The following is a 71234-nucleotide window of genomic DNA, read 5'->3' as shown; positions in this document are numbered from 1 at the left end:
CGCAGCTGAGACGATAACTAGGAATAGCGTACCATTTATGATAGATGAGGCTGTGATAATGTTATTAGATAGTTGACATGTAAACAAATGCCACGGCTTCTGTGTAAACTTTGGTCAAACTAAAAAACCCAAACAAATAAAATGTGGTTTAAAGTGGAATAAAACACTACAAACATCTTTACCAAAGCTTGTATTTTGCAAAATCTGACATACCATCAAATTACATCCATATTAGCTTTAAGTATATCTTAATAACTTCTTTTTTATGTCCCAGATTTGTATATGTTTCTAGGCACATAGTACCTATTGACAACCGTCACTACATACATGTAAACACTGAGTCATCTGTGCTTCCAGCAGGTAGTCACCACCCTTCTGCTTTGCACCAACTTTGCGCATTTGTGGTTTTGGAGATTTGAATATTGTTGCATAAGGAGGAAATACAAAGCAATTACAACATACAGTATAACAGTTGAGTGCAGGACAAAACTGAGTGTGTTAAAATGAAGCGTGACAAATTTTCTTTTAATCCCGAATCACAAACTCTAAAATGCATTCGCTCAATTAAGGTTAAAACAACCTTTTTCTCTTTTCTCTCTCTTTCAGAGCTACATGAACTTGCCTCCAGACAAACTGAAGCTGTTGAGTCAATATGACAATGAAAAGAAATGGGAATTAGTCTGCGATCAGGTAAGAGGTTTTCATTTGTTGATAATGAGTTGGTTCAGAATGTAAACCTCAACATGCGTCACCAGACCCAGCAAGATTCTCGCGTTGGTGCCCTCACTAGGATAGAGTTGACAGAAAGTACATAACAACCCAGAGTGGATCGTGTGTGCGGTAAAGAGCAGAGTGCAGAGTGAAAACCTTGCAGCATCGTTTCTGTGGTGGCAGCTCACAGAGGTGTCGGCATGGAAACAGAGAGCGGTTTGTGTCTGTTGTATTTAACAGCACAGGCAAGAATAGCCTCAAATGTTACATGCTGCGTTAAGGTGCATCAAGCCAAGTCATCTATTAGGGTCACTGATAAAAATGAACTGTGTGAAAAGCAAGCTCTAGACACTGCTCTCTGTAAATCTCTCTCCTGCAGGAGCGTTTCCAGGTGAAGAGCCCCCCATCCACTTATCTGAACAAGATCAAGAGCTTCTACCAGGATCAAGGAGGGGTAACTCGTAGGGTCAGTACAAAGCATCACCTGCTGTTTCATATTTAACTCATCTAATTTTAATGCACACACAAGGAGGTTTTATCTTTTTTTTTTTTTTTTTTGCTTCTTTAGTTAAAGAAAAGGATCCAAGATGCCACACAGGTCCTCAAAAATTTGGAGATATCCCTTCGCACCAATCACATTGGGTGAGCATGCTAAGTTGAAATGGAATCCTACTTTAGGGCTTTTTGATTATTTAATCAAACAGTGCATTTTAATGCAGTACTTCGTGTGCTGAACATATTTTTATTTATATGTAGCCTTCCTAGAATTTTTATGTCACAGTGGGATCCTTTGTTGTTCTTTTCAATATGTTTTGAACATTTCGCTCATCCTGCCTGTGAAGAAATGTCATTGAAAGGTGCAATGTAGAGTTAAAGTTATGTTTACATTCAGCTCCACCATCCATCGATTAGTGGAACAGTTGGTTCAACCTGTGGCAGAAACTTAACAGTGTTTGTTTAACATAGATGAAATAACAGTTAAGTCTTTGAAATACAAAAACGTTAAAACGTAAGAATCACATGAGGAAGAAACAGAAACTCATTAACCTCCCTAAGTGGGAGTTACACAACCGTTACTATACCGTTACACTAACCAAGAAAAGTTGTAACTGTTGGTGGAAAAAAATGAGTGGGAGTGTGTTTTATTGAAATTCATGTTCATTCAAAAGAGAAAGATTGAGTTATTGTTTCTTTCTAAAATCTTATTTTAAGCACAGTCTGAGCCAATATCTGCTATATTCTATATATATATCACTACAAGATATTTGTCAGTGTCATTGCTCATGCTTGATTGTATTTTCCTACTAAAGATGGGCCCAGGAGTTTCTCAATGAGCAGAATAAAGGTTTGGATATTCTGGTGGAATACCTGTCTTATGCGCAAAGCGACACCTCGTGAGTACAAACAGGCTATGAAAACTGTTTTGGAAATCTAATGGAGCTCCTACAATTATCACTAAGGATGCATCTGTGCATTTTGTAGGTTTGATGTGGAGAGTGTGGAAAACGGCGGCACGCTGTCAGACAGAAGAAAGTCAGCAGAAAGGTCAATGGAAGATTTGACCAAGAGCCCCAGCAGTGGTCACTCACATGGGATGACCAGAGCTGCACGTGCACTGACTGTAAGGTAAGAAACTCCAGACATGAAAGGTTATTGAGGTACAGCAGCTGTATGGTGCAGATCCAGAGATGTTCTACAAATTATTAAACATGCACAACGCACCATGAATTCTCATTTTAAAAAAAAGGAACTGCCAGCGTATTTAGTTGCACATACAGTGAGAAAATAGAAAGCAGAAGTGGTGTGATGGTGGCATGCTGTAGTACCACAGAGAGGTCTGCATGCCGTGTTGTACCATATTTATCTGTTCTACAAAGATTTTATTTTTCTGAGATGCTCTTTTTTTTTTTTTGCAAGTCACTAGTAGATTTTGTGACCTTAGATCCAAATCTATTAACATGTTTATGGCATCACTGATACAAATAATCCCTCAAAAAGTGATCGATTGAGTGAAGATTCTAACTCTAAGATATGAAACAAATTCTGCGGTAGGCTGCATAACCTAATCAATATGCCTTTGTTATTAAGTGTATTGTTCTTGTTAGTCTCATTTCACGGCACTATTACTGCTACACAGCTTCCTCTTGAAACAGCAACGACAAATCCTTCAGTTTCCCTTGCTCTCCTTCATTCACAGCCTTTGCTTTTTTCATTTTCCTTCCACCTGATGCCACATCTCAGCTGTCAGACAGACACAATGGCTGTCCAAAACAGTGCTGGAAGTCATAGTTACAAGTGTGCTCAAAACTGTTTTCATGTATCTTATCATTTCTTGGCCTTGACTTCAAACCATTCAAACATACGCTGGCTTCTCTGTCCTTCACAGCTTGTATTTGTGTTTCCTTTTTTTTTTTTTTTTTTAATCCCTTTATAGAATAAGCTCCACTCTGGGCAACAAGATGCACAAGAAGTCTCATTCATCCACCCAGAGAGATGACGTACACGTGTGCATTATGTGCCTGCGCGCCATCATGAACTACCAGGTAGCGTCTGAACAAACTGTCAGTCTGAACACGCCACTTAACTCATGTTCTGTCACTCAAATGTGACGCCAAAGCAAGGAAATGTTTTTCTTTTTTGCTATTGGTTAAGCAAAATCCACTCCTCTCTTTGCTGTTTCACTCTTTAACACAAATTTGACCTCATTATTTTGGTATTTTAATAGCATTGTCATTTCCTTCAGAATCCTCTACCCCATAAACTCTTTTTAAACAGTTATTTATATCTCCCCTCCATTTTCAGTCTGGTTTTAACCTGGTGATGACTCACCCACGCTGCGTGAACGAGATAACCCTCAGTCTCAACAGCAAGAATCCCAGGTGAGTTTTGTGTGTGTGTGTGTGTGTGAGGCGCAATCACAGTTATCTGTCTGTCAGCATATAGATCAGCATCCTTATCTAACCCCTCCTCCTCCTCCGCTGTGACAGGACCAAAGCTCTTGTGCTGGAGCTGCTGGCTGCCGTGTGTCTCGTCAGAGGAGGACATGACATCATTCTCTCTGCTTTTGACAATTTCAAAGAGGTGAAATGAGTTTTTTAATGCCAGTTTCACCCTGTTGCGATGGTCTGATTTGACTTCAGTTGTTCACTCATGCATTGTTTCAGACTTCCCCTGTTTCATTACTCATCTTGTGACTCACATGCACTGTGGCTGTAATTTTAGCACATGTACAACAGTCATACAAACGTGTTTAACTCTGAACATACTGTGCAGAAGTACAGCACATGCTCTCAGTGTTTATATTCACTGATGCTTTTGCATTTATGCCCCCATGCGGGCAACAATTAAAATGTATAATCAAACAAGTTTTCTTTTTTTTTCTTTCTTCAGGTGAGCAGAGAAAGGAACCGCTTTGAGAAGCTTATGGAGTACTTCATCCACGATGACAACAACATTGACTTTATGGTAGGACCACAAATTTCCTCCTAGCACCAGATGCATTAAGAGATGGGATGCAACTGAGACTAAACTTGCGTTTTTCTACAGGTTGCCTGCATGCAGTTCATAAACATTGTGGTCCATTCAGTGGAGAACATGAACTTCCGTGTCCATCTACAGTATGAGTTCACTCACCTTGGATTAGACAAGTATCTAGAGGTGAGTATGTTTAAAAAAAAAAAAAAAACAGACACCCTGGTAAAGCGTGGCTTACCTCACAAGACCAGGATAGTTAAAGTTGCTATATTTGACATTTTTATAACAAGTATCAATTCACAATGTGAAAAAAAACCCTGCTGATAGTGACGTGCCTGAAGAGAATTATTACCTGAGCTTCCCTGAACTTTAAAAGGATTTATAGTGAGGTTTAGCCCATTATCTAGCAGTCCCGCCTGCAACTTTAATGTTGTGGTCCACTGTTACTGCCCTTCTAGCACCGTTTCTGACTGCAGCAGGCAGCTGTTAGCAGAGAAAAGTTTCAAAGCCCACTGTACCAAACGGGAGACAAACAAATGGTGATTAGCTGGTGAACAGAGTAGAGAATTTAGGAGATAAAGACATTTTCTGCAGGAGTAGGGACTAAAAAAAGAACCAAAGGAGAATTAGCATTGGATTTATATTTCCCAGGTGAACAGCAATATGACTCCAGATAAATGATAATGCTGCTCCAAAACTGCTGAATATCAAATTTTGTTTTCACAACCTGTTAACACTGCCCAAAGGGACCCAGAAATAAAAAAATCTCATATTTTGCAGGTTTTAAGAAACACGCTCAGACTAATAATAAGAAATGAAAACATCAAGCAGAAAGGCACTTGGAGAACGCGTCCTCTGCGAATACGCTCTATTCAAATGAAGGTGGTCCAGATCCACACCAAACATTTGATAGTTTTTGCGTAATCTTGCTGACTAACCGTCAAACACAGCATTGATCACGTACCTCGGCTCTCACTTTCTCATTTAAAGTTTAAAAAAACTTGGGGTGTCCATCTGGTCAGTTCTGGCGCCCATTCTTCCTCATTTATCAGATTGTGGCTGCTGCATCCTCATCCTGTTTTTTTTAGCTTCTCCTTTGCACTAGAATCAAATGTTGATTTGAAAAAATATTCCAAATGACATTGTCTATCCATGTCAGAAAATCTAAAGTGTATTTACATTACTATGTTCTTCAGCCTCTTACTTACTCTCTTATAGAGCTTTATTTAGATATATTTCACGTTTCTAGAATTTAACTCGTAATTCGTGAACCGCCCATCATTTTTCATCAGATACAGGAACTTCCAGTTGCAAAATAATAGCTGTCAAGTTGCAATTCAGTCTTCCTCCATGAAGATCTTTAAATTTAAGCTTGGGAATTACACTTTTTAACAATTTTATTTCCACTCCATCTTTTTATAAGCATGAATAAAAATGCTAATGTATATGAAATGCACAGTATATGCATTATCATAGCTTTAAATGTGAAATAAATACAATATTCTGTATGATAACGTTTCTTAGTGATAATCTATTCACGTGATATGTGATTATTATGTGTGTGTTTGTGTATTAGCAACTAAAGGTAACAGAGAGCGAGAAGCTGCAGGTCCAGATCCAGGCCTACCTGGACAATGTGTTAGATGTGGGAGCCCTGCTGGAGGATGCTGAGAACCGAGGAGGGGTGCTGGATCATGTGGACGAACTACAGGAACACAACATACAGGTGAGGCACAAAATAAAGGAAAGGAGGAACCTCAGTGAACAAAAAAAAGAGGCTTTGAGGTTGCAGTGTGGTGTGTCAAAGGAAGTTATAGTATGTCGCCTGTGTGTTGTTTTGCAGCTGAATGCTCGACTTCAGGACATTGAGAATCAAACCACAGAGAGAATAACTGAACTTGAGACTCAGCTCATGCAGGCCACCAAGGAGACGGAGCTGCTCAAAGTAAGTCCTGCCTCATAACATGTTTAATGAGATGAATTAGCCGAGGTAGGTGTCTAATCATCCCAGTGATGTGTTTAAACAAGGTAAAAGAGTGGCCCTTCAATTTAGTTAAATAGTCTTAATATAAATGTTTAAAAAAATCGAATCATCTTCAATGAACAATAAAAAAAGATGAGAGTATTTGCACTTATTAAATAAATCTCTAAATTACCTTGCATTATCCCCATGTTAGCAGAATGCCAATTGGTCTCCCTCATCTGTAAACACTGAAATATCAGCTGTTGAATAGATTAGCATGACATTTTCAAATGTGGATGAAACCTAATGATATTATTTACATAGTTTGGTGAGATTTCATCTTGTGCAGTGGTCTTTAAACTGAGGGTCAGAACCCCCTGCAGGGGCGTAAAGATGCCGCAGTGGAGGCATGGATGACCAGGGGGGGAAAATATGATTTAAAACTAATGGCTGTTATTTATATAAGGAAAATACTTATATATAGAAAATAGGAGTTTGCTCATGCTGCATCTCAGATCTTGCAATAACCAAAATCCAGCTTGCATCCTTTTTTAATAGTTGCTTCCCATATCATTGTAAATGATGGATAGAAATTGTGGAGTGGGGGGGTATGTATTCCTTTTTTTTAACTTCTGAGCAGGGGGCCACGCAAAGTTTAGGAACCGCTGCTCGAGCTCTACAAGCACCTATGATGATGAAGATTTGCTGTGAACGTTTGCATGCATATTTATATATCCTTCAGGATGACTTTTAGCTTTTACTAACTTCTCATCTTGCACCACCACAAGGTCAAAACTTTATTTTGTCAACTACTTCTTTTTTTTTAAGGACCAAATTCTTCTAAAGCTAATCCCCATCATGCTCAGCTATCTCAGCTTATATAACAAATACCAACACGCTAAAGTAAAATGACAAATATGGTGAACATTACAAACAAAAGCGTGTTAATGTTGTCTCTGTGAGCATTTTACCATGCTGATGTCACATCACAGAGCCACCACAACCATGCATTCCTTTTAGAACCTAATAGCAGACTGTGTACAAATGCTAATCTTGATTTTATATTTTCATTTGTGTTTTACAGGAAAGCCTGCGAGAGTCATGTTCCCAGGTTAGCACTCTGCAGCAGAGAGAAAGAGAGCGTGAGCTGGACAGGGAGAGGGAGAAGGACAGGGAGCGTCTCAGCACCTCAATCTCTCAGACACCTTCAGAACTGGAGCAGAAGATCCAGGAGCTACAGGACCAGGGGCTAGTCCGACTGGGACGCAACGCCTCAGGAGGTCTGGACATCCAGGTGGTGCCCGTCACAGTGGTGGAGTACGTCCAAAGCCCAGCTGCAGCCACCCAACCCAGCGCTGCAGGCTCTGATGAGTCTACCTCCTCAGCATCCAGCCTCCCTGTCCCTGTGCCACCTCCTCCACCTCCCCCTCCTGGAGGTCAAACTGTCCCTCCTCCTCCACCACCTCCTCCTCCACCTCCACCAGGAGGTCCTGTGCCCCCACCTCCTCCTCCTCCTCCTCCTCCTTCTATTGGAGGAGTCCCACCACCTCCTCCTCCCCCCTTACCTGGTGCTGGACCTCCACCTCCTCCTCCACCACCTGGTGCTGGACCTCCACCCCCGCCTCCGCCTCCTGGCGGTGGACCCCCGCCACCTCCTGGTGCACCGAACAGTCAGCCTGGTGAGATGGTTGATTAATAAATCTGAAAAGTACTGCTATGAGTTGGTAGTAGTGGAAGGATTATTTGTTTGACTCTTCTGTCTCTTGTTTTTTTTGTTTTTTTTAAATTTTCTCAGGGTTTAAGAGCAAGAAAGCTATTCAGACCAAGTTCAGGATGCCGTTGTTAAACTGGCAGGCTTTGAAACCAAACCAGGTGACAGGCACAGTCTTCAACGAGCTAGATGATGAACAGGTCTTAGGGGTAAGAATACACATCCTCCGTTTACCACATGCACTACTTCGTATACTATAACAGAAGAAGTTCTTTGTGAGCACACTGGCCTTCTCTGATTTTCGTTGCATCTCCAACAGGAGTTAAACATGGAGATGTTTGAGGAGCAGTTCAAGACTAGAGCCCAGGGTGCTCCAACAGACTTGTCCAAGGTGAAGACAAAGACGGTTCAGAAGGCCCCAACCAAGACATCCTTGATCGAAGCCAACAAGGCCAAGAATCTGGCGATCACTCTGCGCAAGGGGGGAATGGACCCATCTAAAATCTGCACTGCCATAGAGACGTATGTTATATTACTGACCTTTTTGAGCTACCTTCTTTGGAACTCTCTTTCTCACGCATTTTTTGATGCTTAAACTAATCCTAACTTTTGTCTGCACAGGTATGATCAGCAGTCTTTGTCTATAGACTTCCTGGAATTGCTTGAACCCTTCATCCCATCAGACTTTGAGATGAAGCTTCTGAAGAACTATGAGAAAGAAGGCCGACCTCTGGAGGAGCTGACCAACGAAGACCAATTTATTTTACGCTTTGGGAAGATTCCTCGTCTGAACCAGCGAATTAACACTCTCACTTTCATGGGCAACTTCCCAGAAACCGTGAAACGCCTGCAGCCGGTCAGTTTGCTAAATGCATTGTAACTTTGGCTGGGAAAGCGTTTAAACAGATGTATTGATTTTGTTTTTACTTCATCCACAGCAACTGAACTCCATCATCGCTGCATCCATGTCCATCAAGTCCTCAACCAAACTGAAAAAGATCTTAGAAGTGAGTAAAACAGAATACAAATGCTGATGTGGTTTCGAAATGTATAAGTTTGCAAATCACCTCTTGCGTTTCCTTTCAGATTGTTCTTGCCTTCGGTAACTATATGAACAGCAGTAAGAGAGGAGCCGCATACGGGTTTCGGCTGCAGAGTTTGGACCTGGTAAGTAGCTCTTGTTTGTAGATTCATTCTTGCACTTCAAGGAAGCCTTATATCAACTTTGTCTTTTTATTCCAGCTGTTGGAGACCAAATCCACTGATCGCACACAGACGCTACTTCACTTCATCACCAATATCATCCAGGAGAAATACGCAGACTTGGCCAACTTCCACACCGACCTACATTTTGTGGACAAGGCAGCCCTCGGTACATGCACACATGCAGGCTGACCAGCTGTGCAGCTTGTTATTTAATTTTGGGATGTGTTCAAATTTCATTTCCGTTCCTTTTCCAGTATCCTTGGACGGCATTCTTCAAGATATTCGTTCATTAGAGCGAGGAATGGAGATGACCAAAAAGGAGTTCTTGGTGCAGGATGACAGCCCTGTGTTGAAGGAATTCATTAAAACAAACAGCGAGCAGCTGGACTCTTTGGTCAAAGACAGCAAGACGGCACAGGTTAGCCTTCAATTCATATCAAACTTAGACACAACTCTGAACATCTTATCACATTCTTATACATTTACTATACCTCATTCAGGAGGCTTACGGCTCTGTGGTGGAGTATTTCGGCGAGAACCCCAAAACCACGCAGCCTTCCATGTTCTTCCCCATGTTTGGACGCTTCATAAAGGCCTATAAGGTAAGAGGGTTTAGTAGGGTTCTGATATTCATTCGTTTACAATTATTGCATTGCATGTTAGTCATTTTTCCTTTGATTGAATGCAGGTAGCACAGCAAGCGATTGAGCAGAGAAAGAAAATGGAGCTTGAGAGTCGTGAGGTAAAGGAGTCCCCATCTCCGAACAGAGCTGGATCACAAAAGGTAAGAAGTGAAAGGTCAAGAGTTGAGAGGCTGTGAAATAATCAGCGATCACCATTAATCCCTTATGTGTTCACCACAAAAACAGAATCTGAAACAAAACTGTCAAAAACACGAGTGTCTTAGGAGATATATAATTCTAAATTTACTTAAAAAGGCTTTTGATTTCCAACTTTTTCAAGGGACCTATGATGCCTAAGATGCCCCAGATGGACCTGATAGCAGAGCTGAAGAAGAGGCAGGTGAAACCACCGGTCCGCGAGGGCAAGGACGGCGCTCTGGAGGACATCATCACAGGTACGGTGAAGTGACGCTTCCTGCAGGAGACACCTCACTCTTGCATGCTGCACGTTTGATATTTAAATGTGGGTAGAAACTCTGCATTCGTATGCATGTCCTCGCTTTTTCCCCCAGATTTGAGGAACACACCATATAGGCGAACAGATGGTCGTCGGCCCGCGCAGCGCCAGGACACTTAAGCCGCTTCTGGTTCAAGATTTTTCTAAATGTAACTGGAATCACACTCACACAAACAGGCAGAAAGAACAGCCTTTAAAATGTGCTGTACATACAATTTATCCAAATATATAATTAGCCATATGGCAGTGTGTATTAACAATATTTTAGCATGTTTGTTCTGTAAATAGAATTAAGTTGGAAGTATTTTTTAATAATGAACAGTTCCTGAATTTGATTCCAAATCTTACCTAAAAGCTATTTTTTTCTGTGGTGCCACACAACTTTGTATGCTGCAATTTTTACTACTGCCACTAATTAAGTAACAACAACCAAAAAAAAAATCACAACTTTATTTTAAAAATAAACCAAGTTTTTAACCATTGTGTGCTTTTGTATTTTCTTTACAATATTAGAGGTTTGACTTACTGTTTTGCAAAATTAAATCACTTGCTGACAACACAGCCCAAAGTCAATATAAAGCAAGATCAGACACCACGACTGTACAAGAGAGCTGCACTTTATTGGACACACAATCACAGCAAATTATGTACAAAAGAAGGCAGGTTCAACTGCCTGCTGTCTTCTCACAGGAAAAACACACACATTTCTCACAGAATATCATGGCATCCACACTGATAAATTAGTATCTCCAGTGTCAGTAGGCTTTTTAAATTTCTATATCATTATATTATAGATCTATTTTCTGTATTATTTTTGTTCTTATATCACACTACTCTACAAATGGGAGATTCACTCTGTGGACAGAGTACACCATTGCTGGCGCCTTCTCTGGTCGGGGTGCGTTCAAGTGTTCTGAATCCTCGATGTTCAACACTCTCAGCCATCATCATCACATAACGTCACAGAAAAACTGAACATGCCTGTGTCACAGTTAGCAAAATAAAGTCTCATTCTTCCTGTTTGTAAACCTCTCAACATAGAACCGCCTCTCCTTTCCGCTTTCTTTCTCATCCTTTTGAGAAAACAAGTAGACAACATTTTTTTTAATCAACTGCACCGTGCGATTGCTTGAGACTATACATGCATTGTTTTTGTATATACCTTTGTACCCATCGTCATAGTTTATTAATAAAACATCTTTTTGGACATAACAATTTTGTTGAACTCGCTAGGAATGACTCGGCCTATTTACAAGTCAATTTTGTTTTTCTACTTTTGATGCCAAGATTTTTGAACATCCACACATTCATGTAAAAATCTCATATACATACTATAGAATGTAGGTTCATTATATATATATAAAAAAAAGCTAAAATGGCAAAAGAAAAGATTTAAATTCATACAGCTCCACATAATTCTCTTATTAATCCATCTTGGTGGATTTACAGCTTTTATAGTTCAGCTTAACTGCTACCTAAAGCCACTCAGTGCAACAACTGGAGCAGTATAAGCCAGAAAATGTACTTCCACCTGTTAATATTAATAGCCTGTCTTCTCTGAAACCTTATGCACTGAGCATCCACATTCCTGTTCACATGCAAACATGACACAGAGATAAATTAAAGCCAAGTAACTCACTTTTGTCAAAGCAGCAAGGCCTCATATGAAGCCTCTTGGCTCATAAACTGACCTTTCACAGTAGTTACTACAATATCTGTGTTTCTGACCATCTCCAACATCACAAATACCACCTGAATCACAAATACAGAACCAAGTGAACCCAAAAAACAGACCAAAAAGATACGGAACAAAAAAAAAAACAACAATCCCCTCACAAAAACCAAAAAAGATAGTAGCAAAATAAGCCCCTACACACAGGCACTGGTCCAGCCTCTTATAAGTGACGCTTCACATAAGGAGGTAAAGTTACAGACGAGCTGGACAAGCGTTTTCAGGGACGAGCTTTTCATAAATCAAAATTACATAAAATCCAACTCAGTGTTCTTAAAGAAAATCCTAGAATTTAAAAATGAACTTCAGTGTATATTACAGAGGCTAACTGTTATCTATACAGATATTTTAAACAAATATAAAAATGTTCTGCATATGAATAAATAATCTCAGTGTGAAATGTAATATCTCTCTCAATGAATTAAAAAAGAAAAGTCTGTACAAAATGGTCACTAATATATAAAACAGAAGAGATGATGACATTTTACAGTATATAATTTAATCTAGGCCTATATATATCACATTTTCTTCACAATTATATCATACACAAACATCTCACTTAGATATATTTATATATGTATATTTCTTCTATGTTTTAATTTCAAGTTTGCATGAGTTTTTCTGATTGCCAGAGGCATCCACTGTGAGTGTGTTCGACATGCCCTCTAAGCCTCCAGCCATGTTGAAATCACAGCCCACTAACACTTGTCTTGAAAAAAAAAAAAAAATCAGTCCAGAGAGCAAAGTCACGCAATTCTGGGGGGGTTTCATCTCAGACTTTACTTGGGGAAAGCAGCCAAGCGTGCACACTTCCTCCCCAACGCTCACCAGACGCAAATGCAGCAATTTTAACTTGGAGAGTTATGGATTTGAGTGTGGAACAGCATGAGTAAGTGAATTTCTTTCATTTGACTTCACTCAATATGAAACCCAGGGCTTGAACCTGCCTGGCAGAGCTACAGAGCACCCAGGGTGAGGCTTAATTCGCTGTGCTGTGAGCTTGCAGTTTTGCACACTCTTCGAGCTGGGGGAGTGTTTAGTCAAATGCCACCGCTGCAACCTGACACACTCTGCATTTCAAGTGCTGTTTTCTTTCTTTTCTTTTTTTTTTTTTTCTTTTTTTTTTTCTCTCTACGGAAAAAAAAAATGGGAACAAGCCAGTTCTCACAGCTTCTTCTTTGGATAAAAGTGTTATTCTGTCATTGCTGCTGATCTAATACTGTAATACAAGATCATTCTGGGATTTCTGGCAAGTCTTAGAGGCACTGGGAAAAAACATGGTTACAGGTCCTTGCAGACAAACAGGCAGGAGTATGTCAAAGGCAAAGAGCACTGGCTTGGTAAAATTGCAAGAGTGCTAATTACATATTGCACATGTTGGTTATAATTTTGTCCGAGTCTAACCTCAGCTGAGTGGTTTTTATTTTAGAGATGCCCCACACCAAAGACAAAGCAAAGTGAAAGGGGCAGCGAAAGAATAGCCGCTTAACAGCTCTCTGACTGTCAAAACTCTTCCTCTCATCTCTTTGGGTCTTTTATATCACAAGCACTCTCGATGGAGACAGGGCGAGTCAAAGCCGGCCTTATTAAAGTAGCCTTCAAACACATGTCCCAAAACTAATCCTCTCTCCTCAAGCTGCCTACTCTTTGACACGAGCCCCTTAGCACATGTTTTAATCTCAATGCCACAAAGAATCGATTTCACACAGTCATTCTGAGGAACAACTAAAAAGAATCACTTTGTCTGTAACTGTCCGTTCTACCTTGTCACCTCCCCAGCAGGCGGCCTTGAGGCAAACACGCAGGACAGGCGGCTTCAAAGTGGTTCCTCGTGCAGGGGTTTACACCTAGGAAACTCTCTGACAGGCTTTAGATGTGCTTTAAATAATCATAAACTTCAGCTACTGTCACTGAGAAGCACCAAAGGCCTTCATTCATAAATGTTTCAGAATGTAGGTTATTAAACCAAAGCAGTATTTTGCAATCCGATGTGCCGTATAACTAATATGTGGGGAAGGTTCCTGTTTTTTTTTTTGTTGCTTTCACGAAACATTTGTAGCTTTGTGCTTTTCGTCAGAAACCAGATTCACAAAGTCAAAATTAGAAACAAGGGTTCTGTGTTTGAGAGGAAACTGTGCTTGCTTTCCATTTCTATGTTCTCCTCTCAGGCCCTTTAAATGGTTAAACGTTATATTTGAAGTCTAAATATGTGCTGTTTAACAGTTTTTTGTCTCTGTCACGACACCAGCATTCAAACAATGTTTAAGCGTCATTGAAGGATATGTTTTTTTTAAAGTGGACATTCTGTTTTCTAATCAGGGCTGCAAATTGATGAAAACTTTGGGGAGCTGCTTTCTGGCAGATAAACTTTGAACTTCAAAAGACGCAAGTGCCCCATAAGAAAACATCTATCAGTCTGTAGATTGGATTCCTTAAAGGGTGAAATCATGTTCTGGTCAATATGGCATATTTTACCAGAGTGCTCTTTATCAGCGGTGCAACAGATGTGACTTAAAATGAATCGTCACAGAAGATTTGCAGGAAAAAAAAAAAAGTCTGTGCTGTACAACTTGGCTTTACAAGTGCATGTGTGACAGACTGCGTGTATGTGTGTGTGTGTGTGTGTGTGTGTGTGTGTGTGTGTGTGTGCGTGTGTTATTCATCACTGTATGTGCTTGAGTCTTTGGGATGGATTTCGATGTCAGGCGTGGAAAAAGCCAGAGCAACCTGTAAGATGCTACTGAGGAAACATCCTGATTGTCATAATTAACTAGTTAGTACACATATACAGGAAAAAAAAACAAAAAACATTTGTATACAATTCATCATTTGCATTTTTCCCTTCTGTTTGTCTTACTGTGCCTCTTTGTTGCATGTGAAACAGAGGTGTGCTGTTCCCAGACTGCTCCCTGCTGTGTGCTTTTTGTGAATATACCGTCATTTCCAATTTTCAATTAAAAAACATCAATCATTGTTTCTAATTTCCGATGCAAGCATTTTCATTTTGTAGAAGTGCATATAAATTAAAGCCAGACAGTGGAATGTACAGGGAAGTGAGAACGATCATGTAAACTCTTCACACAGTGTGTACAAACAGAGGGGAAAATATAGCACCAGTTCAGAGTTTGAAACACAGGTGATGCAAGAAAAGCCACAAATGCCCCTTTAAACGAAAAACAGCTTGAAACCACAATCATCACCTTGTCTGTGATTTTTTTTTTTTTCTTTTTAATTTTTAATTTTTTTAACAGACTCACATTCCGCCAGGTGATGCAGGTACGTGAGCAATATTATCCTGAACACACACAACTACTGGACTGACTCGGTGATTATTGCAGCTCTAATTTTCTATGATCAAAGTCACAGTCTAGATATTTTATCTATGCCACTAACAACCCACTGAATGAGGGGTAGATGGGAGGATGGTACTGTCAGTGAATACATCCAGAGCACATCAGCTTACAGCACACAGCTGGTGGGAGGGGAGCCCCGTTTGTGCTCTCTCTATCTGGAAAGCTGGCAGTATGACTGTGTGGGAGATCTGCAGAGGAACTATGGAAGCAGATCAGAGTGAGAAAGAAGACTGTGACTCCATTTACAGTGTGGTGGATCTTGCCATGAAATTATGAAGACTCTGCAGACTGGAGCGAATCCATAATGCGGGAGGAAAAACAAGGAACAGAAGGAGCCAAAAAGTCCTAAAAGAACATATGAGCAAAAAAAAAAAAACAAACCCAAAAAACAGGGTTTTCCCATGATGTCCTTGTTTGCTCCATATGGTTCATGATGTGATGTGCTTAAATTGCATTTTTCCATGTCCTCATCCTCCTCCTATTCATCTCCAGGAGTTGTCAGGGGTCAGGTCCTTATTCACAGGCTCGCTGCCACCATCCTTGCAGCTGTTGAGGCTGGAGCTGTCAAGGCTATGACTGCTGGGCTTGGAAATCCCAGACGAGAAGGTGAAGGAATTTAAAGGGGTGGGAGAGGAGGGAGACAGGGATGGAGTAGGGGTGGTGGGTGAGGAGGAAGAGGAGGAGGATGTAGCAGGGGGAGTAGGGGATGAGGACTGGCTGCTGGGCGGAGGCAAGGAGGAGGCTCGCTGCTCACGGAGAAGGCGGTGATGACGGAGGGTGGAGGAGAGGAGCAAGGCCTCAGCGCTCAGGCCGGAGGCAGTCAGGCTTGCCAGGAGGGCCTTTGCTTGGCTTGAGGAGGCTGTCAGGGAGGGCATTGACCCCTCCTTGGGGTACTTCCTCAGGCCAGGGGCAAACGCTGCTGCAGGAGAGGCCACTCGGCCTGAAAAAATGCCCGTTTTGATACCAGAGAGGTATGGCTCAATACTGCCACTGGTGTTGTTGGTCCCCAAGGCCTTCAGGTGGAGCAGGGACACAGAAGACAGGAGGGGGGGTAGAGGAGAGATGAGGTTTTAAGGGGTCAAAGGGGAAATCATGACAAATAAAAGTCTTAAAACTCTGGCTGGGCTCTGTGGCCTGCAGCACCTTCCCTTACCATTAGAGTCAAACATGCCTGTGCAAGCATGCTTGCGCACACACACACATACACACACACACACACGTACGCACTCATCCACAAATGCACACAGAGTGGGTTTCAGAGCATATTTTGGAGTCAACACTGGAGATGCAAACGGAGCTGATAGAGTACAAAGGGGTGGGGGAGGGCAGATGGATGTGTGTATCTCTGTAGTCAGGTGAACAGGAGGAGAAGGAAGCTGAAGAGGCTGGACACGGACAGGTCGCTCACTGCTGCAGGGTTACGGGTGGAGAGAGACGGGCAGGCCGGGAGGTGCAGGGCGGCACGGGTTCACACGGGGTGACGGGGTGGGTGAGGTGGCGCCGCAGAAAGTGTCAGAAGAAACATGTAGTGGAGGGGTGGGGAGTGAAAACAGAACAGGAGACAAACACAGGAGATTGTTATTCAGGTTGATAGCAGCATGTGTGATGCAAGCCACGACACAGGCTGCCATCTACACATGATGACCAAACCACTGATAGCACTGATACGGTGCGGCAGTGAAAGAGGTCAGCTGCAGATTGCACCGTTGACCACCTTTATTTTGACACTTGTTTTAATGATGCCCGCTCATTAAAATGCAAGATATTCCGATGGACTGACAGCACCACACCTTTAGGCCTGTTATGCAATGCAGGAATGAGTCAGTAGATGGCACTGTTTCGACAACATGAAACAACAAGAATTTGTCTCTCTTTTGCTGAGGTGCATGACAGACACAGTTTGTATGTTTTATGTGCAGAGGGGGGACAGACTGTGCTAAATATACCAGAGTGATGACAGAGCGAGATAAGATCTGTTTTTAAAAGCAAAACCTGTCTTTTTTTTTTTTATTAGACTTCAGAAAAGCTTTATTCATGCATTCTATAAGAAGAAACGGGAGAAAAGTTTTTGCTGCGGATCTGAAAGTTTTAAAAGGCGTTTGTTTTGGGATTATGGGGATCAGTTCTGCATGAAACGGAGAGCAGGTGTGCTAGTCTAGACTGCGGTGCTGGGAGGCTTTCACCTGCTCTGTTGCAGTTCCAGAGCCTGTGCTGCCAGCCGTCCCCAGAGAGCAGGGCTGTTCCTTCTGCTCGAGGAACTCGTCTCAAGCCCAGCCGACACATTTATTCTGGTCTGCGAGTGTGGGAGAGCGGCCTCCCTTCATCTCACGCGCTCGGAGCTGCCTGCCAAAAACGACAGCCTCCGAGGACAGGCCTTCACTACCCCCCAACCTCATGCCCAGCACCTTTAACTAGCCTGTTTTACCGCCAGATAATAAGAGGGCAAATGGGAAATGGAAATAGGGTTTTGCAGCGTGAAAGTGATTCACATTGTCATGCCCTCCTTGATCTGTGCCAAAGCAAACGAGGAGAAATTGTGGCTTTGAACTGTCTGTTCTTATCCAGCACATTGATTTGAAGGATCCTCATGCCTGGAATGTTCTAATACCTCTGAGTAAAGCTTTAGCGAGCAGACAGCCCGAGCACAGTGGCACAAAGCACCATCAGAAAGGCGATGTTAATTTTAACACCCGCAATTAACACACACAGATAACATCAGAGCCCATCTTGACGAAGAACCTAATGCTCTGGAAAAAAAAAAAAAAAAAACATTAATGCATGATTTCTAGGAGAGCTTTTTTAGTGTGAGAAGTTGTAACAAGGCACGCCACCTAAAATCTGACAGGCCAAGCTGATTCCTACCCCAAAATCCTAAACTTATGTTTAGCAAGATGGTACAATGTTCAGTCATCGTGCTTCATCTTGATTAGAAAAACGGAATAACTTGAAATCGGCAATGCTAAATACAAACTACCAAAGTGTTGCCCGTTCATCTGGTTTTAGTTGACTGCAGATGGCACACAGTGACATCTTAAAAATATCGAACTGTCCCTCCAGCTGGCTTTTGTGACACGTTAATGAACACCAGCTGCCTTTCAAGTGAACTGACTGAAACTGTCATTGTATGGATAATGGCACTGATGGTAAAGATATTTATATATTCAGATATTTAGATCTATTCATGTGTAAGCTGCAGTTTGGGATAGTAGACCGCTGGGAGGCTGCAAAGTGTTGTCCCTTGGGTTTGTCCCCCATTTTAAATGCCCTAGAAATGTCATTGTCAGTTTGCTGAAGGAGACAAAAGAGAACAATCTGAAACATCAAAGGGAATTGGAAGGAGGGTAAAAGTTTGGGGTTCAGGAGTTACGACCACGAGAGGTTTAAGAGAAGACTTTACCTTCAGCTGTGGGCCGAGCAGAGAGGTCACCCAAGGTGGGCACGTCTGATTATCAGAACAACAGTATCAGTCAAAAGTGCAGATCAGAGCAGGTGTGAGTTCACTGGGTTAGCTCAAATAGCTAGAATCATTCGTCTTACAGCCTAATCATAAGGGAAATATGTGGACTGGTCGACTGTTTGGACACGTTCTTCACAATCGTATTCTTCAAAAACAAGCAGCTAAGTTTTTAGCTGCTGAAAAATATTTAAAAGTTTTTGGGGGTTTTAATGAGAAATTTCCTTTCAGAATAATCACAAACTCAGTGTCAGCGATGGGTTAAAAAAACACTGGGCGAAGTGAACGTAGAGTCGGCAAAAGTTCTTAATTAGCTCTTTAAGGCTGTATGCAAATCAGCCAGCCGCCTCGATAATTTGATGAGATGAGCTGCAGATAATCAGCATGTTTTTTTTCCTGCCGAGTCCACGCTCAGCTGTTTCATTATACCAAATTTAAAATGATTTGCTAGACAAGATTTTGCATCTGTAAGCTAAATTGTCAGGATGTGTACTATTTTGTTGGATTGACAGAAAAGACATCTGAAAGATAAATATATGTAAATATATATATATACGTCTTGAGGCGGCTGGCTGATATATATATATGTATACAAATATATATACACATATATATGTATATATGTATACATACATACATACATAGATACATATGTGTGTGTAAGATACAGCGTCATTCACGTTTGCAGTCATTTAGCTAAATAGTATATGCTGCCTTGTTAAGCTGAATAAATATAAGCAGATAAAATAATAATTAGCTTCTGTGTCTGTGTTCTGTGTTTACTTAAAGCAGCACCAATTATAAGAACATTGTTGCTGGCTGAGCTAACAGCACTGACTGATTACTCCTTGTAGACATTTTTGAGTTTGCTGGTTTAAGAGGCAGACGCCATGTTATTGGCTGAAAAGTGAGAAATCTGTGAAAACATTAGTCATTAAAATGGACTTTTAAAAAATAAAAACTGCCATGAAATAAGAGTTTTATTGTGGAGAATGAAGATAAAAATGAAGACCTATAAAACTCAGGCAGTTTATTATCTGAATGCTCCATGTTTGCTTTTTTATGACCACACCCACACCTCCAAATGTAGAAAAGGGCTACTTGACCTCTCAGCTACTCACCTCAAAATGACACAAAATACAAGTTATTGTCAGATGTAAAGTCTGCCACAGCTGACCGTTTGTTCTCCCAGTTTAAATCAGCTGCTTCTTTGTTTGTCTGTGTTTTTCCATTGTGCAGTTGTGGTGCGTTGCCACCCTAAACTGCTCAGCACCGACTTCCCATGCTCACAATTAGCTTTGAGTGTCCACTGTCCCTCTGAAGGAGACGCTTTCACACACACACAACGTCTTTTTTTCGCAACGATTGTTTCGAGCAGTTTGTGGAACGTGTGCGAGTGTCACACTGGAATAATGGGATTAATTTTGCTTTCATTAAACGAGTGTAGGCATCCACTCGGCTTCCAAATCTCAGGGAATGAGCCAGACTGACAAAAGGGTGAGTGAAAAGGAGTAGGGCAGCGTGCGCAAATTGCAGAGTACAGAACGCGGAAAAAGGAAAAGAGAGACATAAAGAAGAGGAAACGTGGAAGACTTAATGGTGGAAAGAAGAACTGCCCTCTTCATGTTGAATAATCAGTGATTGCCAGCGACTCAAGGGGCGATTATTACATAGCACTGCAGATTCTTCCCCATCTCCTCTCGAACTGAGGCGACCGAAGCTTCATTACTCCCCCCATCTCCCAAATCTCTCTCTCTCTCTCTTCGCTTAACGCGTTCATTTCTCTGCAATCTTCGAGACTGAATTTGTGTGTGAATGCTCTGTCAAATTCTCCGGGGTATGAAGGTTTAGGTGCACTTCACTGCTTCGGTTATTTTTCAAATTACATTGACATTAAGCTTCTTCTTCCCAGTGCACGGGCACGGAGCAAAAATCTTCTCTTGGCTTTACTTGACTGACATGCTTCAACAGTTCCATTTCCTTGCCTCTGGAGGCCATCTAGCATCCTTATGTCCAGCCCTTTACCTTACTTTATAGCCCCGAAATGTCTGCAAATTAAAACCAAATAAGGACGTAGAGCCGGCTATCAGGGCAAAAGATATAGCAACAAATGCATAGAGAGGGGCTTTAGGAAGTTTTATGAAATTAAAGTCAAGTCCTTTTAGGAGATTTAAACACCTGACTTTCTGCCAGACTTCATAAAAGAAACGTAATTATACCTTTGAAGTTCTGTGGGCTGATTTCTTACCAAAAACAGGCAGTTTTAGATTTTTTAGAACAAGCAATGGGCCTGGTACAGACTAGACAGCTCTATTATAGTAATGCATATTATTAAGTCAGCGTGTTTTGTAACTTTTTTAATGGGTTTCTATACTATAATTAGAGATAGCTTAAGACTTTCAGACATAAAAACACTGCTTAGGTAATTGCAGCGCTAATCCTCCATCACTTTAACCTGCCTGACACACGTCTCTCCGTGGGACCGAGCCCGCAGAACATCCTTTGATCCATTTTGAGAATCCCATGATAATGAGACTGTCAAAATAATGTGACTTTGCCTTCAAACAATTTACGATCATTAGCAAAAAGTGGCTTCAAATTCAATTAATCAGTGCTGTTGTCGTTCTAAAACAAAGGAATCAAGTGGATATCTTAAACATTACACACAGTGCGGTACACGGAAGCTGAGGACTACAGCATGCTGAGGATGTGGAGTGGCAGTGAAGTGGCCTACTTATGCTTGATCTGGTGGGAAAAATAAAGAAAGGGTAGCATGAACGGATGCACACATTCTCCTTGCTTTATAAAATGCAACTTTGAAGGCTTGCTAAAGTTGTATGGAGGTGCCAAAAAACCGTTACGACAAATTTTGTTCCTATTTGAAAACAAGGTCATTAAATCCGCGTGAAAAAAATGTTGTTAATATGGCATCCAAAGGACTCTCTGTCTCATCTGTCTTGATTCATAGCAGACATGGATCGTTGCCTCCTTTTGACCCAATTTCTGCGGTAGTAAATTTGAGGGCATCGTAAAATGCAGTGTCTTTCAGGAATGATTATCATCCCAATTTCTAAGCTTTTAACTTCCTCCATTCTGCGAGTCTTTAAATACCTAAAAATGTTTATGCAAATAAAAACCAATTCTGAATATACAGGGGAAGTACTGCACTGTTCGTCTGCACAGATGCTGCCAGATCAAGCATGCATTGGCCTTAGCAACGCTAAATAGACAAATAATACCTGTTGCTGGCCCTGGATCTTCAGGAAGTCCTCTCTTTTGCCACTTTTAGTCTTGTCTGTGCTGTTCTGCTGCAGATGCTTCAGCTTGGAGGCAGCTGAGGAGTGGAGAACCTTACCGACACTGGAATTATGTCCTCCCTGAGAGGAGAATAAAGGAGAAAAGAGCAGAGGAGAGGAGAGACTAAGTATGAATCATACCTCAAGACACACAGTACACGGTTGCACATTTCATTTCTCCTCTACATTGCCTTCAATTTACGCCTCAGACACACATCAACTCGGTGCAGACTCTGATTCCAGAAAGCAAGTCTTTCTCCTGAGACCAATGAGGTTTTTAAGATCTGAGCTTATAGCAGATATAAAACTGAACTATCCACTCCACAGAGTTTCCCCATCCATCAGCGGAAAATGACAAAGAAACAGAATATAGAAACGCAGCATCAAAACTGACGTTGCGTAGCCTCACCGCAGGATCCACGAGGCAGTGTGCTTAATGATCTTTCCTGCTGAGTTGCTCTATCGACTGTCTCTAATACGCACAAAAACAAATACACATTGAGTCAAATTTCCGCCCAACTGTGCCTCTTCTGCACACAGAGACATTAGCCGAAAGGAAAACTAATAAAAGATTTACTGTATTAGAGTCAAATAGCCAATCTTTCCCTACGACAGCAATTCAAGCCAGAAAAGCAATCACCTTCATTCTAAGGCCTTCCTATTCTTAAAAGCTGATTTTTGAAATTCAGACATACAGTAAACTCACTGCTTGAGGGGTGAATCCTCATTTTAATGTGCTAATTAAAACCTGAACTGTAATGGGACATGAGCGTAGGTGGCTTGTCAGTGCGAATTTGGTAAGAGCGCTCGCAAACGTCGGACAAGAGTAGGAAGAGGGGGTCATGTTGAAATGATGAACGTGCTTGAAGTTGGACTGATGAAATAATGTGTGAAGACTCTGTAATCTTCAGCCATGCCCACGGGAATGCTTCCTGGCTCTACATCAGAGGGCTAAAACTCACCATGACAGTGTGACTGTCAAGTATTGCAGCCTTGCCCTGAGTGGGAGGCTACATTCAGAGCAACAGGGAATACTACGCAGGCTGTCAAGACACCTCGGTGAAGTGGCAGCTGACATAAGAAGACTGTAAGTCAAATCTTTTGTTGTGTTGCGGTCAGCTGGAGGTGAGTTGAAAACTGGCTCTGCGCAGTATCTGCTAATGGAGTTCAACACACTGTCATTTGATATTAACATGAAGCAAATTAGATGTGGTATTTGGCTTTGGTATAAGATATAGACTTCTGTCCTCACACAGGTTTTGATTGTGCAGGTTTTTTTTTACTCTTTTAAGATTTTTATTGACTTGAATTTCCTCTAAAAAATGTTCTATCATCTTAATTATATTTTAACCTGACCCTTTTTGCATTGTGTGTGCAATTATATTGCACATATATTGATACCGTCTAATGTAAAATGTGCCCAAAGCTTGTTCAAATAAAGTCCCAGGTGTACAAGGTTTTGCTCAAAAGTTGATTTCAAGGAAAAGCAAAGAAAGAAGTCAGATATTTACTTGCCAACAGAAATGGCAAGCAAAGAAGAGAAAAGGACAAGAGGAAAATAGAAATGTTATTTATGTTATTTTTTATTGCCTGTCTGGTAAAACAAAACGTGAAATTAGCTAGATTCACAGGGAGAAAACAGATGCCAGGACAGATCGATGAAGACACAGTTAACAACTCTGTGCTCGACAGGACAGCAGCTCCAGCACTAATCACAGAGCAGACAGGCAGGTAGGAAGTCTGTTGTCTGTCCCCTCTACATATTTTCAATTTCAGACGCAATTAGATGCCGATTTAATCGGGGAGCAGACATCAGAGGCTTGAAAGTGAAGTTCCAAGAGACATCCGCAGGGAAGAAGTGAAGAAGGAAAACAGAGCATGCTGCTTCAGAGCAAGAATCAGCACAGCGGGTGTGAGAATGAACCTGGATTGGTGCTGTGCTCGGCGTTGACGGTTTGGGTGGGACTGGTGGCTTCTTGGTCACCGAGGTTGGACTCTGAACAGGAGTACTGTTGGCGGTTGTTTCAGAGTAGAGCTGCTCTGTTGTAGGATGTCCACTGATCTCTATCAACGTGTTCTCCAGCTCTCGAATAGTCTCCTCCAAGCTGTCCAGCCTCATGAAGGTGTTGCGTCTGATATCTTCTCCCGTTCTTTTACGACTGGTGAGACTGTCCACAGAGCCAAGTAACCCACTCGACTCATGAGTGAGGCTCACTGGACTCTGTTGTGTAGCACTAATTTCAGTTGTGTGTTGAAGTGTCACAATGCTCTCCCCTGTCTCCATCCCTCTCCTCAGAGCCTCCACTAGTGAGCTCTGCTGGCCTGAGTGGTGGGACGATTTCAATCTGGGTTTGGGAACCGGTTTGGGCGACTCCAGAAAGGAATACAGCAGCTTGTAAGCATCTCTGACAGTTTTTTCCTCCCTGAAGAGCACTAGGACAGGCCGCTCACTCAGCTGGACCTCAGAGACTTCTTCAGTCTGTGGTGAGATGGTTAGAATCTGTAGAACTTCCCCTGCAGTCCTGCTGAGCTCATGGGCCTCGAGGGGAGACACCACCCTCACTTCCAGCTCTGTCAGCAGCAGGGCAACTTCCGGTTTGGATTCTACATCCAAACAACTCTGCTCCCGCTGAGGAGGGCTTTGAAATCCCTCTGAATATCTTCCCCTTGAAATTATGGTCTCATAGGCCACGTGGTGACCAGTCCAGTCTCGTGATGGACTCTCCTCTAGAGGTTCATTTGCTAAATCTCTGACAGGATCCTCTGAGAAAGTGGGTGAAGCTGTTGAGCACTCTGTCAACACGATGTGGGGGACAGGAGACAAGTGCCTTCCCTATAAATAAAGAGAGCACTTGAGGTTTAAATTTTGTCATATGGAGCTGGTCACATCTACAGCACAGTCCCAGCAGAAACTTCAACACAGCAAAGAGGAAAGAAGGAAGGAGTGTTATCAACTTGTATGTGATGTACATCTAGAAAATGCTCTCCTAACCCTCTGAACCCCAAAACACGCCAGCGGGTTTAAAAGGCATGTTGTGTGTTTGAGAAAAAAAACATCACTAAAGAAGCCACACATTGTAAAAAATAAAAACATAAAAATCAGAGGATGTCTAACTTTCTGATGGTTCTTGAACTTCTCATCTGTGACATTCGGTTCCATTAGAAAAATTAACCAAAGATAAGCTACATTTCAGATTTAAAAATTTAGCAAAAACAAACCATTCGCACAAATAGAATTTGATCAAAAACTACAAATTCTGCAATTCTTGGAGAAACTGAGAAGCCATTGCTGACTCAGCTGTGAGCAACAGTCATGTGACAAAAATTCAGGGAGTTTTCATGCTGAACTGCAGGCTGTGCTTCCACAGAGCAGAGAGGAGAAAAACGTGGAAACAAATAAAAAATGTGAATAGTGAATAGAAACACCCAGAAACAGCTTGGTGTTCAGAGGGTTAACATAAACACAGAACGTAAATATGTGTGGGACTTTTACAGTTACCAGACTGCTGATTGTACTTTCTTTAACTGGCCCCCAGAAACACTGCAACATCACTGCACAAAACAGTCACACCTCATGCTATTGTGAAGAGCTGTTGGCATTCATATACACCAACTGCATGTGCAAAGGATGTGTAAACCTTAGCAAAAAAGATTATTGCTCAGAAAATTATCACCCAACTTCATGGAGTATTTCAGCTTTTTTTAGTTCATTGTTTTGGCCTTAGCTTTAAGGTTGAATCTCACAGTTGTCATCATCTGCATTACCAACAATTAATTCTTTCCACTACCTAAGAAGAGACAAAATTAGCAATAAGTTGTTAAAGAAAATTTAGCAACTATACTAAAATGCAGATACTTTCATCAGTTTAAGCCAAAAAAATGCAATTACTCAACTGTATTGTGTATGTTCTCTGTGAATTTTTGATTGCAATTGCTTAAGAACAGCATGTTTTCCCATCGTCAACATAAAGAGACACAGGAATGAGCATCTACAGACATGAGATTGAAGAGACAGCAGGAGTTCATGAGGTTGGCTAAAAGCTGAGCAGTCGCTGGTGAATTGTGTGTGGTAGTGAGGTTAGAAAGAGCAGAGAACGAGGCTTAACAGGGCAAGACTCCACATTGCTCAGGGTCAGCCAGAGTGTTACCTGAGTGCCTGAGGCCTCAGGTGGCCAAAGGTCCGGTCTGGAGGGGGGTACACTGTTCCTGCTGCATGGTCTAACAGGCAGGGAAAGTGATGGGGGAAAAGAGAGCCTGAGCGGGGCTCTCTCAAACAGCTAGGGAGGGAAAAGGGAGGTTCAAAAACAGCCATCAATTGCGAGATAAAAAAAAAAAACACAACAGCCACTGAATAATTAAAATCAGTTACTGTTGACTCTTTGTTCCATCAAATTTGAGGCAGGCCATCTCAAACACAGCCCAAGCAGCTATCAGGGTCCATCTGTCTGGCTGTGATCTGTGAGCCCTGGGTGATGATGTGTGTGACTGAGCAGTATGTGATCTTTGGGCTCTCCCAGTGCCACGGGCAGGAGGACATATGGCACCTGCTGCTTGAACATGTGGTAACGATGGTGAGCATATCTGCACACAAACCGTGTGCATGTGCGCATGCAACAACCGGTGGCAGATTGTGGATATAATATAAATTATTCTAAAAAAGTGCAGTTTTCCCATTCGTTGAACAGCAGACTATTTATGTAGGCTGTAATCAACATGATGGCACAATCCGGGTTTCATTTACCTCCAATTCGGCAGCGATTTTCTCCTCCTCTAACTCCTCCTTGTCCCCAGAGGCCAGTGTTGGAGGTGTAGACGCAGGACGAGGGTTTTCAGACACGGTCCTCCTCAGTTTTACGTGAGGCTTCTGGCCCTCAGTCTCTTCAGATTCACATTTCTGGAACGTCAAAAACAAAAATAAGCTTTTAACTTCTCTTAAGCCAGTGTCAGAAGTTTACAACTTCAATATTTTATTAAGAAGCAAACAACATTTTGATCCATGTGCTATATTATACAAATTAACAGATAAGCTGACATCATCTTCTCTGTATACGGGAGAGATAATGTGTTGATTTGTAGATTTGAGGAGGATTAAAATGTCCATCTGTCAGTAAAATGCAGAGTATTAGAGTGATAACTGAGGATGCTTGTGAATTTTCAGTGCTGTTACCTTTATGCTTTTTCCAGGAATTAGTGGCTCTCCGCTGCGAGTGGTCAGACCTGGAGAAGAAGGAAAACTGCGTCTCGGAGGTGGAGGTGGAGGAGACTTGGAGGGTTTCTCTGTGCGATATCGAGGTACTGTCAGCTCATCTGGAAGAGAAAGTAGCACAGCTGTTTTAAGAAGAAGCAACAGTGTTTTCAAAACGTTATCATGCCTCCAGATGCCATACAGGTTATATTTAGTGGGTAAAACTGAACATACTGTACATCTCCTGGTTTTCCTTTGCTCTTGAAAACTTGTCAATTTGAAAGAGAATAGCTTGTATCAGACTGATGTACTGAACTTCTTATCTCACCAGAGCCACGCCTGGATCCTCCCTCTCTTCCAGAAAGCTTGTGCTGGGGCTTGCTGGCACGGTGCTCTGGGGTCGCTGCCCCACTCTGGGGGTTTTGGGTGGACGGTGTGTTGGACGAGGGCTTGATCTGCTTTGCAGCAAAGTCCAGGTCTGGAATAGCTTTCATCAGCTCAGCCTGGGTCTCCTCCAGCAGCCGGTTGATGTCCTGGGCGCTGTACTGGGTTAGACTGGCTCGCTTCTCCTCCCAGTCTCGCTCTGCTGCCTGTGAAGTGGACAAGAGGATCTAAACACTTTGTGCTGTGTTATGATATGATTTGTGATTGCACAGTAGGTGGTAAAAAGATAAAAAACAAAATGCAGAAATCATTCCTACCAGTCGGACTTCGACGGACAAAGCTTTGTCAGCAGCAGCACGGCGCTCCAGCTCCTCCAGAGCTTTGCCCTTGTGGGGGACAGGAGGATGATTGTCCTTGTGAGGGCCGGATGGGTTACCGTGAACACGGCTGAGGCTGGAGTGAGGGCTCCAATTGGACAGGCTGTTGCCTCCCCCAAGGTCATTGATGGTGAGAGGAGGACTGGTGGGGATGTCAAAGTCTGCAAATTTTCGCAAGTCCTCATTGTGCTTTGATGAAGGACTGGAGAAGTCCTCTTGCTTCTTCCATACTCCCTCATTTGCTTGTCTGGCAAGAAATGGAAGATGAATTAATTAACCAACTCTTTGAAATGTTACACAAACAAAAACATGAATTATACATGACTCAAAGTGGAAACAATTGTTGATGAATGCTGAAAACATCCTCCCAAAAAAACCTCCAAACACTGAGGGGCGTAAACTTTATCTTATACTGAATGAATTCTCCAACTTACTTTTTCCCACAAAGATGAGAGAAAAAAACCCAAAAGTAATTCTGATGAGCTCTTTTATCAGTGAGATTAATTAAACCAGAAAGTGAGATGCTTTTTGGACACAAGGCTGATTAGAAGATAGACAATGAAGTGCTGAAGGGCGAATTTTAGTCCACACTCACCATAAAATCAAAAATCCATTATTCATGTGACTGAAAAGGGCCTTCATCGGGGCGTCACCCAATAACGCCGGTTAATCACAATAACACCAGCAGCTTGAATGCATGCTTAAGGATTGTTTTTTTTTTCTTTTCACACTGGGTGATTTTTAATCATTTCTGTATCTCTGATAGTTTCAGAGCTTTGGCATAAAAACAATAAAATGCTTAATGGTGAAAATCTCTGATCTGAATCATCAACAATATCTAATCAATTTTCTTTGGTCCAAAGCCTGTCTGTCTGCCACATTTTATGAAAATCCATAATGTTCTGCTAAAACAAAAACAAAGAGGGGTACAAGCACAATGTCTCTGGCAGAGATACAAATGGAAAAGTCTTGTCCCAATTGATTACAGATGGATGCATTTTCACATTTGCTAATGTTGGATATATTTCACTGTGTCAAAAAGTATTATAATTTATTGGACAAACACTTCCTCACTATTTCTAGGATTATTTCTAACTGAATGTAAGAACAGCTTGTCAGAATTCAGCACATTTTACAAACTGGCACATGAGCTGTAATGTAGGTACAGTTGCTCCGTCAGAGCAGGTTCATACTTGCGCATGGTGGCAAGGGTGTCGGTTATAGTCTTGCAGCGTTTTAACAGGGCATCCAGTCTGTGTGGCTCTTCCTTAAGGAATTTCACGGCCTCCACTTCCACCCTGAGCACCACCCGCATCTTACTCTGCAGGCTGGGGAATTGATCTGCAGCAAAACAGCAGAGAAGCAACAAAGGAAACCAACTGTGCTCCCATAAACACATCAATTCAATTCAAGGATGCTGAAAGCCCGTTGTGTTACTCAAACAATAAAAAAAAGTTTGAACCACCGCAAATGGTCAGGGAGTTCATTAAGACAATAAGCAATCCGAGACTGATTAAATGTTGCAGATGAGCTGTGGGTGACTAAAAGATAATCAGTGCCTTGGTGAGTAATTATATTATAAACTGCCTGCCAGGGTAAAAGACTGCGTTTTCAGCTTTGCGCCTGTGCAGAGAATGTGAAATGTGCCAGCGTGACTCACTTTTCAGCTCTGTCAGTGTTTCTCCCAGCTTTCTCAGAACAGTGGCCTTCTCCTCCAGCTCCTGCACTGTCACCAGCTTGTGGTTGACAGACGACTCCTTCTGGATCTCCTCCACTGACTTCTCCAGGTCGCTGAGATGGAACAGACAGCAGGCTGAACACCAGGGATTCCTCCACTACACTTTTACTGACGAAAATTATGTTGTTCGAGTTTCTGTAAAACTTCTGCCAATAAACTGTCTCTCAATCAACTGGGAGCTAGATACAGCTGGGCAGCTAAACCGGATTTGGTGTTTAAAAGTCACAGAGCCACTGAGAAAGAAAAAAAACTTTTCAAAATAGGTGTTCATTGTGCCTTTAAGAACAGAGAATCTATGCAAATATGAGCTCTAATGTCGAGCATGTGTCTGCTCGCGTCAGACTTTTGTCAAATAAGCCTGCCTCGAGTTACGTAATGAATTAAACTTCTATATATAATTAACCAAAATAATAGTCGGCTGCCACTAGCCAGGCGGAATAGCAGACATCAATTAGCAGAGATCATTCAGCAGTTCAACCAATTATTCCAAATATCCAAATGCCGGTCAGAGTGAGATTGGAGAACTCTTCTGCCACTCACAGAGAGATCCAGGAGTTATTACCACAGTGAATATTTCCACATTTGAGACTGAAGCAAGTTATCTGATTATTAAATCTCAAGGTAGCTTTCTGCGCTCTCATTTTGCAGCCACTTTAATTAGTTGCTGGACAGTTTCATACCTCAGATCTTAATAAGCATCTTGCTCTACGCCGGGTTTAATTACAGTTACAATTTCATCATATCACTGTGTCATCCTGCAAGTCATTTAATTGTACAGCAGATATGAACATTGTTATGTCTGATGCAATTATAAAATACGTGGGAAAAACACACCTTAACCTGCTGACAACTTATATATTCAATACACTAATCAAACACCAACACTGCTGGGAATGATTGAAGATAAATGCCTGAAAAACTCACTGCGTGAAAAAAAAATTGTTTAAAATGGGTTGAAGGGTCATTTAAAATAAACCTTGCAAAGTATTTTAGATATAAAGCTAAAACGCCACAATTATTTCCATAAATAGCCACATTTTATGCTATAAAATGCTCAGTCAAACCAGAGACAGTCCAGAAAAAATAGTTATAAAAAGTTGATTTTAAATGGAGTGACCCTATTATTGATTTAAAAACAGAGGATTTACCAACAGGTTGAGCACTTGGACAGTCATGTACTGCTCCACAGCTTTTTACATGATTAGATTTAAAAAGAAGTCTTTTGCTGATACTGACTGGAGCTGCTGAATGATGAGCTCCTCCTCATTCAGGTACTTGAGTCTCTCCTCCTCCACCAGGAGGCGCTGTCTCTGCAGAGGATCCTCCTGCTTCCTCAGGGCGTCGGCCACGCGCACATTCAGCTCCGCTTCCGTCCGTTTCAACAGGGTTCGCACTGAATCCTGATTCTCAATCTGCTCACACACACACACACACGGTCAGACACAACATTACAGGTGTACATACACAGTGTAGGCTGCTCATACTTCAGCGAGGCATGTTATACATTTTGAAAGTACTTGGAAACAAATTAGATCAATGTTAGCCTTGTTGGCCTTTGGAGAATAGCTTGTTGAAGTTATGAAATCTGCTTTTACAGCAATCGCAAAATAACAATTTGACATCAAAGAGGAAAACTGGAGCCCACTAAGGCTTCGCAAAGTAGACTACAATGATTTGCAGCAATTGCACACTCTGATTTGCCCCGTCCTTGAGAGGGCAGACTGTGGCTTTTATATCTCTCCTGCCTTGTTATGCGAGAAGAACATTTTTGCACTATCCTCCACTGCCTATGAGGTTTCCAGTCACTGCTTGTACTGCGGTGAATGGTCTTGAAAGCTCGCTGTGGTGCCCTGTGTGTGTATTAGCATGTGCACATAACATTTCTCCAAACACAGATAGCTGGGACGCCCCGAGGAAAAACGAAAGACGTCCACAACAGAGGCACTGAGCGTGAACTCCGCTCCCTCGCAGTGTTATGAATGGAATATTCTACAGGACTAGTGCTTGTAATACAACTCCCTGAGATGAAATCACCTGGCAAGCAAGAAAGATTAATAATTGATCAGCCTTATGTTCTAGGAAGTGAAGCAAGACAACAATATCACTAACATTTATAATTACCCAGGATTCCCCCGCTATACTGCCGGCAGCAATGATGCATATGCACAGGGATGAAAGTAAGGAGTGAGGTAACATATTAAAAAATATTTTACATATTCAGAAAAAGACGTTTTACTTTTTCTTCTTTTATCTTGCAGTGCTGTGCTCCTTCTCACTCAGCTGCCTGTCTCTTCCTCACACTCCCTTCCTGTATAATTCATGAGCCACATGTAAAATTGAAGCTGCTGGCCATCACCACGGGCAACAGAACGAACCCAGGGGCAGAGGTCACACTCGGACACGCAGGCATGTAAACGTTAAACTGTCCTCTCTGGGTACATCACAGTCAGAGAAACCCTCGCGACTGCTGTCATGGAACAAATAAAAGCTACGCACATCCATCATGTCTTGCTTCCATTAATCCTTCTTTCCTCTTTTCGCGCAACAAACTCTCACCATTTCATCATCTCTTCCTCATTCCTGCAACAGTAACCATGGCACCACTTGCATCAGAGATAAATGAATACATAACGGCCTCAACTGTGCATTTTTTTTTCTTCATTCCATCCTTGTGACATTCTGTGTAACGCTGCAGCCACCGTGACAACCTGCATCTTTGTAGAACAGCACAAGATGTGAACGAAGCTTTTATCTCTCTATCTGATTATTAATCCTCAAACGACATCATGCCCTCAATGTGTCATGCAGTACAGCTATGCAGGTGCTATTTACTATAGGTGCTGTATTGAAGTGAAGATCAAACAAAATTCAAAGCTCTTGCACACTGTGCATTAACAGCTGTATGTACAAAGTAGACAATTCAATGAAATGTAACCCTCTTGTACAATGTTGAGGTGATTTAGGGACCAGTGCAAAAGTAAACTACATGTAGATTGCACAGTGCAGTCTAACAATGTCAATGACTTGCTTTTTATCCGTTTTCTACAAAAGGTGTGTCAACAATCAAATAGGAAGGACACAGCAAAGAATCGTACCTTGTATGTCTCTCAAACAAATCAAGATAAAGCCAGTTCACTTCAATTAAAATGCCTGAACTCATCTCAACCAGATTTCTGAAAAAAAAAACCCACTGAGCCTGCTGTCAACAATTTTCTTTTGCATTCCTTTCTTCAGTAGAAAGTCTTCAATAGCAACTATTTACGAGACTGTGGATTATGCAGAGTCATCAGGACATCGTCTCGGATTCTTTTTTTTTTTTTTTTAATGTATATTTTGAATGCTTTGAGCACAACAAACAAATTTCCATTTGCTTCCATTTCATCGAGTTTGGGAGCAGAAACCTTTGGAAAGCTGATTAGTTCATAATTGCTCTCCTTTTCCCTGCCCTTTGATGCATTATACCTCGCTCAATACAATTTTAATATTTCTGGCTGTCATTTACAAACACTGTTGCATCAACAATTGCATCAACCTCGGTTTAATTTTCTTTCTTTTGACCCTCCTTTCATTGTGGATTTTTTTCAAAGAGTTTCAAAAGGATGACAGGATACACAGGTGTACGTGTAAATGACATGAAAATATGGGTAAAAGGTACAGAGTGGGGCATAAAGCTGCATGCACAAAAGCAGACTGTTATTTTCCATTACAATGTACTAAGAGTTTTAAAATCTTGAATAGTAGCAAAAGAATCATGAACTAGAAAATCATAGAAATATTTCAAAAGGCCAAAATGTTTGCATGGTTGGATCCCACAAGTGGCTGATAAGAATGTTGTTTTTCCCCACCCTAAATTAAAAGAAAATACAGTTAAAAGAAATACATAAATGGCTTCTTAATGGTGGACATCATCTACCTGTATCTTGCGTAGTTGGGTGAGCTGCTTGCGCAGGTCAGTTGCATTTTGCTGCAGCCCGTGCAGATGGAGCTGCATCTGCAAGCGGCCAACGCTGTTCACCTGGCTCATGTTAGAAGGTGGCGGCGGCATCAGAGCTAGGGGTGCTGACGGCGTGTGAGCTGCCAATCACAGAGCAGGACACGGGGATCACCGGGAGGTTGGCGGGAAACAAATTGGTTAGTTTGCTGGGCTTTTGCTCCGGTGAGATTTTGCAGCCAGCCAGCCAGCACGTCACACAGAACAAACAATAGCACGCACACTCTCAGCATAAGGGCCCAAAGAAACGTACATATATAGAAAATATACAAAGAAAAAGCACCATTTTTTTAATTTCACAGATCTTCCAATAGTCCACTGGGAGAAATGTGAGCTCATGCTATTAGTAAAACTCAGAGAATTAGTTAATTCAGTCGTGACACACAGGGATAACCATGCTCTTATCTATAACACAGGCCTTTGTGAGTATGGCCATTGACCAGCCAAGATATTCAACCATACATACTCAAACACACTCACAAAGGAGTGTCCAGTGTGTGACAGAACAAACCTCGGAAATTACCAAAGGAATAATCAAGCAGAAATTGAAAAAAGTGTAGACAGAAACAGGACGAAAGGGGAGAGTCCGCTCTCTGGGGAAACCAACCGGGAGGAAAACAAGAGAATAGACACCGCCAGCTACCCAGCAACACCACACACCCATACAGAGGGCAGAGAGCCATGAGAGATGTCTGATAGGAGAAATAAAAAAAAAGGGTGATAGAGTAGGAGATGACAACTACCTTTCTGCTTCAGCCGTCCAGCTGGAATGTAGAAAGAGTGAGCCGAGAAATTAATGAGAGGTGATAGAGAGACAAAGAAGGAGAGGAAAGTCTTAAAAAGTTCATTTTTTATGAAGTGATGATCCCGGAGAACATTTTATTGACTACAGCAGAAACACGGACTGTGGTGACGGTTTAGTCCTTTGGCAGGGTGCCAATTTGTGAGGAAGCTTGAAAAATAACTGTATCTTTGAGCTGACCCCTTGAAGGTCTGGCATCGGAAAAGGTTTGTTTGTGCCAGAACTGTGCTGCAAGATTATAGACAGGCGAGAGGAAAAAAAAAAAAAACAGGAAAGAAACAGGGTTCACCCAGTATATATAAGCTGCACATGTTGTTACTGTTTCACAATTCCTGGCTGAAAAGCATTTTTTGTGAGTTAAATAACAGTCTGATCGTTTAAAAATTAGATTCAAACATGAAATCCAATCTCCACACACCCAGTAGAGTCTAAAGTGAAGAAATAAACCTTCAAACTCCTTCAAAGCTCTGTCTTATTACCTCGCCCAGGAGGTTCTGTTTACAATTTAGTACGTTTGTCTGTTTATTTAACACCTTTCAAAAGCTCCAATGCTGCTGCGTTTTTCTCTTTCTGACTGAGCGATGCCAACAATTCCCCATTTGCTTCTAGTATTTATGCTTAGTGATTTACAAAACTCAAAGCTGGATAAATTGAGATGAAATTAATGCTGATTTTCTCATCTGACTGAGTTGAGCAATTCTCCAATGTCCTTGCCAGGCAATGGACCACTCTCCTTTAAAAGCTTAGACTGGCCTTAACAGTTCTATTCAGTGGATTTGACCAGCATTTCTTTTTGCCATAAAATGGTTGAATGAGTCATTTGGAATTTAATAGTTGGAGAAAAACTAAGATAGTGAAAGAGAAATAGAAAAAGAGAAAGAGATGAATGAGGTGGAATTAAAGGTTTTGAATACTTAACCTGTTTGGTTTGGTTAAACCAAACCGTTTTCCTATTTTGTGCAGTTTAATTTGGGCTGCTAGAAGAAAGCAGTTTATGTGAATTTGCATGATTTCAAAAGCTGAGCAACTGATAAATCAATTTGCTGATTGTGAGTTGTTCAGAAAGAAAAGAAGAAAAAGCAAAAGACTAAATTTCAGAAAATCTGTACAACCATCGTAGGTTTTAAAATTATGCAAATTATTTTGTACCCATGGTAACATGTATCCAAAGTAGTTTAAACTGCAGTTGGTGCATTGTGTGTTATGTTTAGCCTAATAAAAAGTGGGCACTAAAGCGTTCCCACTACAGCTGCAAAACTACAATTAATTATTATTTTTTTAATTATCAGGATATCATGGTGGTAATTGAATAACCGGTTTAGTCATTTGGAAACCAAAAGAGCCAAACATTCCTTGGATCCAGCATCAGCAGTTCCAGCAAAGCACCTGATGCTCCATCAAAGGTAGTTTCATATTTTGGGGGATTTTTTTCTGCTAGTCAGACTATATAATTTTATGTTTACAGCTCTTGGTTTGTTTGTTAAAATTCAATGTGAACACGACGAGACCAGAACTAATAGGCATCAGTGTATAATTTTCTCCCCTGATCTCGACCAAGTGAACCGAACTACAGGTGTGAAAGCATCAATTACCAACTCAACAATTCTGAGGCTGTGTGCCAAATCGCATACTTTTCGTTTTCCCCTTCCGTACGTACCACAGCTGACTTTACAAAGTACATTCTGTTGCATGCAGTATGCAGACTTTGCAGACTGCTTTGTCATAATATTAGGCCTTAACATTTGACTGTCTTGCTAATATATCCATCGCAGTCTGTTGTACAAAACGAGCTGTCATCTGTCTGGGTCCTCTCAGCTGCTCAAGCTTGTATTTTACTCATGTGAGGCACAGTGATGTATGCAACGCAACTGCACAGGGGACTGTGGGTCAGAATGGAGAGTTTTTCACAAAAATTATACAAAAACTGGACATCCAAACTGCATTTGACATAATGTGTATTGGGGCATTCTAAATCTTTGTTTGGCACGCTATATTCCACTGTAGTATCCGTATTAGAACACACTCTGAATTACATAAAGACACAGTTGATTCATCCATGTTGTCAAATTTCAATAAACTAGCTTTAAACCAAGAGGTCAATTTCTAAACAGAGATCAGCACAGGGGGGAAAGGCAGTGTTAGTAATGGGTCAGTCCACAGATCACAATTACCCAGCTCTACTCACTTCCAGTGGCGGAGCCGTCACTGTTGGTTTCGGTCTTCTCGCTGGAAGAGAAAGGTAATGGCCGTGAAAACTCCGTCCCTTGGTCCGGAGGGCAGCCCGCCATCATGCAGAGACGCAGCAGGCCGCATCTGAGGATCAACGGCCACAGGGCAAGGCAATTACAGTGCTAACACTAACGGCACCACTACTGGACACTATCAGACTGATTAACAAGTGATCTGCTTGTTAATGAGCCCCTACTGTGTACATGAGGGTAAAGTGGGATGACAACAATGGGCACTGCTACCAAGTCAAAATCTATGTCCGTGTATCAGTGCACGGATAAACAGCACAGCGCCCTAATGCTTTGTGGTCTGTGCTTGAACACAAAGGTAATGTACCACTTCACAGCTATGCAGCTGATAATGGCTCTGATAATAGCCTGCCACTGTTCCTGTCGATAATGTGTCTGATCCAAAGCTGTATGTGTGACTTTTAGAGGGTTAATGGGCTATAATGGAGAGTCTTACGTGCTGTCGCTATCTGGTGCTCTGGTCAGGACGCTTTGGACCAGGCCAGTCAGGCTGGCTATCTGCTTCTCCATGGCCTCCATGCGCTCCAGGCGATGATCCCTTTAAAAATGGAAACAAAACACTTAATTCTGCACAAATAAAGACATGGATGAAGATTTGGAATACATGCAAATGGACAAAGGCCAAACATTTTTATCTGATGCACAGCTCTCTTCACTTCCAAGCGGTGGAAAGAGCACAAGCAAAACAAATATTGCAATTTCTAATGCCTTTCTGTAGATGTCATCACTTACAAAAAAAGCTGATTTGTGACTGTAGGTCTGAGGATATTTTGAGAACAGTACAAATTGATACAGACCTGCTAGTATCTGCGTCTTGTCCAGATAATGAAGAACCAAAACCAGGCATGGTCCTGCTGCCCTCTCCAGGTCCAGCTGTTAGACACAGAGGCTCTGAACTGGAGCTGGGCCTCGACTTTGGGCTCTCGACGAACACAGAGGAGGAGGCGGAGTCCTTGCGGAAAGACTGCCTGACAGGTGAGGCCCTGGGTGAGCTGGAATACGAGTCCCTGTCCCTCAGCTGCATGTCAGGGATTTTCTGGGGGGATGAGGGCGGCATGCGAAAACCCATGCCCAGAGTGGCCGAGGAGTATGTGTCAGAGTACAGCGAACCTCCGGGCTTGTAAAGAGAGTCCTCCAGGTCCCCCTGAAGAGCAGCAGCCGAGTAGGTGCTGAGGGAGCGCACAGAGCCACGGCGGTACAGGCCAGTGGACACGGGGAAGCTAAAGGGGTCTCCGATGGCAGCTAATGACTGGGTGGAGGCAATGCTGAGGCGACCTTCGTTCATCAAGCTGTAGGGATCTGCATACAGCCCCTCGTTCTTCATCAGTGCCATGTTTTTTGCAGAAACTTCTTCATCAGGCTTGACGTCGCGGCGCTCCAGGATTGCGCTGGGCGAAGGAGACAGGCCTGCGTTGGCACCGTGGCCGGCTGAGGGATGGTGGGGATGTCGGGGTTGCTCATGCTGGGGATGGGACCCGGCGAAGGATGGAGGGCGGCCGCCGCTGTAGGAGAGGCGTGAGCGGGACGGAGAGCCGGAGGACGCCGAGGCTGTGGAGGAAGGGAGGGTGTTGAGGCGACGCGTTGGAGAGGAGTCACGGGAGGAATACACCATTTCCCTCTGAAAGGAACAAGCAGGGATGAGAGTTACCATGGAGACCCACGGATTAGCGTGCTGTGTTTCCCATGTGTCAGCTGCACACAAAGATGACTTAGATCTGACAGAAACTAGACAGACTGTTGCAGCCTGCAGATGCCAAAAGAAGATGAGGAATTTCTCAAAAGACCAATTATTGATCATAGAATTTAGTCTCTAAAACTTTTCTTGGTTGTAATTAGTTATTTATCTCAGATAGAATAAATAAAAAAGGACGTGTTCTGGCCAAAATGGAAAGATTTTGGAAGATAACACATCCCAAAATCTGTGTTTATATTTACAGCAGAGTGGTGACAGGATGCAGGAGACAGAGTTCGACCTCGCCATCATTCAAAGGGAAACAAGTGCAATAAATTCATGTTCACCATCTTCAGCTGAGCTTTTCATTTTCCTCTTCCTGACTTTCTTTGTCGAGCATCATAATATTATTACACATGCACCTGTGCTTTTTCTCCCCAACCCACCTTGGCCTATTCTCATGCTGTGGATTAACTCCTGTCAAGATTTTTCAGAAGCGTTCAAATGCCAAATAGAAATCTGCTTTTCCCTGTCACATAACTGCTTTTGTTGCAAAACTCATATCTGTCTATCTTCTTTTCATTCGCTTCTCTGCATCCAAGCTAATAATGTAAAATACACAGAAGATTTTGGAGCAAGACAGAAGACTGTGAGCTGCTGAAAATTCATGCCCAGGATCAAATTCATATATATACATACACATGCATATATATATATGTATATATCCCACCCCCTTCCCCCCTCATCCACATTCTCACCCCAACCAGTTGAGGCAGATGGTCGCCTTCCCTTAACCTGGGTCTGTCTGAGGTTTTTTGTTTGTTTGTTTTTCAACCTGTTAAAGGTTTCTTTTTTGGTTCCTTCCCATCGTCGACAACTGCTTGCTCATAGGAAATCCAAAGACAACTTTGGATTGTTGGGTTCTTTGTTCTTTGTTTAAAAGTCATAAGGTCTTCACCTTGCTAAGTGAAGTGCTATGAGATGACATATGTTGTGAATTGGCGCTATATGAATAAAATGCAATTGAATTTAATACATACATACATATATATATATATATATATAAACCCTGTATAGACACAATGTAAACAAGAATAAAAACAAATAAAAATACAACTTGAACCTTAAGTTACCCAAAAAAGAAAGCACCAAACAGAGAGCATACACAGGAGCAAAGAAATGGCCAAATGCTTGTTAAGATTCAGCTTGCGTTTAGTCCCCAACAGATATAAAGACGAAACGGCTAGTGCATCAAACACTCAATCATGGCTGTATTTCCTGCCATCAGATGGAGCTTGAGGCTGTATTAAAACGTAAAAATGCTTTAGCAGTTTATAGGTGCTGGTCGGCCATCTATTTACCTCATTTTCTTTTTGGGTTTCTTGCATATACAGGTACAAACATGCATGCAAACATGGACGCAAACAAAACAGATGGTGCAGTACATGCGCACAGAACATGCACGACACAATCGTTTTACACTGCCTGTTTGCATGGTTAATAGCAGTTGCGTTCTTAGTATTGTGTGAATAATGCAGATGGTAAGCAGGGTTTTGTATAAAATAATTAAAAAAATATCTCCCTCAGGCTTCCTTGATCTTTACTGAAGCAGAAATAGCTCCGAATGTTAAAATATGCTCATTTCACAGAGGAACATTGTTCTCTGGTGTCTGCACAGCAACAGATGGCCTACTTGAAGATAAGAAAATGCATTTCCAGGAGGAATACCTGTTAAATTGCTAACCCAAATATACCGCAATAGCCTGTCAAAGTTACCATTGAAATAAAAAAGAAAAACAGAAAAAAAAAGAAAAAAACACCATTACCTTGCTAAAGATGCACACCAATCCTCTTTATGCAGAGGCACAGTATTATAGAGGTTCTCACTGCCAGGTCAGTTGTCAAACATCCAATTTGCAGGAGATCAGACACTATTTTTTCTCTACAATAACCCTGTTTGCCCTGTTCAACCTCCCAGCTCCCCTCCGCTCACCCTGAGGTCTCCGTTAGCCAGGTGTGCAGCAGCTGGGTAAGAAGCATAGATGGGCTCTTTGCGGTAAATCTTGATGATGCTGCGATCCTGAATGTCTCGGACGTCTTCCAGCTCATAGAAGACGTTGCGCGCCTCGTCCTTGATCAAGATGGCCGTGTTGGGCGACTTCAGCATACCTGCTGTCAACTTCTGAGGGAACATGTGCACGATGAGAGCGTGCAGCGTGTCCAGGCTGCTCAGCTCGTGGGTGATGTGCACCCGACGTGTCTCATCTCCATACTGCAGGAACAGCACGCCTAGAAGAGACCAACAAGGGGAAGACGGCTGAGTTTGAAGTCGTTGGCTTTAGCGGATGGAGAGACTAATGCTGTGAAATCTTGTGCAAGCTACAGTGTGTGTTGTCTCTTGGCGTAAGAGATGTAGATAATAACTTTTATCACCAGATGCAATGAGCAGGTATAAGCACTGACAGAGGAGCAGAGAAATTCTATCTTTGTGAATGTGAGAAAACACAGCTTGAGTGCAAAAGATGCATGCGCAGGTTGAATTTTTTACAACTACTACTTTGATATTACTCCAAATAGCTCAAAAATAGCCCCACTTCTTAGAGAATTTCTGGGAGATTGTGCAACCGTTGTATTTCATAGAGATAAATGTGTCTGATGCCTGACTAACCTGAAAATTCATCTTCATACATCATGGGACAAACAAAAAGAACACAGCAAAGAAAGACCAAGAATTAAAAGTCAGGCAAAGTTAGTGAGACTCTACAAACAAGTTGGGGAGAGAAGAAAACAAAGACAGTGATTAGTGTAGACACAGGAGAGATAAGCAGGTCTGCTGTTCTACTGCTGTTTGAATATCTTATTCAATATGCCCTCATCAGTTACGGCTCTTTAGTTTTACAACCAGTTTTTTTCTTTTTTTATCTCACTGTACCTGATGTAACAACACAACTCGCTCTTTATGAGTCTGCACCAGCCTCGCGCTAATCCTCGCTACAATCCCAAGGCCCTTTCGTTGTAAACCTGTCCTCGACTCTGCTGTTTACTCTTGCAATTGCACACAAATATAGCCTTAGTTCTGTATGACAAACCCTACTACAGTCAAATAAAAAGTCATCAAAATACCTACAAAAATAGTATGCTTTGTTATTATGAAGCTCAACTTTTACTTTGAAGGACTGACTGCTTTTACAGTTCTATGTAGCAGGCAAATTGGACTGTACCAACACTGTTATGGTAAATGTGGTGAGAAAACAACACTTTCTCCCATTCTTTGTAAGGTTCACATCACCAGCTACATCAAGTCAAGAGACAGCTGCAAATCTGACTTGAGTCCAACCAGCATGTTGTGACAGAGCCTGCCAGAAGTGTTTCAAATCTTAACCTGGAGAACGTAGCTTATTCTGGCTGGCAGAGCGGGACAGCGGCAGGCTCTGGCGAAATCGGTTCATCCGGTTGAAACCAAGGGGGATGTCGGCTTCCGACATGGTCTCCAAGGATTCAGCGGAGGCGAAGGAAAGCTTGGCGGCCTGGTCAGCGAGGCCCGACTGGGTAGACTGGGAATGGCGTGGACTGCGGCTCTGCAGGATGAGAGGACACAATAATTTACTGAGAGGTGAAATTGAGGCGGAAAAAAAGGATTGGACAGGGCCGATGGAGTAAGACCAAGTGGAAAAAGAGACAGCGAACACACAATGAGACACCACACAATGAACCACCTAACAAGATTATCGAGACCTTGACAATGGTTTAACTACCAGCCATTCACTAAGAATTACTAGCGTCACAGTATCTGACATCAGTTGAATGGAGCAGCAGCAAAACACAATATAGTTGTACTCAAATCACACAGCACTCCAGGGCCTTCATGAATCACCTGTGGTGGAGCAGAATTAAGCTGGAAACTGTCCTCTAGCTTAGCATAAGTTATGTCATGCTTGCTCGACTTTGCACACCTCCCACTCACCCTCATCCAAACTCTTGTCCCTGTGCAGCTACGAACTTTAAATGAGTGCTTGTGGGATGGGAGGAGAAACTCACGCAAATCCCAGGCTGTCACTGTGGGTTTATCCTGCTGGCCTATGCCCAGGCGCCTCTCACTGAAAGACCGTTAACGCAGCTGGGGCTGGGCTCACTGAACTGACTCCCTGATCCTCCACCGCTGTAGCATCTCCTCCAGCTCTGAGACTGCTGTAATGAGCTCCCAGAATGCTGTCTGCTGATTGTTTGGATGGCAAAAGCAAACACATCCTTAGCCACAGTGTAGTAGCCGCGCCTGTCTCCTCCTAGTTGTACCATGAACACAACAGTTTTCCCCCCTTCTAAGGATTTCCCTCTCTCCCTCTAACTGTCTGAGTCAAGCTGCAGCATGGATTTACTGTGGCTTCCATTACCGTGGTATTTAATTAATGGGAGAGTCTGACAGAAGCAACGCAGAGGGCCATGCCTGCGCTCACTAGCTCTCAGCAGTGCGCTGTTTGAATTCATTCATGAACACACATACATGCATTGATGGTTTTGTTAATTGGGCAATAAGGCAGGAAGCTGTGCTGCACAGGGAATTGAGGCTGCAACTAGATATTACTTTCACTATGGATTTTTTCAAGGAATCAATTGTTCAATCAATAAAATATCTGGAGAAAAAAAATGGCGAAAAAGTCCTTCTACTTTCCGGAACTTGACATCTTCAAATTACTCCTCAGCAGTTACCAATAGTATATAAGTTATTCAGTTTACGGTGAAATCTGAGAAAATTCTGACACTGGACAACATAAACAAAGGATTTACATTTTTAGCTTTGCAGGCAGCACAGCTCTATAAACAGCTATGTCCGCCTGTCAGATTGTCGATTGACCACCTTGGTTCAGAGTATAACATCTCAACATCTATTAGATGGATTGCAATAGAATTTTGTCCTGATGTTTGTGTCCAGATTGTCCAGTGCTTGAGTTCTCAACTAAACATGTGCCAAAGATTAGCAGGTTAGCATTATCTGAGTGCAGCCTAATTACTTAATAAATGTTTAAATTGCAACTCTTTAACCAATGACATTAAAGATTTTTCCTTTTTTTTTTTTGCAATCAATTAATAAATTGTTGGTGCAGTACAGTAACTAAACTGCAGTATGTGGGAGATAACAATATGTAAGTTCTGCAATCATTGGTAAGTTGCTACCATATGCTATCACATGTATGTTTACCAGGCAAGTTACAAACCCCCCAGCAGGACCATAACAGCCGTTTTTTTGTTTTTTCTAATGTAACGTTACGCTCCTCTTGTCACAATCATACATAATTCAGTCACACACCCACACACAACAGAATGCGAGTGGTGGTGTCCAGTGATGGTGGTGGCAGACAGTGTCTGAGCGTGCAGAGAAACTGTGATGCTGACAGATAACCCCCACCATGCTTTCTAATAGGGTCATTTATCTAAACTGTGACCACACTGAACAACACAGCCAGCAGCATCACAGAGGAGCAGCACGTACTGCAGTGTGTCACATTCTGACCAGACCGTCCTCCAGTAAGGGGGAAATTCAATGAGAACATATTATACCTCATGAGGCTGAGGCTTAAGAGCATTTGATTTGATTTGAATCCAGCACTGAATCATCTTTAAAGTCCTTTAAATTTTGTTTATGGTTCAGGAAGCAAAAGTTATCAATACAGAAACTTAATATTTAAAGGAACAGTGTGACACTCTGGGAAATATGCTTTGTTTTTATCGGCAGTTACATTGGGAGATTGATATCACTCTCATGTTTAAATATGAAGCTATCACAAGCAGCTGCTTAAGTGACTGGAAAACAGCCATTCAGCCTCTGTAAGGTAACAATCAGGCTATTTCTTGGGCTCTGAGCAGTTGCCAGGCAACCAGGATTGACATCAAGTTACTTATCTTGACCAAAAAGTAATCTGATATATGACCCATGGCAAAAGAGTTATTTTTACACCTGCTTTTTTTTTTCATCGAACAAGACAAAAAGGCAGGAATCAGTGAGCTTTAAAGGTGCTGGTATGGTAGGTAGATATTTTTTACCTCTGCACACAGCCAAGCTGGCTGTTTCCCCGAGTTAGCAGACCACATTTAATTATCTAAATGCCACTGAGGAAGGCAAATGATAAAAGACATTTGTTTGACTCTGAGCTCAATAAATCCAAGTGTAGTATACAGCGAGTACACTCCTGTGCAATATCGCTTAAATGTCAAATGATACAAGATTGTATCATCTTACAGTAATTGCATCATTTCTAAGTTGAACAGTTGGCTCTTATGCAGAAGTAAAAACTAAGAGCTTAGATTTACCTCAATCATTTATTTCTTCAGTACGTCCTATCCCCTCGCTCTTTTCTGATGATGGACTCAGTCCTCCTTCGCATGAAGGATAACAAACTTCTGAAGATGCTTCACCATTTTTCAAAAATCTTGTTTTCTTCTGGAGTGGCCATACTCATGTCAAATATGCTGGACCTCATCTGGTAAATAAATTTATCTTGATATAATCTGACCTAAGAATTAGCTGATCAGGCCTCTATTGATGTTTAGGGAAAGCTAAATCCGGCAGGTTTGTGTTGAAAGGCAAGCAAGGTTTTTATTCTTCTGTACATAGACGCTGTGAACTGTCTATCAAACTGTCTGAGCTGTCAGAAAAACTCAGATTTTCCCTTAATAACCCATACTTCAAATCAAGGCAACAACAAATAGCACTCTGTCTGTGCTGTAGTTTTACAAGAACAGCCAGTTGACTGATTTTCAGCTGGTCACCGATATTCCAGTAATCTGTTCCATCTTTTCAATTCCTCTGGAAATTCTTTTTCATGTGGAGCCATGATGCAGACATGCAGATAGGCACAGCTCATAAGACGAAAACTGAGAAAGTTCTCACAGCTCAGTTTAAAACCAAGTTCATGCAGGCTGAATGAAAATCACAGGCACACTTAGTTTTTTTCAGTGATTACAGGTTTTCTAACTTGTGTGTCAGTGATCACGTGTTTTCACTTTTGTTGCATTAAGTTTCTACTATGAAGCTACTAAGTGTTTTCAATATGATCTTTCTAATGCACTTGTTGATGACTGCTCAAAAGAGGAAATAATCCATTTGTGAACTCACCATTTCTGCAATTGTTACAGATAATTCACCTTGAAAATATCTGACATTTAAGTGATATTGCATAGGGGTGTCCAAACTTCTGTTGTACGCTGTGTTTGCCACCTTGGAACAGGATCTGCAACGGAACCAGCTGTACACAGTCCCACAAACACAACCCACCTACTCAGTCAAAGTAACACCCAGGAACTCGTTTGGCATAGAAACGCAGCAACAGCTTTCAGTATGAATGGAAATGAGAGCAACACTGTGTTTCAACATTCTGAGTCTGCTGGTGCATGTGAGAATTTTATTCTAAAGCTCAATAACCCAGTTTCAGCTTTCTATGAAAAAGGAAAGGGGAATTGAGAGTATGATACTGCATGAGTGAACTCGCTTCTCACAATGTCTGCGCAGTTCAAATATATAATTCTGATCCAGCTGAAAAAGAAAAGAGAAAAAAAAAAGTGTGGGAAAGGCGAAGAAGTAATTCTGTATTCTCTCATTGACTGCCATCAACGTGTTGCTCAACAAGACAATGAAATCCCGACGTATGACTGCGTGTAAGCTCGCCGCAGCTGTTGTTATATGTGCTCTTAGTCAGTTTGCCTTGTTGCAACAGACTCCAAACATTGACTTCCATATTGGTGGTTTATGTGATATGAAAACTGAAAATATCTCGCTGCAGTAATTTTGCATTGTAAATAATATATGTGAATGCACCATCTGGTCATGCATCTGGTCCTGCTAGACATGCCAGTGTTACACATGATGGTGTTCACAGGCTTTGAGGGGGAAACCGTTTCTACCTCCTTGTTCTCCCGCTACGACTCCCTCCCTCCCTCCCTCCCTCCCACCCGAAACCTTTCCTTTTAGAGCGATCCAGACTTTTTTCAACAGCACTCAATTACTGCTGAGAACTCTACACTGATATAAGGGCACGGCTGAAGAGAGGAACAAGTAGGGAACAGTATGATCCTGCGTGGAACAGAAGCGAATGGAGTGGAAAGTGGTACAAGGCGGCCCGACAACAGACCTTAGGCAACAAACTGCATTAAACTCTATGCAACCTCCCACTGTGTCTTTTCTTGTTTGCTGTGCTTGTACACACACAGACACACACACAACCGCACTTGGACACACACACACTGTTTAGTCTGCTCTGTTTTAAGGTCAAAGCACTGGAAGCCATAGTGTACGGCTTTTTATGTGTGGAAGAGCACATCTCATCAAATTACATCTGACACTTTACTGTTGTCTTGTCTAGTCTGCAAAGTCGTTAACCTTGTACACAGGCCAACATAATGCTTAAGCTTCTCTTTAATAAAATCTCCACTTAAAAATGGATTTCCACTTCACCTACATGATGTTTGACCAAAGACGCACACATGCAGCACTGTAATAAAACAGTATGGACACTTCCTGGACTATTAAATGTGAATTTATCAGGGAAATATTTCGAAATTATGTTTTTTAAGTCCGATTTTAGGTTTATAGTGCCCAAATTACTACCTAAGGGATCAACAATCTGGCTGCAGTGGGTTTGTTTTAATATTATTTTAGAATTTAGGGGTGAAACTCTCGTCTTGATACATAAAAACACATTTTGCTGCAGATCAAACTGTATTTGCGGCTTCTTAAATCATTCTGCGGCTTCATATCTCTCAATTTCCTTCTTATTTTTCATTCATGGTATGATAGCGCAGAGTGACGCTGCTCGCCTCTTTATGTCAGTGTTGCTGTAGTCGTGGTTGAATCAATTTTATTAGAATTGTCATTTTAATAAACTCACACGTCATAGCTTGTGAAATGATCTGCACGGTTTTAGCATAACAATCACAGGTTGTAGCAGATTAAACCATGAGGTGAGTTGAAATATTGTACAATAGTGTTTGCAAAGCTTAAGTTGAGACAGATTTAAGGTGAAAGATTTCATATTATGCAATAATTCATGAACATACAACAAGCAGACGAGCAAATGTGGCTGAACTACTACACTGCTTTTGAAGCACACTGTGAAGTCTAGGTCCAGAGGGTGGCTCATTACAGCATGTTTGCTGCTCAACTCTATTTTCTAATCTTGTCCCCGAGAGTAATAATTCTCCTATTAAGTGATTTGACAGCACTTGACTACATACAGGGACGTCAAACACAGTCTGATGTGTGTGTGAAGTCTTTGTCTCTGGGGTACTACGGTAGACAGGTGCTAAATGACTCAACCTCACACCTCGTCCACATCTCTTCCTCCTTGTTTCTCCTCCTAATGATACTTTTATCTTCCTCAGATGTTTCTGTGCACCTTTGCCACCAGTTACCCATCTTCCTCTCCCACTTTTTTTCATCCCCTGTCACTCATTTGTCCTCTCCAACCACTCCCAAAGCTCGCTTGATTCTCCCTGAGCTGCTTTATGTCAACATATCTGCCTCCACCTCAAAGGCCGAAGCCACATTCTGTCTGCATTTGAGCATTGTGAGTCTGCATGTTCTCCCTCTACCCACAACCTGGCTCTTTCCCACACACACACAAAAAACCCCTTCACAGCTCTGTCTTGAAAATGGAGAGAAAACAGCGCCCTAAATCGATCCATCTCTCACATCTGTTTTGCTCCACTTGCTCTTCCTCCTCCATTATTTCTCTTCATCTTTTTCAACTCTCAGGCCAATCTTCTGGACACGCAATCCCTCCCCATCTCCCCCCTGAGACACACCGTAGAGTCCCTTCTCTTTTTGAATACCAGGAGTCATCAATGCATGGAACAAACTGTTTTGTCAAATTGCTGTGAATTGTAAGTCGATGCAATCAGTTTGCCGAGAAGGAGGGTGAGCAAAATAGCGCTGTCTTCGAGTCAGGAGATGATGGCTGAGATTGCTGGTCGGGATTGTATTTTTTTTTCTGACAGACAGAGGAGAAACAGAAGTCTGGAAACCTGTCAAGAAATACATATTCTGCACTTTCATTGTCAGAGAATGAGAAGCAGAACTGCATGTGCAACACCTGTAACCGCCATCAATAATGTTTAGCAAGTGTCAACATTTAACACACAAGGATCTGATAAAAACCCCCTCATACGTTTATTTATTCCGCAGGTGGAAAAAAAACGAGCGTAGTATGATCCTGATAGTAGCTCTGGTTCGTGTTTATTTTCAGCAAGCAGGGGAATCCAGTGAGAGAGAGTTGAGCTTAGATTAGAGCTGGTGGGACGAGGGAGCAGGACGTGGCTTTCAGAAGCTTTAGTGCGAAATGAAGAAAATTGCGCAGGATGAGGTGTCAACATAAAAGGTGTCAACAACAGTCTGCGCGCTGAAAGCAAATATCTTTAGATCTGCTGGCACTTGGGCCATTTTCGGTTGTTTCATTCTACGTTTTATTGCTGCTGCAGCACCTTGCAGAGCAAACAAATAAATGCTCTCGCTGCCGGGGTGATTAAACTACCTAATTTGGTGGATTGCAGTGCAAAAGCTGCAGAGCAACATCAAGCAATTAACAGAACAGCAATTCACTGTACTGGTAAGTACAAAGCACTGAAAATACTGTTGTTGATTTTTTTTTATTTTTTTTTTATAGCTGCAACAATTGCTCAGGTAATTTAACTGAGCAGCAGAAAATTAATCAGCAACCATTTTGACAATAGTTTAATCATTTTAGTCAATTTTGGAGCTATTAAAAATCATTGTTCACTTCACACTGCTTTCAGTTTGGACTGCTGGTTTTGAAAATTGTCAATATGACTCTGAGAAACCTTGGAATTGTCTAAACCACTCAATTAATTAAGAAAATCATTTTTTAAAGTAATAAATTAACTGATAGTCACAGCTCTACTTTTTTAAAGCTCATTTTTTACATTTTCAGTATTTCTGGAAATAATTTTCTTTTAGATCTAATTTGACCTAATTAAAATAAAAAATCTCTAATTTGTTAGTTTATGTTCAAAGCTTCACATTTCAAAGTCTTGCAACCCACCTGAGAGTCCTGCAGAGTTTAAAATCCTCTGAACACAAAACTCACTTCATATCACTCTTCAGGTTCGAGCACTTGTGGGAGTGAGGGATAAATTGCTTACGCTTCCCCGTGGGTCAGCACATATGGCTATTGATATTCAGTGACATTTCCACCCTGTCCAAATGATGTTGTGAGCAGGCATTCAGGGAGGTCCACTCCTCAGATAAGCTCTGGGCTCTTCCGTCACACATGCATCAATGCATGCTCTGTTCAGATACTTCACCTTCACCCCCCTCCCTGTCCACCTCTATAAAGTATAGCACCAGAATGTAACACACATAACCTTGTGTAAAAGCGAACAAACACGCTAAACCCTTTACATACAGTATAAGTGATTTATACTTGCAGTATGTCTGTGTGTTCTCTAGTGTATACAGCCTATATTTTCCTCTTTAAACCTGCGGATAAAATCCATTCAGCAGCCCAGACATGACTCAAGCCCCCTGAGCTAATTTCAAAGCATTATTTCAGTAATACCTTAGCGGCACATCTGAAATGTCTTCTTAATGTCTCAGCCAGCAATACGTCGGCAGGGTCACGTGGCTTCTAGCCATTAATGCCAGCTGACTGAGGTATCATAAATCCAGAGAGAATCGTCTCCTGCAGATTAAATTGAGCTGGAGAAGTTTAAGCTGTCGCCACCCCTGACACCTCTGACACCGCACGTACACACACACACACACACGAATAGACCACAGTCATACACTCTGGCCAGGGATCCAAGAGATGCCAAGCGGTCTGGGTGTTGCCGGAGCCAAAGGAACGTGGAGATGGGCTGGTGATGCCTGAGGGGTCGGACGTGATGCCACGGCACAAAACACACTTGCACCGATCCAGATATTCACACACTCTGAGACAACAGGCAGAACGGAATGACCAACACAGAGGGACACTTAGAAAAGCAGCACTGACCTTAAAGCTCCAGTAGTTGGGTTGTTGCTGTGGAGTTTCATAAAGGACAAAAGAGGGAAGGGAAGGAGACAGAAAGAGAAATGTTAAATATCTGCTTCTTTAATAATGGCTCTAGCTTACTGACAAAGGGAAACCACTTAAAAAATAAATAAATAAAGGTACATGAAATAAATTGAATTGGAGATGATGAGCAGATTTGTAGCAAATCTAATGCATCCTCTCCAAAAAGCAACGGTCGCGAGTGTTTTTTTTACGCAACACGCTCCTCTTCTGACTGATTCCGGCTATTTTTGAAACACATTAATACAGCTGACAGCTTCATCTAATGCCGCCGTCTAAACCGCAAGCATAAAGTTAAATTGGTGTTAATGCAGGCGGCGGCTGTGTTTTGCAGGCGGTCGGGTTACAGTGTACCTGAAACAAGATTGCAGTGTTGGCTGTAACTGGTGAAGGGGGAGGAAATGAAAAGAGTGAAATCGAATCAAACAGCAGCCCACTCTGTTGTTGCGACGTTGGCCTCTCTCCCAGACTTCTCCACCACAGGCAAGCAAACCACTCTGTCTCCCGCCCGCTCTCTCCTGTCTATTCCACTCTGGATCCACCTGCTGTGGTCTTTTCATCAGAACCTCGGCGGCCCCACCTGCTTATTTTCCACCGGTCCAAGCTGTGTCTCTCATCTGTCCATTTGCCCTTCCTGCTGCTGCTGCTGCTGCTGCTGCTGCTGCGCCATGTAAGAAAAGGTGCTCGCTAGTTGGCAGAGGCCTCAGGAAATGAGCTTTCCATTAAGCCATAATTACCCAACAGTCAAAACCAGGCCAAGCCACTGATGGCCCCGAAATACCTCAAAATGACATGGAAAATTAAAAAAAGATTGGGCAGAGTTCATGAATTTTAATTCTAATCCAAACTCTTATTCTAGTTCTTATTCTTATCTGCAGGCAATTTTCAGTCAATTCATTCTCCCTTCTGCAGAGGCCACATTACTCTCCTGGTGCAAGGATAAAAAAATAAAAAAAAACTGACAGACAAGTTTTGATTTATGATAGTTGGTGGTTTTTCATTATCCGCCTTCCATTTTAATATAGTCTCAACAAAAGCCAAGATTATTTCTGTAAACACAGGCATCAGTGGCAGCGTTTTCAGTGATTACTACCTTATTGCAATCTGAGCTTTTACTTAATGTTCCCTCGTTGGACCCTGATGACGTTCTTTAAAAGTATTTTGACCTGGTGCTCTTCTCTTGCTCTCATTTGCTTTTTATCCTTTCTTTTTATGGATTAAAGTGCAGCTTCTTGCTTGGTCTTGATGGAGAGGGAAGCATTTAAACTAAACTAATACAAAAAGGTTACGTTTCCTGGCCACAGTTTACAGACACGGGCCAGTTCGTACACAAGAAATCAATGGCTTTTATAGCTTTATACTAAAAATAATAACGGAGAACCTGGTTTCTACTCTCTAGACTCCAAAACCTGCTGCTGGGTTTGAAAAACGTGTCATTTACCAGAGTCAAAAACTGTAAAAAACAGAGAGAGTTATTGGATTTCTGACAGTTCCTTGAACTAATTGTGTATGATCAATTGGAAAAATCAACCTAAAAATCGCAACACATTCACTTTATACTGCATGTCTTATTTAAACAAATGGCGAAAAACAGTTTCCAATAACTAGATTCTGTACGAACCAAAAATATGTACTCTCTTTGGAACAATTGAGAAGCCATAAGTTACCAATCGTGTGACAAAAACTCAGATTATTTAGCAGAACTGAACTAAAAGTACATTTTGTTTCCCAGTTTAGTCAATTTTTGTAAAATAAATGATCAAAAAAGTTGCTTTTTATGATTTATGGCATTTTAATTTTGTTAGACTTTACACAAGACATTTTTGAGTTCTTTCTACTTGGAGCCATACTTGTGCTGTTTCCATAAAGGCGCAGGACTTTATAGTGCAGTGAAAAATGAATGCACATGATGAAAAATGTGACAGCAGCAAAAACACCCAGAAACTGCAAAAAACACTGAATGCATACAGTGTACGGTATGTTCTACTATTATAATATACTGTTTTGGAGCTACTGTACATGTAACCAATGTACTTAATCACTTTTTAAGAACCGGTGTGAACTAAAGTGAATTTGGAATGACACTGACAACTAATTCTCAGAAAGATGCTTCTAAAAGAAGCAGCAATTATTCCTTTCAGAGGTGTTCTCAGAACTGTTCCAGCTGTGAGCAACTCCATCTTTTCTCTTTGTGCAGTGCATTGTGGGAGAATTGTGAACAATGCATCAGCAGGACACTCCACTCTCAAGGGTTTTTAAAATCATAATATTACAATAATAATCTCTATTTAAAGAGTGTGTTTCAAATTCCATGTTGCAAAGTGCTTCACAAGGGCAAAATAAAACCGTCACAAAACAGTAAAACTAAGTGATGAAATGTTCAGCTTTTAAAATAAAGACAAAAAAGCTATTTGTTGTATAAATACAATGTCAGAAAATGAAAGAAGATCTTTAAAGAGAACTTAAATAAAATCGCAAAAGGCTCTCAGATGAAAATATGTTTTAAGCAGTGACTTAAAGGAGGACACTGACTCAGCCGACCTGATTTCTTTGGGCAGTTTGTTCCAGAGCCTCGGGGCCCCGACTGCAAACACACGGTCCCCTTCAGTTTTCAGCTGGACCGACTAAAGAGCTCTGCAGGAATATCTCAATTTGAACGACGACACAGGTCAGAGATAGCTGGGAGAAAGGCCATGAATGCCGTTAGGAGTAATAAGTAAAATCCTTAAATCTATATTGAAACACACTAGAAGCCAGTGTAAAGATGTGGTGACATTTCTTTTCCTAAGGTCTGGACAAACGCCTGGCAGCTGAATTCTGTACAATCGGGAGTTGGTCAGTAGATTTTTCAGTTCATTCAGGCAGGTAAAAACAAAAGACTTTGGCAGTAACTCAGGTGGGATTCGACAAAAGCACGTTAAATGGTTTCTGTGCCTTTAAAACTTAACCAGATTGCATCTTTTAAAATATTTCTAAGAGGACTGCATGGGCTTTGTGGAGTGCTGCTCAATACTGGCAGAAGTTTTTATACTGACTTTATTATTAACTTTTTGAATAAAAACAAGTTACTTGAATAGCAAATGTATGATTTATAAGCACCGTGATGGAAACACATACAGGCTGCAGACACAAGTACACAGTTTATGTTAGCTTATTAAGTGGTTCAACTATTTACTTTCTTTTTTATATATTTAACCTTCTATGACTCTTGTCACTTTTGCAGTGTACTTTATATCATGTCTAGAATTAGAATGTGGTCTAAATTTTGGGTACAGCATTAGTTTGGAACGATACTGCCAATTCAGCTTCCCAGAGAGGGGGAACAAAGTTCATAGCTTGTCCATTTCTGTTGTGCAATACATTGTGGGGCAAATCAAGCAGACGTTTTGTGGTTTCTTTTCGTGTTCTTTTTGTCCACAGCGGATGCACTCCATACACAAAACCTGCTTAGAATTCATGGAGTATGCAAAAAGCATTAGTGTAGTAATAGTATGGGAATAGGACACATTACAATCAGCAACATAATGCAGTTCATTAGTCTGCAAATTATAAAAATGAAAACACATCTCTAAACACTGCAGCCTTCATTCTCAGAGTCGTGGTTACAGCATTGCACAGCATTTTATTTTTATTTCTGTGTCTATAAAGGCTGATAAGGAGGGGAGTTGTTCTCCACATAGTTTTAAATGTTGGAATGTTAGAAGTGTACATATACGGGTGTGCTTAGCCACACTGGCACTGAGACAAGTGGGACATGAAATGATACGGAGCATAATCTCAACCCACGCTTCCTTTTCCCCACAGCATATAAATTTCTCCCAACATATGTCAAAGCAGTTATTATTAAAGACGCCTCTTTGAAGTGATGCTGGGGAGAATTTCTGTCTCCTAGCAAGCTTGTCTGCTTTATTAAATGCCCCATATTGTCGCCGTCCACTAAAAAAAACCCCACATATCTTCAAAGTTTGAAGGATTAAATGTTCAATTATGGATTGATAAAAGAAAGAAATGCTGTCAAATATGGTTTGGGTGATTCCAAAAAGTTTTTTTTATGGGACAGGAGAAGATCTGACAGTGTAAATCATCTGCACCTGAAGCGGTAAAAAGAAAAAAAAGCTGATTGTGAAACATTGGTGAGAGGTCATCAGATAAGTGGGTCACTTTCAGGGATAAGCTGCGACACGAGGTCTTCAACTTGAATCGGCCTTGACTATCTGATCATGTGTCAGTCATTTATTCACTGTAGCCGGTGAGCTTCGTCCTTGACAATCCGTCCAACTGACAGCAGCTCAGGGGCAGCATTGGTGCGTCATAAATAATTGCTGTTCACTTGTTCCAACAACGTTAATGATTTTATTTTCCCCACAAAGCTAAATGACTCTGAGGGCTGGCTTTAATGGTGCAGAAGTGATTTGTGGTCTTGTGTGTCTGACTCTGCCAGTGTTTCTCCGTTTGTTGCTTTAATGAGGCTTACTCAGTTCTCAGGTAAAGTAAACACATTCATCCTCTTCTGTTGTAACTGTTGCTCTGCTGACAGCTGCAGATATACTGAACTTGGACTTTGAGTTACAAATATTGCACTGTGAGCTTATTCCAGCGTGTGTTCCTTCCTCTCTAGCAGTTCCTGGCAATCATAGCTGCAATCAAAGCGCATCTCCTGAGCAAGAAATTACATTCAACAGCTTGTTCTGTGCTTGTCAGTGGCTATGACACCAACTCATTCAGCCATGATCCCAGATGATAGACCTAACTCTTGTCATTTTTAACTTCCTTTTGGCTGCGAGCCCCGGGTAAACACATTGACTGATATGTGTTTAGGATGTCAGGGCTGAAGGGCTGAAGGCATCCCCCTCGCTGCTCAGTTAAAACACCCATCTATGCATTTACACACAGGCATGTGCGCTGACTGGAGTTAGCCACAGAGCTCCAACAGAAGGACGTAGCCTCACAGAATGGAGCGCTGCATTACCTGACCTGCATTTAAAGCAGGCTGCACTCACTCCACCCCTCCTCCACCTCTGTCTCTTTCTCATGTCGTCATCCTCTCTGCACCCCCCACCTCCTCCTCCTCCTCCCCCCCATCTCAATCATTCTTACTCCAGTTTGGTGCCTTAACATCACAGCAGCCCTCGCTCCCTATTTTACAAAAACACACACACACCAAATTAATGCTCACTCGCTCTGTGCACAGCTTCCCCTGCCGTCCACTCAGCCCTCCGTCTAGCCTGCTGAGCATATGCACGCCATCACCACAACAACCACAACAAACACAACAGGCGTGGAATCTAATCCCAGTTGGCACATTCTCATCCTCCCTCCTTCCCTCCCTCCCACACACACACACACACACACACTCCTCTCTACAACAGCCTCCAGCTTTTCAGTCCCATCTCACCTGCAGTGCACCTGTGCCTGTCCACCACTCCAGTCATCTCAAAGGCTGTCCGTCAGGTGCAGTGAATCCTCATCGCGTTTTTGCCCGTCTCTCCCTCCCTCTGCTTCTCTTACCCACCTCCCTCTTCCTCACTCAATCTCTCTCCCTCTTGCTCTCTCTCTCTCTCTGTGTCTCGCTCTACAGTTGCACATGCGGCGGAAACTCTTTATTTAATTCATTACAACACCAGCCGATTAACTCCTTCGCAGATGGGTGCTTGGGTCCTGCTGGTGCTGGCTAATTGAGCAGCGGGCTGCTTGACTGGCTGCTGCGCTCCTCTCCAGCTCCTCGTCCCCCCCTCCCTGCTTCCTTGCTGTCCATGCTCTGCAACATCCACGAGATGACAAGGATTCCTGGGCTCTGCCGCTTCCTTCCCCGTGAAGTAAAAATGCCCTGTCACTTCGGGATCTGTCCACTCTCCTGGCTGCTGCTTAAATTTTTGGGGTTTTTTTCTTCCAACTGCCTGCCTTCCGCTCACTGTTCCTCTAGCCCCCTTGCCTTCATTATTGTACAATTCCTCCTTCTCTACACAACCTGACCTTTGCAATGCGATAGCCCTGCTTGCCATATATGGGAGAGGTTGCCACGGCAACTATGGACTCCACCTGTCTTTCACCCACCCTCTCTTGTGCACTCGCTCGCTCCCTTTCCCTACTCTCTCCCTTTCATTCTCTCCCCTGATGTGCTTTTCTGTCACGTCATTACACTGAAATCCCCCCGTTTTTTAAAAAAAAATGAAAAAATACACAGCAGTGGCGCTCACACCAAGAGAGACCGTGTGTGTGTACAGTACAGTGTGTGCATGTGTGTGACGGAGACAGAAGCGAGCCGGAGAGCTACGTGGAGGTTACGAAACTGGTCAAAGTATAAACTGCATTTGCAGTGGAAATGACAAAATGAGACAAAGAGCAGAGGAGAAGCAAGTGAACTGCATTAGCATTTGTGCATTCAACATGTTTGTGCTTCTTCCCACACCTCAGCAGCACCAGTCATATCCCTCGATGTGAGAATCTGCAGGAATTGGCAGCAGAGAAACAAAGCCGAGCTTGGCTGTCACAGTTTAATGACGACCTGTAGTAACGTTTACAAAGACCACCCGACAGCCCTCTCTGTTGTATTTTCTGTCTCTGCTCTGATTTTAATGAGCACAATGGGAATCATTGTGCTGCTTTCATTCTGGATGTCATCTAACAAAAAAAAAAGTTTTTTGTTGCTTGACAATACATGTGACACCCCATAGGTAATGGGCCTTTGTGTGTCTACATATGATGTCATTTTTCTGTTGAAGTCACCACATTGAGAGCTTTGAAACACACACAACAGTTTCATACATATCCACAATACACCAAGCATATCCCCGTACATATATATTTAATAAACAAGCATCAGTTACCTGTTCTCGTGCGGACCGCTCTGATGTCCCCCTCATGCTGGCGTGGGAGGGCGAGGGCGACGGCGGGTTGTGGTGGGGGCTGTGGTGTGGATGCTGCAGCTGCTGCTGTTGCTGCTGGTACTTGCTCTTCAGGTGGTCCATGAAGGCATCCCGCTTGCGTTCCATGTCAGCCTTGTGCAGGTTGGTTAGGGCCTCCAGGCTCTGGGCGGCGCTGACGGTGTGGCGGTGCTCCGACGTATGCACCAGGCCCACATTGGAGAAACGCCGGGCGCTGTTCCCCAGCGTCCGGTACTCCCGCGGATACTCCAGGTCATCTGTCGAGATCATGTGACTGCCACCACGCTCGGGATCTGAGGGGGCGAGGACAGAGGAAGGGAAGGGACGATAAAGGAAAGGAAGGAAGAAAGGGTGGGAAGTGTGCGAGAAAGAGGTGAATCAGCAGCCACACGAGCATGCAGAAAGATTTCAGGGTGGAGACGTACAGACACACAGCAGGCACACATAGGTGGAAACAAATGAAGCAGAGAAGGAAAGTGGAAAAATAAGGCACAGAGGGGACAGCGAGAGAGAGGGAGAGAGAGAGAGAGCAAGGGAGAGAGAGAGAGAAAAAGAAATGGGATGGGATGTTAGACTATTTGCCACCAGGACGGAGCAGTTTCTTGCAGAATTATTGATTTCAAGTTCTGAAGGGAAGAAAAATGAGAAAAGTAAAACGCTTCTGCAACAGATCAAAGGAAGAGGCTCAAGCTAAATTTGTTTTGCGGGATATTCCATTATGATATGCCTGCTTGTCATCTTAAGTGGCTTTTATTGTTTTCTTGGAAACAGAGGAGAACTAAGTATTGGAAATTTGGGTGACTGAAAGTCAAGTGGGAACATGAGGTCACACTTTTTTCATTTCTCTCCTTGTTCTTGTTGCTCTTCACCAACTCCTGTCCAACTATTTGAGCTTTCTCTCCATCCCTTGACACCTTTTGACACTTTTTCTACACAGTCTCACTGTCTCTCCTGAAAGTTACTGATTCTGCTGTCCATTTTTCAGGAGACTCATCACTCTGACAGTCCTTGGCCTTTTATCGGCACTCTAACTGACAGACAACACAGCCCAAGGTGGAAGGCACACAGGAAGGGAAGGGAGGCAGCCGGAAGGAGACGGTATGGTTACACAAAAAAAAAATATGTGACTGGAATAACAAATGAACTTAAGATGTGGAAAAATAGCAGGGAGCCATTCGCCCGGTGAGTTACCTTGCTTAGGAAAACAGGCCCCGGCGTTGGCTAAAAGAGAAACATGCCAAGGGTTAATTTGTGTGTTTGTGCACAGATGTGCAAGCAAACACACCAGAACACTGTCACATGACCATCAGAAAAGAGCTATCGAGAAATGATAGCACTTTCTCTGAATTACAATTAGTTAATGCATTATATATGCATTATAATGTATTCATACGGGTTAACATATGGGGGGAATGGTTTGCTATGAATGCTAATAGTGTCTTACACTAACTTTCAGAATAGGGAATGACTATCATCATGCATTATTACACAGAAAAGTTCATACACAGTGTTTCTTAAGACCACAACACATTTAATCACATTATATTATAATGGAAACTAGTATAAACTTCAGACTTTAAGCAGGTAGACAATCAATTCAGAGATGGATAATAAAACTAATACTGGTTTAACTAAAATCATAAAAAGTGCTGAGGCTTAATAGGGTTGAATAAAGTGGACCATCTGTACATTAAATTCTCATCAGCTGCATTAGGATGAGCCGAGCGAGGGAGCAGCACAGGGAGCCTCCTCGGGGCAGAAGCAACAAATGGACTGTTAATGAACGCAGCAACGAGGAGGAAGCCGGCCAGAAGGAGGCTGCGACGCTCTCCGGTGGACAAACCTCAACACAGAGAAAGTCTGTTAAGGGCAGAAGGTCTGTGATCATTCTGGCGCAGCTGCAATCAAACTGCGCGCTCCTCGTGAACCCATTTCTTCCTCCATTCATTCTCGGAGAGATATCGTGCTTAGACGTGATCAGCTGTTCCAACACCCTGCCCTCACATCTCTCACATTATGAAGTACTGATAAACTGAACAGGGGTGAGGCGAAATGGACTGACCTCCTGGCTAATAGCATTAGCATTGAGCTCTCCACTACTCACCAAGGCCTCCAAGCCTTATTCATCCACCCCCCCCCCCCCCCACCCTCTCAACCTCCCAGATCTCTGGTTTACACTTCATTAGGCTGGAGCTTATTGTACATCAGCTAACAAGGACCTGACTCAAGGGCCCCATTACAATGGCTGGCAAAGCTGGGTCTATGTACTACAGCTTATTGTTGTCACAGAGCATGCATGATGACAGGGAAAAGCTAAGTAGGCAACGCTGCCTATAGACAAACATACAGCTGCAAAGAGAACAAAACACTGCATCAACAAGCTGCATGTATTACAAACCTTTATAACAGAGCTGGGGGATGTCGGCAAAAAACAAATCAAACACTAAACATGATTAAATAATAGTGACAGACTACCAAAGCAGCACCTACCAAGGCCTTATTAACTATTTATTAAAATAAATCAATATTTATGAGAACAGATTGCATTTTGCTGGTGTTAAGTTAGAAAACTCTCCAGGAGGATATCTTGCACAGCAGCATTTGGTACAACAACTGAACTAGCATTCCTTGAAGACTTTTTCCTAGAAATCAAGCTGGAAAAGTGAGGATTGTCTTAAAACCCCAGTTTTTATCAGAGACTAGATACTTACATGGTAACAACATCCCATATTGTTCTTTAATAGAAGGGGTACTAGGGGAGTTTTTCTGCAGAAAAGTGTTATGTTAGTTTTTTTTGCAGCTTTAAAGTTGATCGGCTACCAAGTCCCAATATAAGGATTTTTTTTTTTAGACTTAGTAAGCCCTAATAGTGTTTTGTTAGACTTACTCAATCCACAGGACTTTCTGTAGGCTTGTGTATCCCAGAGAACAAAAAGACAATGGGATTATTTTTCCTCAAAACAAATGTTGAAAAATTTTAATTGTCATAATCAAGCCTGTATTGTCAGTCTGTGTGTTGTGCAGCTGTCTAACATCTGTTTTAAGTAAGATCTAACAGAAGTTAAAAAATGCAAAATGGGTTAATTGCTCCCATATAACAGACAAGCACTCAGTTTTGTTAGAAGGTGCAATTTCTTTTTTCTTCAGCACTGAATTTGGAATATAACCCAAAAACTTTCAAAACAGCAGTTGGTGGGTAGACTTTGCAAAGCTGCACACAAACGCAGCAGGAGTAAAAGTCGTGTGGGCAGGAGAGTAAGAATAGAAAACGGGAACAGGCTATTCATCTTTACTTTTGTCATTCACAGCCAATGTATTTCCACATAAGCTGGCAGACAATACTCCTGACAGCCAAAACAAAGCCCACGCAATGGCAGCATCATTTAAACATACAGAAAAAGAGCCCTGATGGGGTGGGCTTCTAGGGGGAACACTTTATCACAAGAAAGAGTCTGGATCTGCAACGGGCCAAACTGCAACCACAAAGACTCGGAGGCTCCGGTAAAAAGGTGCCTGCATGTCGGTCAGCTAAATAATAGAGGACTTGAATGACAGCGGGAGGCTGCAATCAGAAACGATAAGATCTGAGAACCCAGCCAATGAGGCCTGGGCTGCAATGCCAAGATAGAGGGCACAGTCAAGAGCATTAACCTGCCTCAATAAAAAGACCCTGCTGCGGTGGGCACCGAGAGATAAGACACGACAAACAGCAGGAGAAATTACCCTTCTCAGAGAAAAAGATACTGTGATGCAAAAAAACCCCCCAAAAAACAACAAAAAAGAATTTCTAACAACAAACAGCCTGATTAAGCAATGCAATTTTATATTAATTTATTTTTTCATGCAAAATGCAAGAAGCCTGAAACCTTTTTCCACCAGTGAAGATTGAAGATCAAGCATTAAAAAAAAAGAAAAAAAAACTACAATTAGATTTTTTTTCTTCATGGTCTCATATATTGTAATTACCAGCCACTTTTTTCCCTCACAATTATTAAAATTTGTCTTCACGAAGACACATTCTCACCACCCTCAGTGGCTTATTTATATATGTCGGGGAATTTCAGTTAGTAACATGAAGCATTTGCCAACCCACCCACAACTACAGCTATCAACACACACACACACACACGACACTATTCTGTAACACAACAGCCAAATCCTGGACCAAATACTTCTAAAGCGATTTTTTTATTTTTTTTTTAAAGCCTCCCGCTGAACTGGACTCTCAACCCAGGAAGAGAAGTTGCTACTCATCATATGCATACACATATGGTATGGAGAATCGGGAAAAAAGTGGTTTGGTTGTGCTTTGATGGATTCGGAAGAGGCAAGCAGCACAGCTTTATATTTTGAGGATGTTAAACAAGTGGGTCAGAGGCAGTGGAGGGTGTACTGGAGGATTTAAGTCTCACAGAATGATAAGAAAGACTACAGACTGCAGACAAACAGCACTGTGGATCCTTTAATAGCTAAATCTAATTTCACAGGTACGAACATCAAACATTTTGAGTCTACACCTATTGTCAGCTGCAGTTTGAGGCAAGTATTATTTGGGAAGATGCAAATATTCTGTTAACATAAAAAGATATATTGTCTGGAGACATCATCGTACTACTTTTCTACAATAATCGACGATAGTTTCTTTTGCAAATTGTGAGAAAATACTAAAAAAACAACTGTTATAATTTTAAAACACTATTTTTTTTACGCACACACATTGGAGAAGCGTCTGAAAATCTGGCAATTAATCAATTATCCACTAACTGATGAGCTGACTAGCTCAATTTACTGCAAACAATGTTGGAATTTGAAGGAAAAAGTTCTGGTAAAATGCTTTCCCAGATGTCAGACACATTATTTTGAAGCTTTTTGAAATGTTAATTACTTCCAATATGTGTGCTATTCAAAAAAGGTTGCTCTCCACATATTGTCTGCCGCTCTGGCTCATGCAAGGTCTTCTCTCGCTGCGATTTGAAAAGTCTCGACTGCAGACTGTCAGACAACAGGGGAGCTGAAGTGGCATCAGTTAATAAAAAAACATGAGGTAAAATACTTTGAAAAACGTATCACCTGCTTACAGAAGACCCTGAAACCAGCTTTCTGTTCACAACATCCCGTCAAGACAAAATCTGAAGAGTAATTGCACTTTGGAGGAAAGCAATAAATTTATCATCATTTTTTTATCCGACAAACCTAAATGAGTGTGCCGGAGCCTGTCAGCAAATTCTAGCGGAAAGACAATCTTTTTTTTGCGTATAGGTGTGAAATTGTTCTTATCTGCGTCTCACGGCTCACTTACAGTGGCTCAGATTAATCTTTTAAATGAATGTGGCAATGTGCACTTTAAAACAGGCAGTGAGTCTGTTTAATTCGAATGTGTCTTTGCGTATTAGTATTAGTATTTATCTCATTCATTCCTGCACTTATTCGCAAAGAGACAGAAAGTCATCAATTTTAGTATCAAGTTTAGCTGATCTAATTGCATATTTTGTTTTGCTTTTAGTTCTTTCTCTCATATTCTCATGACATTATTACATTATTGCCTTAGCTTCACTGTTTACATGCGCAATTAAATGAAGTATTTAATTATCTCTCCCTCTAATTAGCCCTCTGTCCCCCTTTGTTTCTGTCAAATCTGGCTTTTTTTTGTAAGGGGAAAATTCTTGGGATTGCTTGCTTTGATTCTCCTACGTTGAATTTCATTATTAAAGGGAGCCCTTTAGAAAGTTGCTCTGATAGTGCAGTGTCCTCCCCAGAAGGTGTGTTGTTATGCAGATGGCTGTGGAAGGCAAGTGGAGCTCTTCCCTCTGATACACAGCCTAATTTACTGCTAGCATGGCGAGGCTCCTTGTGGGACTCCGGCTGTGACAGCACAGGGGCAGATAGACCGTCTGAATATTAAACCGCCGAAGAAATGAGGGAAGGAGTAAAAAACTGAGCAAGAAGTAGGTGAAAAACTGCAAATTTGGCTCTCCTTATTAAAGCTGCGGGCAAAAGGAAATAAGCCAAGCCTAAAGCTGTTGGCAATCTATACGCTCCAGCGGGAACAGTTAAAACAAATATCTAGGAGGAGAGAGGGGCATGCTGGGATTAACCTTCTGAAAACCCACCAATCAGGCCTCTAAAAACCCTGCAGGTCACAACTCAAGAAGGGGGGATGCAGTTGCACAAGTAGGCTATTAAACCTTGAAAAGACAGCTGCTGGCTCTATTATCCACAGCCATAGAAGGAGAGTAAGAAATCCTGTAAGGTTAACACGCTCTGTGATGCTGCTGCTGCTACAAAGACTTTCCTGCTATATAATTACTAATCCTGCAAAACGGGTGACTCTTGTCTGGCTGAGAGCTGTCACAGATCTTAAAATTTACTACAACTGATATTTTAAGGCAGAAATTTGGGTGTCATTGACGAAAAGAAAAAAAAAATCTTTTGAACTTTTGTTTCCATCTCTCACTGTTATCTCACTTTTTCCCACCGGTTGTGCTTGCTACACACCAAGAGCGATGAGACTTGGGGTAAAAAAAGGAAAAAATAAGAAAACATGACCGAGCAGGCATGTGCACTTCTCTTTTTTCTCTCCATTAAGGTAATCTCTGAAAGCTCAGAGGCACCGCTGTGCCAGGAGAGGAGAGTTAAAAGGGGTGAAATTGACAGCTGGGCAGTGAGAGCGAGCCATCAGGAGAAGGTCAGCCTGCATGTCTGTGCTGCTGGACGTAATAACAGGCCGAGACAATTATAAGGCTCCGCACAGACTCACGCAAAACTGACACAGACAACTGCAATCTGTTGCTCTGCACAAGGTGATGGGAAACGCCCTCTTGATCATTAAAACATGTGCAACAACAAAGTGGCACTCCCACTCTTGTTTTTCCACATGTCGCTCTCTTCTGTCTTTCCATTATCTGCCTCTTCTCCCTGCCACCTCCTAACTTTGTTTCCCCCGGGCAACACTTGGGAGTTCTGTTGGAGGCAGCCAAGTTAAAATTGCAGCAGTAATATGGATCCAGTGAAAGCACCTGTTAATACACAACGGAACACGCTGAGACAATTAGAGCACGCTGGAACATCTCTGGGGCCGCCTGTAACTGAAAACAACTAATGTGTGTGTACTCAACGGGAGGATAAATGCAGAAGATGATGCATAAGTGTGATAGAGACAGGCAGAGAGGAAGAGAGAGGCGCCGAGTGATGGGTGGAGGTAGGTAGCATAATGCACCTCTTTGTTTCACTTGTCATCCAGGTAAAAGCCGACTGTCTTTTTCTGGAATAACAGCAGCGGAGCAGCAGGTGAGAGAGCCTCTTAATTACAGCCTGTTGTTGAAGCAGGTTCAGTCAGCACGCTACTGCCACTGGGCGCGAACAAGACACTCCAACCGCACCTCATTACATCAGCTACGTTTGCCTCACCTGAGAGGCCGCTGCTACCTTCAATAACATGCCAGATGGAGACAAGCGGACGTAATAGAGTTAAGAGAAGGAAAATGGGATGTTTGCAGAGCACCGAGGCTCCATGCCTGCCTGCACACGGAGATACTTTAAAGAGTTGAGCCTCTGCTGACAGCCCGGACCTCGGATCTCCACAGGGCACGACACTGACCGGAAGGTGCATCAGTCAAACATCTAAACAGCAAGAGGAATGCAACGCAGAATAACTCCACTTCTTTTTTTTTTACCCATTGTAAAAAGCACTGTACTAAAGTGTTTTACATTATTCACAACAGCTCACATATACTTGAAAAGGCAACAACAATGATGGATTGCTACTCAAAAACCATGTTTCAAGGTTTTCAAAATACATGTTTTAACACATCCAACAATAACTGGAAAACAGCATCTGTATGGCCAAAATAAACATCCACGGGATCCATGAATAACACACACTAAGAAGAATTTTGAAACATAATTAGTCTCTAGATGAACTGTAAAAAAAAAAAGAAACGCAAAAATGTACTTTCGTTAACTTCTAATCAAAATTGCACAATTTGATTCGACAGAAATCAAGCACAACAAACCTATTTCAGTCTTTTTACTGAATGTGCCATGCGTAGCAACCTTCAAAATGACCAAAACGTCAGAAAAAACACCGCTGGTACAGATTAAAACTGCAGGGCAGCTGAAACAGGTGCCGTTATGGTGACGACTGGCCTTTAAGAGTTTTGACATCTTCTCGATCAAAACAAAATGAGGACATTACACACTCTGGGTATGAATGAGTCACCTGAGTCATTGTAACATCTCGACAACGTTGTTGCCAACAATACAGGCCCTTACAGGCCATTGTCATAATCCTGGCCCACTGCCACAGTGATGTAAACACTGGCTACAAACACACACATAAACAAAAAAATAATAATCACACACATATAGTAGAACATGGCACAACTAGGAGGTGGTGTAGATGTGTGCAGATCACTCAGTGAAGGATCTGCATGCTATAAATGACCATCCATTATTATTATTATTGGTAATCTGATACCTTATTGACCCCGCTGGAAATGTCCCTTCCTGCCCACATGGAGATCAGAGTACAATGTCAGTAACACAACAGCATCTGGTGCTGGTAAGTTATTAGGGGTCATTGTCCCGACATCAGCAGGGCGGATCCTACACAGGTCCTCTAATTTAAGGGCCTTCAAACTCCACGACAGCATTGCCTTGCTGCCTGCAGTGGTAGCACATTAGTGAAACCACAGAGGACCTCCTGTATGCACAGTGAAATGAAGCAAAACTGCAGAAACAACAACAGGAGGGTAACCGTGCAGACCACATCTGGCTTGACAGATGAGATGCTGCATTTCCTTTTCTCCACCTTGTTTCCGCTATTTCAGCTGCACAACAATTTGAATCCAAACTCGACTCGTTGTTGCTTCGCCACACACCTCCGAAATGTTCAACATTATAACACGCAGCAATAGTTAGCCAAAAAGAAAAGGAAAAACGACACCAAACGCCCAGATATCCATCAGTAAATATTCCGTCGCCATGAAAGAAGTGCCCGGTGTGCTTTCATGCTAATCTCAATAGATTCAACAGAGCAGCACGATGCAGAGCACTGCCGAGCCAGTGAGCCAAGTAATGAAAGCAGCAACGAAAACAAAGCATAAAAGACAGATTTTGCATTTGGGGAACAGCGTCACCTGTGGTACCATCCAACTGGATTTTTTTTGTTTCCACAAAATGAATCCACTGAACTCTGACAACTGTGGACTCCACTGCATATTAAAATACTAAATACAGACTGTCTTTTAGGCGTTTAATACAAGGAGCTTGTTTTCTATCAACACTTAGACTGAAAATCAGTACATACAGTAGCCTAATGAATGACACTCTGAATTAGACTCAGAACAGCTTAACAGTTTTTTTTAAATTATTATACTACATATATATAATATATTAATTCACTCTGACTCAACAAAACACAAAAACACCCAGGAGGCCGTTGTTTATTTCCACAAAATTATTACTACAGATGAAGAAGCAAGTTAATGTGCTTTCAGGATGAGAAGAGATGTCAGGACAGAGATGAGGGTTGCAGTGGCAAAACAAGGATGGAAAAGCCAGACTTTCCTGAGGGGCTGAACGTGACTGTTTATCACGCAAACAGGCCAACTGTGGCTGCAGCAGGTGGATGAGAAAAACACCAGAATCTGTTGGCTGTCCTTTTGCCTTTGCTCACACATTCATACTTACCTCCCTCAGAACGCACATGAACCACATGTGCCACTTGAAAGGACAGCACTAAAAATACTGTAGCTACTGTACCACAACACCACGCCTGAAAGACAGAGGGAGCCACAGTTGATGAAAAAAAAAAAAAGAAAAAGCAGCAGAATCTCAGGCAGAGGTCACTGCTGCCAAGGACTCTATACTAAATCGCTGAGGTCTAATAGGTCATTATGTGTCCCATAGGCCCTGTTTTATTAACACCTGCACACACACACGCACACACACACACACACACACGCACACACACGCACACACGCACACACACACGTACGCGGTGCTATCCAGACATCCAGATTCACGCCGGCTAAAAACGCTGCAAAGCACCCACTAACTAAAATATGACTAAAATATTTAGCGGAGTAGCTTTAGCAGCAAGGAAAATCTGAGGATATAAAAGGAAGATTTAAGAAGGCTTCTCTATCTGCGCTGATACACAGAGCTTCTGCATATTCATGAGATGAGCAGGGTTATTATGAAGGAGGGAGCAACACTAGAGAAGGCAGTAAGGGAGTTATAAACCTTTTAGCAATTGTGCTTTTGTGTGTCCCTGTGTTTCTGGCCTCATGGCATTTTTCGATTTTTTTTCTTCAATGCTGAGTATAAAGAGTAATTAAAACTTCTTTAAAGGCTCATTTAATCTATGCTTTCTATTAATAATGATTCAAATAGCTGATGAACTCATGAGAATCACCACCCACGGAGCGTGGAAACAAGTTTTAGTTCAATATTTTAGCTGGCATGTAAATTTTCAGCAATCGTTCTCTGTAATGATCTCAGCTTTATCATTTTTCTGTGTCCTGGATGTGAAAATGGGGTATTTTCTTTGGCCCTAAGAGCTTAATAAGGTAGTGTCGGAGTTGTGCTCAGCTTGTTCTTGAGATGTTCTGCCTGTAAGCAGACAAAAAAAATCAATTAACTCAGCTTTAACAGGGAGCTCTGCCCATGTTAGACAAAGTCCAAGGAGTACTACTGACAAATGTCTGAAGGGTCTAAAGATGGTTTGAAAATGAAAAAAATCTTCTCTTCTCTGCAGCTCCAGACTACATTAGCTGCTATTAGTATTGACTTTACCACACCTAAGTCTCTTACCAACCAAAATAGTTGCATCCCAAATGGTCCATTAGCATTCCAACATAGGTGTGCAAAGCTAGATTTACTGGAATACACTTAGGTTGAAGTAAAAGTAAATACACCTTGCTTGTTATTGCTGCAGGCTACACACTAGCTCAATTATCATTGCATTCTTTGACTTTAATGTAATCGATGTAAGGAAAATATCAGTTTGAGAAGTATGAAACATAATCATTATTAGCAATTCATTTAAGTACAGAGTGTTCTGTTACTGTACTGACTGCAGGCTCATTAAGTTTGCTGTGGACAGGTCAGAGCGTTTTCCTGTTTCTCTCCTCCAGAGGCCAGCATGCTGACAGCATCGGGCTGATTGCAAAAACATCCTTCTGCAGGTATGTCAACACTCTCGGCAGGAAACCAGAGGTGTCAAACCGAACGGAGCAGATTGAGAGATAGAATGGCTCTTTAAAGATACTGCAGGAACCAACTTTCAAACTCGAAAATGTTCTCCTGTGGCTAAAACCAGCAGGTACACAATGAGAAGAGTTGTAAAATAAATAAGACAGAACATGAAAAATCCAGGTGCTTGTACAAGATGGAAGTGTTAGGAGTTGTTTTTTTTCTCACTGGGGCTGAAATCGACTTATTTTGCTGAAGTGATCAAACCGGAGGGATGATGCTTTAAATAAATTATAAGAGAATTGAGAGCTGATTTTTTTGTTTTTTTACTATTGAACTAATCAATATTAAGTAGCTTCCACTACCGAAGAAACAAACAGCACTCCAGTAGAAATTCAAGGTAATTGCAAACACATCTACTCTTTTTTTCTTGTTGTTCTTGTATCTAAATAAACTCTTAAGCGCCAAAATAATGCCCTTAACAAGATTATTATTATTCTAATATCATTTCAGTGGAGCGAAAGCCGAAACCCGATTTGTGCTGCTAAGATTGCGAGCCTAAGGTTTCCTAATGATCGTGTAATGATGTGTAATTTGCACTAAATCTTGTCATCGCTGCTGGTTAAATGAAGGGATCTCAGCTGCTAGTGGAGCAGCTCTGGTAAGGTTACTTCTTTTATAGGGCAGGATTACTGAGCTGGCTCTGACATGAGTTTGTTGCTACCACTCCCCGCAGACCTGCTGCCAAGCCTCTTGTAGTATTAGCACAGTGCCATTCTCATTCCAGACAGAGCCAACAGGCTACCCTAACAAGCATTCTCCCACAGGAACGCATCTGTTGTCAGATTAGTTAGGCCCTGGCCATGGGTTATCAATCAAAGTGGTGAATTACATTACATAGTGAAATTCATTCATCACTTACATCAGCTGATTAAATGATTTAACAGAGCAGATGTAGGCAGGAGCAATGCAGAAGTGCCCAAAGAGAGGGGGGGAATTTTAAAGACAGAACGTATTCAGCTTCAGAAGCACATGTGAGAAGAGTGAAACTGAGGAAAAGGAGTTTAGAGCTCATGTGTTGCTGAGGCAAAAGCAGAGTTTCATTCAGCAACATTAGAATTTGAAAATGTAATTGTGCTTGATTTGATATTAAACCCCTCCAATGAAAATCAAGCATTTTTTTTGTTAACATGTCCATACGGTGTCTTTTCTTTTGTATATATATGTTGGGCATATCATGATCGAAATCGGCAGTCAAAATAACTATTCAAGGGATTCTAATTCATCACAAACTTAAGGAACCGACTCTGTGAACTTCTAAGTAAGGGTTTGTGCTCATTGTTGTTCTTCAGCATCAGCTTCTGTGTTAAAAATGTATGGCGGGATTGCTCCAGTGTAACAACTTGCCATTACATAGTTTGAGCAGCTTTGCAGGTGAGCTGTTGTGCTCGAGTTGTCATGAGTGGAGACAGGTAGGTGTAGGTGAAGACTTAATAGATCTGCACTTCTTAAAAGGACAGTGCAGAGTTGCAGCTAAGCCAGTTCAATGTAGGAAGGGATTATTTTCCTGAGAAAAAAAAAAAAGCAACTAACTAAATATGTAACTCTGATATATAGAAATGAGCTTTCAGGGACTGAGCAAATGACTGGAGTCTGTGTAGCTTCTCAGTCATCCAGGTCATGGTAAAGTGACTGAAAATGTAATCACTATACATAGCTGCCATTGAAGCAGCAATCAGTGTGTGTGTGTGTTTGGTGGTAAGAAGAAGTAGCCGGGCAACGTATGATTAGCTCTTAAAACTATGTAGCACCAGCTTGAGGCCAACGAGGCCAAAGATGAGACAGCGAATGGCCTTCACAGTCTCGAGCAGCTAAAAGCAAAACATTCAGTTTCCGCCACCCCTTCAGCAGAGTCATCCTCATCACTGCAGTGGTTTCTGCCATTAGACAGAAGCTGGGTTAGCATGATTAGTCCTATGTGTCTTCTACCTGGAGTGTCGCACGTGCAAAAGAAAAAGTGTGGATGCTTTCCAAATCATGAAGAAAAACAGGAGCAATTCTCATCTTCGACAGGAATTATCCTGACAGTTTATTTAAAACGCAACTGCAACAATTAAATTTTTTTAAATTAAAAGAGCAAGAGGCAAAAAAAATTAAATAAATTACCTCCAGGAAACTAAAAAAGTAACAAAAATCAATCAATCAAAACAACCAGTCATTAGCTCAGACGACTATGACAGCGGCTGTCACTGCAGAGCGGTTGCCGTGACAACAGGTCAGCTGTTCCACAAAGCTGTATGCCGTTAGCCCCCGCTCCCCCCCCTACAACCGACACACACAAGACCGTATTTGTCCAACAAGCATACAGTTAAAGGTTACACAAGCATTATGGGGAGAGACATAGCCGGTGACAGATGTGGCACAAGCAGGGCAGCGGAGATTACAAGTTGTCGAGACAACATGACCCACAGATCTGTGTTGTGATGCAGATCATCATGTGTCACAGTACAAACTGCTCTCCGTCAACTGGCATCAGAGGGAAGACAAATGGAAAATCAGAGGACAGGAGGTAGGAGGTGGATTCTCCTACTGCTGCTGTGCTGGAAACGGCTTTTACTTGAGAAGGCTCTGAAGCTGACAGAATCACA

General features: G+C 42.0%; 3 protein-coding genes across 4 annotated transcripts in view; 1 reads left to right on the top strand and 2 right to left on the bottom strand.

The window, feature by feature from the left end:
* The window catches only part of fmnl1a (formin-like 1a), a 14647-nt gene extending 3959 nt beyond the window's left edge, over positions 1-10688 (top strand). Inside the window, exons 2-25 of one of the 2 annotated variants that reach the window (XM_008304297.1) lie at positions 607-690; positions 1091-1177; positions 1280-1353; positions 2022-2105; positions 2194-2337; positions 3146-3254; positions 3514-3590; positions 3699-3792; positions 4102-4176; positions 4258-4368; positions 5762-5911; positions 6029-6130; positions 7233-7827; positions 7944-8068; positions 8179-8381; positions 8481-8715; positions 8798-8866; positions 8946-9026; positions 9102-9231; positions 9320-9483; positions 9566-9667; positions 9754-9849; positions 10029-10143; positions 10261-10688. In XM_008304297.1, coding sequence (XP_008302519.1) covers positions 607-690; positions 1091-1177; positions 1280-1353; positions 2022-2105; positions 2194-2337; positions 3146-3254; positions 3514-3590; positions 3699-3792; positions 4102-4176; positions 4258-4368; positions 5762-5911; positions 6029-6130; positions 7233-7827; positions 7944-8068; positions 8179-8381; positions 8481-8715; positions 8798-8866; positions 8946-9026; positions 9102-9231; positions 9320-9483; positions 9566-9667; positions 9754-9849; positions 10029-10143; positions 10261-10325 — 3171 coding nt within the window. In that variant the 3' untranslated portion in view covers positions 10326-10688. Of the gene's footprint in view, positions 1-606; positions 691-1090; positions 1178-1279; positions 1354-2021; positions 2106-2193; positions 2338-3145; positions 3255-3513; positions 3591-3698; positions 3793-4101; positions 4177-4257; positions 4369-5761; positions 5912-6028; positions 6131-7232; positions 7828-7943; positions 8069-8178; positions 8382-8480; positions 8716-8797; positions 8867-8945; positions 9027-9101; positions 9232-9319; positions 9484-9565; positions 9668-9753; positions 9916-9972; positions 10144-10260 lie in introns of those variants that run through there. The other variant, XM_008304298.1, reaches the window with a different exon arrangement.
* Positions 10689-15772: 5084 nt separating this feature from the next.
* On the bottom strand, positions 15773-16473 carry LOC103374240 (uncharacterized serine-rich protein C215.13-like). Its single transcript, XM_008304302.1, has 2 exons — positions 16444-16473; positions 15773-16303 (listed from the first exon to the last, which is right to left on the bottom strand). Exons 1-2 carry the CDS (start codon positions 16471-16473, stop codon positions 15773-15775), a joined length of 561 nt encoding a protein of 186 aa, XP_008302524.1.
* On the bottom strand, positions 15945-57683 carry srcin1a (SRC kinase signaling inhibitor 1a). The gene is made up of 21 exons (XM_008304296.1): positions 57334-57683; positions 50447-50473; positions 41830-42025; positions 41116-41127; positions 40441-40736; positions 37573-38393; positions 37212-37313; positions 36703-36743; positions 34459-34479; positions 33638-33798; positions 30961-31136; positions 29647-29777; positions 29180-29327; positions 27927-28233; positions 27554-27815; positions 27208-27347; positions 26782-26934; positions 26189-26317; positions 23965-24873; positions 21984-22121; positions 15945-16700 (listed from the first exon to the last, which is right to left on the bottom strand). The coding sequence occupies exons 1-21, from the start codon at positions 57658-57660 to the stop codon at positions 16695-16697; spliced, it is 4503 nt and encodes a 1500-aa protein (XP_008302518.1). The 5' UTR covers positions 57661-57683; the 3' UTR covers positions 15945-16694.
* Positions 57684-71234: the final 13551 nt, after the last annotated feature.

The sequence above is a fragment of the Stegastes partitus genome, unplaced genomic scaffold (genome assembly GCF_000690725.1).
Source record: "Stegastes partitus isolate 25-593 unplaced genomic scaffold, Stegastes_partitus-1.0.2 Scaffold2184, whole genome shotgun sequence".
Classification (NCBI taxonomy): Eukaryota; Metazoa; Chordata; class Actinopteri; family Pomacentridae; genus Stegastes; species Stegastes partitus.
This window is presented reverse-complemented; position numbering and strand designations above follow the sequence as displayed.

Excerpts from the sequence above, each read along its gene's own strand:
- srcin1a (XM_008304296.1), bottom strand. The coding sequence starts at position 57,660 with ATGATCTCGACAGATGACCTGGAGTATCCGCGGGAGTACCGGACGCTG. Across the intron at positions 34,480-36,702 it reads TGACGGCTCCGCCACTGGAA|CTGGACGGCTGAAGCAGAAA; the intron begins GTGAGTAGAGCT and ends TCTACATTCCAG. Across the intron at positions 22,122-23,964 it reads CGAGCACAGCACCAATCCAG|GGAGGACATAATTCCAGTGT; the intron begins GTTCATTCTCAC and ends TTCTCCTCTCAG.
- LOC103374240 (XM_008304302.1), bottom strand. The coding sequence starts at position 16,473 with ATGCTTGCACAGGCATGTTTGACTCTAATG. Across the intron at positions 16,304-16,443 it reads AGGCATGTTTGACTCTAATG|GCCTTGGGGACCAACAACAC; the intron begins GTAAGGGAAGGT and ends CTCCACCTGAAG.